The sequence below is a fragment of the Myodes glareolus genome, chromosome 2, assembly GCF_982192425.1.
Source record: "Myodes glareolus chromosome 2, mMyoGla1.1, whole genome shotgun sequence".
Classification (NCBI taxonomy): Eukaryota; Metazoa; Chordata; class Mammalia; order Rodentia; family Cricetidae; genus Myodes; species Myodes glareolus.
In genome coordinates this window covers 81,625,886-81,697,974 of record NC_142027.1, presented here as the reverse complement: position 1 = coordinate 81,697,974, position 72,089 = coordinate 81,625,886, and the positions used below count along the sequence as shown (strand labels likewise).

Here is a 72,089-nt window from a genome sequence, read left to right as displayed (position 1 = left end):
TAACCTTGGAAACAAAATAATTACTACTATTACTGTCTTCACAGTCTGTTTATGAACCACTGAGAAATGACCTAAAAGTAAGGAACTTCAAAAAGGCATGTTTACATAATACCTGTAGAAGAATCTAGAAACAGGGAATATTTTTTGAAGGCATGAGATTATTATAGTGGTGATGATTTTTATTTATGCTTTATATTTATCTGTCAAGACACAAATATTTAAAAAAATAGTAAGAGTACACAGGCTACTTGTCTTCTCATTTTTCCTGTGTGACTAGAAGTAGTCCTGTTTATCCATCATGTTCCTTCCTGTGTATCCCTCATTATCAGAATTTCTTGATTACTTAACTATAAAAGCTCACTCCCATTTTTCTTTAACAAGATCTCCTTTTCAAATGTATTTGTGCTCAGCATAGGCACATGAAATGCCATGCATTTGTTACTGTATGTGACTAATTGCCTCAAACTACTCTTTGCTTGTTTGACTTTTGAAATATCGGATATGTATATTATAGGACCAGTTGAGGAAGCATGGCCAGTAATGACAGTATTGCAGAGGATAGCAGACAAGAAGACATTGGGGAAACAGAGTCTGTACTCAAATATGTTGAACAACAGGCTCATGTGGAGTTACTAATACAAAATACATTAGCTATCTTATTCATGTTGCCACTACCTTTGAATTGAAACTGTGGCCAGAAGTAAGGGGAAAGTAATATTCAGTTGGAATTTCAAAACAAGTACAATGGAAAGACAATGCTGGAGGGTGAACAATTCAATGCAAGCATTCACTACAAGCCAATTCCTATTTATTCTCTTTTCCTATGTCATATGACAATGTATTTCACTTTTAGGGTTTTTTTACAAGAAAGAAAAAGAAATACATTTCCATGGAGAAATGGAATCAGAGCTCAAGTGACTTCATTTTGTTAGGACTGCTTCCACAAAACCAAACAGGTCTTCTGCTTTTGCTGCTCATCATCTTTGTGTTCTCCCTGGCTTTGTTTGGCAACTCAACAATGATCCACCTCATTCGTGTGGATCCCAGACTCCATTCCCCTATGTACTTTCTCCTCAGTCAGCTCTCTCTCATGGATCTGATGTATATTTCTACCACTGTTCCCAAGATGGCATATAATTTCCTCTCTGGCCAGAAAAGCATTACCTTACTGGGATGTGGAGTACAATCATTCTTTTTTGTGACAATGTCATGTTCTGAGGGCTTGCTCCTGGCTTCCATGGCCTATGACCGCTTTGTTGCCATCTGCCACCCTCTTCATTATCCCACTCGCATGAGTAAAACGACATGTCTGAAGATGATTATCGGGTCCTGGACACTTGGTTCAATCAACTCTTTAGCACATACAGTCTATGCCCTTCATATTCCTTACTGTCATTCTAGGTCCATTAACCATTTCTTCTGTGATGTCCCAGCCATGCTGCCCCTGGCTTGTATGGATACTTGGGTGTACGAGTACATGATATTTGTGAGCACCTTTGTTTTCCTCCTGTTTCCTTTCCTTGGCATCACAGCTTCCTATGGACGGATCATTTTTGCTGTCTTTCACATGCGCTCAAAAGAGGGAAAGAAAAAGGCCTTCACTACATGTTCAACTCACTTAACTGTGGTGACATTTTATTATGCACCTTTTACCTACACTTATCTTCAACCTAGCAGTCTTCGTTCACCAACAGAAGATAAGATTCTTGCTGTTTTCTATACTATTTTCACCCCCATGCTCAACCCCATCATCTATAGCCTGAGGAATAAAGAGGTCCTGGGGGCCATGACAAGAGTCTTTGGGACATTCTCTTCTTCAAAAACTTGATTATTTCTTCTCTACTCTTCTTTCTGTTTCCCTGGAGAATGTCATAGAGCAGGGCTGTCTATTGAAAATGTAAGGTGTGCAACACACATCATAAAATTTCTGGTGATTCATTACTTATTAAGATTAAATAATATATTCATTATTACATACTAGTACAATTGCTATGTGGTTATTTAATTTGTAACTTTATAGCCAATGATAAAATTATGAAATATTAACAATAATTTGCAGTGCTATTCAGACATGATGTAGATGCATTATAAGTGCACAAATGCTTCTGTAAATGTGATACTATTTATGCCAATTTGACAAATTGGTTCTAAAACCTTGGCATATAATTATTTCTTTGCTCACATATTTTGCTTTCATTATTCAAAATCTTTTGTGTGTTGCATATTTACAACCTATTGTATCTTTGATTATATACATTTTAAGTGACCATATCCATATGGGAAACTGTGTTGAAATGGAGCAACATATAAGTTATGAAGTGCTATAAAATATTAAAACTAATCACCAGAAAGTACTACTTTATCCCAGGTATAATTGTTCTCTAAAAAATATAATATTTATTAAATGATGTTTGATTAGAAGAATGGAGAACTATGATACAATAGGTGGTCAGATTTCAAAATAATCTGTGTGCTATTCTAATGTGCCTAAATTTAAAGAAAACAAAGTCAGAGATTTTTTAAAGAGCTGTATACACCCATACTTATTCCAGTTCTGTTCTTCTTAACTAGAATACGTCCTGTTGTGCTATGACATAGTGAGATAAATATAGTTAAACATAATGTCTCATATCTCAAAGTAGAGAAAGCTGAAGGTATTCCTCCAATGAAGTTTAAAACTTCAGTGGATAGATTGGCTTATTCCCCTAATTCTATCATTCAATGAATGTATGTATGAAATACTATATAATACCTTATAAGTAAATGTAACTATCTTTCACTTAATACATCTTTATAATATAGATGAGATATTTTAGAATATATCTGTGACAGGCTGAATATTTATGGGAATTGAAGCAATAAAAATGATATCATGGAATTGATGATTTAGAGAATTCTCATTTGTTCCTTTTATTTGTACCATGATCCTTTGGACTATAGTTTACATATCTAGGCCATCTCACCCTTCTTTCCAGCTCCATCAAACAGCTATGGCCTCTTCTTCATAATTATAAATATCAACCTAGTGTTGCTCTTATGTACATGTGTCTCAGACTGACAAATTATGCCTGGATAACCTGTGCATGGTTTATCACTGGAGAAAACTGATTCTCCCTCTCTAAATAGCCATTGCTTCTCTCCAGTCCTTCAGGTCATGATGAGCCCTTGTGAAATTTCATGCAACATGTTACTATGCCAATTGATATGGTCACTATATATATGTCATCTTTAGGCAATCATATTTTTGAGATTTTATGGATCTATCTTTACTCTTCTGCCTAGAAGTTGCTATTTTACAGCAACTTCTCTTGTTATTCTTGGTCTTTGTGCCCATATTTTCACAGTGTTTCTGAGTCTTGTAGATGTCTCTTTTACAGGTGGGAACCACAGGGTCACTTATTCTCTTCATTCTCACCAGCTGTATATTTCTGTAGTAGTCTCCATCTGCTACTTAAAGGTTTTCATTTATTAATATTTTTATTAATTTTGTAAGATTATAATAGAATTAAATTATTTTCCATTTCCTTTCCTCCCACGCAACTCTCACATACACCCCCTACCTTGCTTTATTTAAAATTCCTGGCCTATCTTTTATTGTGTGTGTATTGTGTATATTTATACACACACACACACATATATATATATATATATATATACATATATATATGTATATATATAAAACATAGAAAGGAAATTCTTTAGGGAGAGGGAGAGAAGTAATGCGGAAAAAAGGTAAGCAAATAGAACAATAAGGATGTCTGAAAAGCCACAAAGAATCATATATTCAACTGTTTGTATAAAAATCTATAATATATAATTTCCATGTAAAACATACAGATATATATTTTATGAACTTTCTCATTTGGGTTAATGGTACTCACTCCAAGATTCAAGGACCACCTAACAAAAATCCCAATATCAGACACAAAAAGCCATTTTTTTAGTTGTCGGCCAGGGCTACTCAAAAGACTCCTAAAGCATACAACTTATTCCTATTGCCCTTGGTTATCCACCCTCACATAGATAGAAGTACCTGTTGCTAAAGATATCATACATTTCATAAACAGCTCTCAAAGACTCCTGAGTTGGAACTAACCTGAATGTCCCCTAACTGAGGGCTCATTTTCATGGTAGCATAAGGCATCATGAATGTTTACCAAAGAAGGAGGCAACCAAGAGTCCTACCCAGGTATAATGCCTATGGACAACATCAATGAGCCACATAGCATTAAAACCCTAAGATTATACTATTGGCATGAATTCTTTGGTGGTTACCAATAGCTGTCTAATTTGACGTAAGACCCTCTTTATAAGAGGAAAACCTAGATAACTACTCAGTACTAGTAAAATCATGGTTATTGGAGGAGAATCTACAATCGCTAACTTACTAAACCAGCCTAATCCCTAACAATAACTTATAAACATTTATCCTTGTGCCAACATATATAGATAGATTATATATATATATATATATATATATATATATATATATATATATATATATATATATATATATATATCTTCGCCCAACTAGGAAACTTCTGTTTTCAACTGATAGAGACCACTATAGAAAGTCACAAGCCAATTAAAATGAAGAGTTGTAAAGGCCTACCTTCAATGGATATACCTATAAAATACTTCTACGCCTAAGGTTCAGGAACATTGTGGAAGAGGGGATAGAAAGATTAAAAGAACCCAGATCATCAGGTACTTTCTTGTGATGTTGTATCTCCTAGTATTATCAGAAGTTACATTCAAAAAGACACCAATATGACTGCCCAAACATGAGAGGAACAAAAACACTAATAGATATGAAAGTGGACAAGTAAAAGCACATGAGACTTCAACCCTCAACAAAGATCTAAAAACCACTGGAAAAAAGCAAAGCCGGGAGCTAGGAGAGGTGGCTTTCTCCAAGAAATAGAACACTACTTTGTGATCCAGTGCCAAACAATCAGCCCCAAAGCATAAATGCAAGTAAAATTATACCAAATGAGCAGGTATACATAAATGTGTGTGTGTGTATGTACATGTGCATATACGCTTTCAAAACAATTATAGAAAAAGAAGCTATGAATTTGAAGGAAAGTGGGAAGGGGCATAAAGGAGGGTTGGAGGGAGGGAAAGGTAAGGGAGAAATGTAATTATACTATAGTCCCAAAAATAAAGGTAAAGAAAAATGTTGAGAGGCAAAGAAAAAAGAATGACATTTTTGTTTCTAATTTTCACTTATAAGACTGAGCCCAATACTAAATGCCTTAATCTCTCTTGGACTATTTCAGTTCTTATGATTTAATTGACAAATACCAATATTGAGTATACTTCCTTTTAAATCACAGACTCAGGTAGGTAACTTATCAATATTTTTTGAAAAGCAAATTCTGTGAGTTATCCTTCTCAGTGCCTCCATAACTTCTTTGTTTCTCAGGCTGTAGATGATGGGATTGAACATTGGGGTGAGGACTGTGTAGAAGACTGCCAGAGTCTTGTCTTCCGCTGGGGATCGGAGGGACCTTGGGCGTAGATAGGTGTAAGCAAATGGTGCATAGAAGAAAGTTACCACAGTGAGGTGAGTACTACAAGTAGAATAGGCCTTCTTCCTCCCTGCCCCAGAATGCATACGGTAGACAGCAAGGAAAACGCGACCATAAGAGCACACTATACCGATAAATGGAAACACAAGAAAGAGGATTGTGCTCACAAATACGGTGTACTCGTAGACCCATGTGTCCATGCAGGCCAGGGTTAACATGGCAGGGACATCACAGAAGAAATGGTTGATGGCCCTGGATCGGCAGTAAGGAATGTGAAGTGCATATCCAGTGTGAGCACTGGAGTTAATGGACCCCAGCACCCAAGATCCTATTATCATCAGCACACAGACTCTTTTGTTCATGCGTGTGGCATAGTGGAGAGGAAAGCAAATAGCCACATAACGGTCATAGGCCATAGAAGCCAGCAAAAGAGTTTCTGCACCCCCAAAAGTCAAGAAGAGGAAGATCTGAAATCCACACCCAGTGAAGGAGATGTACTTATTTCCCAATATGAAGTCAGACACCATTTTAGGGACAATGGTAGAGATGTAATTTAAGTCAATGAGAGAAAGCTGACTGAGTAAGAAATACATGGGTGTGTGGAGACGGGACTCCAGGAGGATGAGGAGGATCATAGACAGGTTGCCAATCCAAGCTGTCAGGAAGATGAGAACAATGATAATGAAGAGAAACAGACCTGTTTGTGATGGTGGGAACAATCCCAATAAAATAAAACCTGTAAAGGTTTGATTATAACTATCCATCAGGTGTTCCTTAAGACTCTCTTAGAAGCATATGCAATAATGTTACATAAAAGACAATAAAATAATTCGATTCATGATTTCACCAGACTTCCATTGCTCATAACTGCTAAGCATGGAACAGTGTACTTTGAATCATCTTCTAACTCATATATAAATCTAGAGTAAAGAAAACATATATTAACAAAATATCTTACTGAAACCTGAGAACCTATAAGAATATTTTCATATCACCCTCATTAGAAAATATTTTTATTCCTTAAAAATAAGATGTCATGAACATTAGATTTCATAGTGCAATTTTGGAACCACTGTGAATACCTAAAATACAGGCCCATAATTGAATACATTTTCGTTCCATTCAGGATGACTCTTGTTTGCCATACTCTGGACCTAAGATACATACAAAGAAGTAACAATTAATTAGATCATTCAAAAATATATTTCTTTCATATGCTCACCCTTCACATTAATGAAAACCAAGAACTTTCAAAACTTGGGTGCTCTTATTTCTTTAAAAATCTATAAAAATGCTTATTAAAAAATGCCAACTACACAAGCCCATCTTTTTCCTTCTTATGCAATCACATGTGGAACACTGTAACTAGATCCTGTCTGTGGGCATGTACATATCACATTCATTCCACCAAAGAAACAAGTGTTGTCTCTTCTCAGAGCCTCACAGGCACTTTGCTTTTCCTTCATTCCTTATTTCCCTCTCTGTTATCTAGAACATAAGGTGGAAATTTAAACACACACACACATTTATGAATTTTCTGTCTCAGAGCTACCTGGAATGAAAAAGCAATGAATGATGTACATTTATAAATATTTCATACAGAGCAGAGGGATAGCTACAAAAGAGGACCCAGGACTTTTCAGAGTTTGTTTCAGGCTTGTTAATGGAGTAGAATCATGCCGCTAAATGATGGGAGGGAGAAAGAATCCTGAGTCTTCCGAATGAGCATGAGCATGGGCTGTTCTTCTCCAGCAGGAATGCAGTCTACAGAAGGCTTAGCATACTCAGCCCAGAAAATGCATGAATATGTCTGTCTGTGCTAGGGTCAATGAATATAAGTCTGGAAATCTGTAAACTGAAGAGGGAGATAAACCACTTAAGAATATACAAACATATACACATATAAACACTCAAACATACATACGATAAGTTAGAAATGATGGGGAAATTGATATTTTTATCAGAAAATTCAGCATCTTCAGAAGCACATGGAGAGTTTCAGTTCATAGCACATGCATGACTTATTTTAAAGGAATGACAAATGCTAGTAAAAAAACAATACCTGAAACTAAAATGAGCAGGGTTGATCAAACACAGTCAAGAAAAGATCTAAAGTAAATTGGAAGACATTTTAAAGAAAAAATAGAAATAAAACATAAAAATGAAGTTTAGAAAAGGAGTGTGAAGCTTGTATATTTATGCATATTCACAAGCATTCCAAAAAATGCCTAATGCAAAATAATTATGGGTTGAAATTATCAAATTACAGAACAGTTCCTCAGAACTGAAATGTATGGCTCTGTTGTTTAAATACCATACATATTATGTAGAAATATAAAGAGAAAATTATATTTTGAAAATAAAATTATTTTTTAAACAAAGCAGTCTCTTGAGAATTTAGAAAATTTTTTTAAAAAAATCATTTTAATTTTCAGAAAAAAACTATGGGATAGGTATATATAAAAGTATTTAAAAAAAAAAAAACAAGCCATGAGGAGAAGTGAAGTAACTGCAGCCAAATACCTACTGGCTTTGCAGTGATGCTGTGTGTTGTACATACTGCCAACGTATATGGGAAATGTCAATATCTTTTAGAAGATGGATCAAAGACATCAGCCTCCAACAAACACAAAGAAAGTTGTGGTTGTGTTGGGATGGAGGAGGGGGAGAAGGGTGTGATATCCAGAAATGCTTGCTCTTTACCTGATCTTCACAAACAAGTGTATGACTTAAAATATTACAGAAGTAAAAGGGTGAAATATTGACCTGAGCAGCAACTGGATGAGCTATGGTACTGTCTTACATTTTGGGCTGTAGCTGCTATAACATAACAATTTTCCAGACATAATCATTTCAAAGCACTAATACTATTACATGCACGAAGCCTGAAGTAAAGTGTGAGAAGCAAGGTGTAACCTATGAGTCTGTGCTAAACAAAGGAGTCTCCAGTGGCTACTGAAAACAACTGGAATTCTGAGAAAGCAGATATTTTATACAGCCGTAGTTGGATTCATCATCCAACTATGTAGTTGGATGAGCATCCCAGACTGACATTAGAGTATGCTGTTTATATTGATATTTTAAGTGACTGATTGGAATGTAATGTTAATAATTACCAATGTGATTAAGATTGTGACTGACACCACTTGTGCTTTCTACAGGGTTTAACAATGCTTCCATAAGTCGTTTTAATGCTAAGATGAGACTCACAAAGAAAAAATAATGACTGATAAGACACCTCCCAACTGTCAAGGAAATTATTTCAATCAACTGTGTTTCTTTATTCCTGTGTGACAATAGTGAACAAGGTGACATTGTTTAAAGAAAACTTGCACCTGACAGAAAATTGTTTTCAGCCACCAGATACTTGTTTCAAAGGTAAAAATGAAGATATTTTTGCTTACATGACAAATCAAACTGTGTTACCTTCTTTCTTTCTCAAGGTAAAATAGCAATAATTCATTTCTTTAGAGATTATTTGAATAGATTTTGACTTGTCTTGATTCCCCTAACAATGAAAGATCATGGCACATTACATGGGGAAAAAAATCAATCAGACAGCAGTGACAAGAACATTGTAGGGTGCTGAAGTAACCGCATCAATGAAGCAGAAGACCTGTCTGTAGAAATATATATACCCCACACTGGCAAGCGTCCAGATACCTGCCTGAGTAAACTATCTGAATATATTGATTTAGTATTAGAAACTACATTTTATCTCCTCCACATTGTGTTTTTCTTTAATCTTGGTCATTTAACCTATAAGATAATGTAACCATTATTATTTTTATTTGAGACAGAATTTTACTATGAATTCAACTGGCAAGAATACCCATTTTTCCAATACTTGTATTCACTTAAAAAAATCTGATGATAAAGCTTTCCTTCAATTATTCATATAATTATAGAAAATATGCATTTTTAGATGTGCTTTTCCTTTTTTAAAGAAGCAAGTCTTTAAAGTTAAATTGTATAGTACTTGTGGGCCCTTTAGAGAGCTCCTTTATTGCAAGTTTTCTAGGACTCTTTCTTTTCATACTTTAATGTAGATCACCAAGTAAACTGCTTTTAGTGGATTTGAACTGTTGGCTCCATTTTTCTTAATTTTATGAATGAAGACCACATTTGCTCTTCTAGAGGCTATATAAGGAACATAGGATGATGCCTTTAAACACAGGAACCTCAAAATAATCTCCATCCTCATTCACATAAACTTGAGCCATTATCTCTCATCTAGTCTCTAAGATATCTTAAAGAACAAAGAGGAGTTTCTTAACCACGTGCCAGAAGAGAGTCCATAAGCCAAGAGATACCCATCCTTCCTGAGAACAGAGCCAATTCATTGGAAAAAAAAATATGTTGAGATCCCTTATTTCTTCAGCATTTTCACAATATATTTTACAAAAGAAAATAATATGCAGTCTCTTGTGTTATTTTGGTATTTTTATATTATTCAAACAATTATAAGTTATGATTATTTAAAAGAATATACACAATGAGCACTCTAATTCTTTTAATTAAAAGTCTTAGAACAAGACCTACAGATGTGTTTCCAAATCACATACATCTACTTACTATTTAAGGTTGGTATTCAATACCTTGAAATCTGAAAATGATAAATTAGCATCCATAGATAGTTAGATACTACATAAGTATATAGCACTTGATGGCTATAACCCATCCTTTGAATTCTGGTCAGATTGAAGGATGATTTACAGAGATGCATCTTCATTTTTTTTTTGAGCCAAAGCTTCTCTGTAGCTTTGAAGCCTGTCCTAGAACTAACTCTTGTAGACCAGGCTGGCCTCAAACACAGAGATCCACCTGCCTCTGCCTCCAGAGTGCTGAGATTAAAAGCATGTGCCACCACCGCATAGTGAGAGCTGCATCATTATACCAGACTGTTGTACAGAGTTTTGAATAAAACTTAACAAAGTTCTACTTTATTGCAAACTTGGATTTTGAATACTAATTTTGGATCTTTGTAATTTATGAGTAGAATTTTAAAAAATAATTTGGAAGATTACATGAGATAATCCACAGATAATTCATGTAGAAAATCTCAGGCAGATTAACACTGAGTAGTAGCTCTGACATTTGAAATTTGTTAGCCACCAACATCTGCATCAGCATGACCACCTATATATGATCACCCACATATTTGTCACATATATACATATATGTGTGTGTGTGTGCATATGTGTGTGTGTGTGTGTGTGTGTGTGTGAATAAAAATATATTGTTCAGTGACTTGGTATCTAATTTTTTGTGCTACTTAATTTTCTAATGGTATTAAACGGTGCTAATGAATCATTATTATTTAAGTGAAGCTTTAATGATTACAGAGAAATTAAAGGAAAAGAGAAGAAAAAGGAAAATTTGTGGCTCATAAATTCAGTTAAATGAATGAATAATTTAAATATGTAATTTGCAATATCCCTATGAATTGCTCATAAACTTATAGTAATGTCTTAAGTGTGTAAACCATAATTTTGCACCGTAGATGATTAATTTTAGCCATTACCTTGCTATTTTAATATAAAAGATTTTATTTAAAGTATACTTGCATTTTGTCAGAAATTTAGATATCTTGTATATTATAGATGAGAATGCTTTATAATTTACAGTTTGTATAAATAAAATAATGTCCAAGTTACAATAAATTTACCCTGGGAACCCTATAACCCTGAACTCATTGATAAATATTTTATATGATCCCAAGAATGAAATCAGAAATTAAAGTATCAATTGTTAGCAAATTGATCTTCTTAAACGCGACTAATCTATTGAATTTCGCTGAGGTCTATCAGCAGCCCTCTTATACAAATCTAACTTTTCCCATCTTAGAAATTTTGTCAGGAATTAGTTTCCAAACTGCCTCTTTTTCTGAAATTATTCCCACTGTTCCCTCAGACTCCACTTAAATTTGTTTCTGAAGTTCACAATGCCTGAATGCAATACTTCACCATTTCCTAAAATGTTAACTAATGAACTATTTCAATCCATACAAATCCCCACTGCCAACAGGGATGATGCCTAGAAACAAACATGAATGTGAGGACCACATGCACTTGCCTAGGAACATCTTTTCTTGTGGAAAACATAAGTGATGTTGATGGTTCTTATTTTTCAAAATATATAGTAGTGTTCTTGACAAAATATGTTTTTACATAAATATCTTGATTTGTTTAAAAACAGAAACTCTCTAATTTTGAGGTTGTATTTGAATTCATATAAACATTAACATATATTTTGTTAAGCACTACTTGTAGGATCTTTATAATGGATATCATTTCAAGAACATCATATTACTTATAATAAATGATACCATTTTTTACCATAAATACAGGAAATTGTAGTAAATACACTGGATGTATTTTTAACTTTGGTATTAATTCATATTATGTATTATTAATCACAACAGTTCTTTTCAGAATTATATAGTTAGAGATTTAAGATAACATCACATCTCTTTCCATATATATGATTTTGTATAATATGTTGTGTTAAGCACACTCAAATTAAAAAAAGTCACTGTTCCTTTTCCTTGGTGAAGGAAATCTGAAATATAAGTGCTGAACTTCGTATTTGAAAATTTTCAATCAATTCTAAAGCAAATTTCTTTCAGCATTTTCCAGAATTTAAACATAAATAGGATAACTAAATGTAAAAACAAGCTTAGAATACACAACATTTTTATCTCTCTAGCATCACAGTTTGCCTTATTTCAGTACCTCACAGAGACTCTGCAGTAGTTGCATAAACAAAATAACTTTCGTACACTTTAAGCCAGTGAACATACTCCCATCCTGTGCTTGGCAACTTCTTTCTTCCATGGAGATTTGTGCACTTATAATTCTAAGCAAACCCTAACAGATTTAAATTCTCACAAGTCTCCCTCCCCCAATCTCTCTCTCTTCCTCTCCCTCTCCCTCTCCTCCCCGTGCGTGTGTGTGTGTGTGTGTGTGTGTGTGTGTGTGTGTGTGTGTGTGTATGTTCTCTTGAAAAAATCCATAGAGATCACTGTGTTGTGGGATAAATTACTAATGAGTTAGGGATTAGGTCAGGGTCAAGAAAGGAGTTTTAGCAATCTCTTAAAGGTTTCTCTGTTCAAAACATTTGTTGATATTATTCTAGTAGCAAAATATCTCAGAGTTTCACAAAATATATGGGGTTTTAAAATATTTTTTAAAATTTTTATGTTCTAATTAAAGTTTAATTACATCATTTCCGCCCTTCCAATTTATTTTCCATGTCTCCCCACTCCCATCTCTCCCTCTCAATTCATGAAATCTTTTTAAATTTTTATTATTACACATAAATATATCATATATGTACATGTACATATATATATGACAGGTCATGAATTAAATTACTGGGTAAATGCAAAATCATATACTACAAAATCATCAAATACTGAAATACATATGCATATATGTGTGTGTGTGTGTGTGTGTGTGTGTGTGTGTGTGTGTGTGTACCATGGCAAATTAATCTGGATGGTGATTACTTTTTTGTATTCAGCTGTGATTAACATGAATACTACCCTGGTGATACCAACAGGTATTTGAAAATAATAGCAACAATAACACAGAGAATGGTAGATCATAAGAAATATTAATGAACTTTATTGACTGAACTTTGCCATGTATCATCTTTTGTATTATTAAAGCTATTATTATATATTATTTTTATTAGAAACCCATCCCATGGCAATGGGATGATTTTTTACAGTATAGTTCTAGCCCAATAATTACAACAGGAATTGAGAAACATGAATGTGTTATTTTTTTATGAGATTCTTTCGGCCTAATCTACAAAGCTGAACAACCTAAAACATCATTTTGATAGCAAGCATCCAAGTTTTGTCAACAAGAATATCAACCATTTTATAAGCAAAGCTGATAGAATAAAGAAAGGCAGACTTGACACTGGTGGTACCACAAACAGAAGGTAGCAACTGTTGAAGCTTCATATTTGGTGACACTCAGAGTCAGTATAGTTATGAAATTCCCGCCAATATTAAGGATTTGCTGTTGCCAAGAGTCAAAGTGAATGTTTGAGATATAATCAGAGACAAATTTTTACACAATTGAGTGTAATTTCCTTATCTAACAATATTGTCCACAAAATATATGGTATGTCTGCTTATGTTCTTGGTCAGCTATTCAAGGAAATTAAATACGCTCCATTTGCAATGTTTAGTGTCCAGTTCGATGAATCTACAGACATTGCAAACTGTTCACAATTACCGGTTTACAAGAGGTATATCAATGATGGCAGTTTTAAAAATGAGCTTCATTATGCAAACCTCTTGAAGCAATGACTACTGCACATGGTGTCGTTGACACAGTTGGTTCATCTGAAAGAACAGAAAATATCTTTTGTTTTGTTTTGTTTTTGTTTATTAAAATATAAAAGTTTCCATTTTCGCCTCTCCTCCCAACACCCTCCCACTCCCCCCACTCCCTCTCCTCTTCCCTCTCCATCCCTAAGAGCAGTCAGGGTTTCCTGCCCTGTGGGAAGTTCAAGTTCCTCCCCGCTCCCTCCAGGTCCAGGAAGGTGAGCATCCAAACAGACTGGATCCCAAAAATCCAGAATATGCAGAGGAAACAAGTCCCAGAGTCATTGTCAGTGGCTTTTTAGAAAGACTTCGGGCCAGCCACATTCAGAGAATCCGGCCACATTCAGAGAATCTGGTTGGATCACGTGCTCGTTCAGTCCCAGTCCAACTGGCTTTGGTGAACTCTCATTAGATCAGTCGCCTTGTATCAGTGGGTGATCGCCCCCCTTGCGGTTCTGATTTCCTTTTTCATGTTCTTCCTCCTTCTGCTCCTCCTTTGGACCTTGGGGGGGCTCAGTCCGGTGCTCCAATGTGGGTCTCCGTCTGCATCGCCATCCATCGCCAGATGAAGGTTCCCTCTGATCTTGTCCTCCCTGCTCACATTCTTCTTCCTTCTGCTTCTCGGTTGGACCTAGGGAGTTAAGTCCAGTGTTCCAACGTGGGTCCCCATCTCTATCTCCATCTATTGCCAGATGAAGGATCTATGGTGATCAGCAAAATATTCATCAGTATGGTTATGGGCCAAGACCAGTTCAGGCACCCTCTCCTCTGTCCAGAGGACAATCTGGGGGATCTCTCCTTGGACCTGGGATCCCATTTACAGTCAAGTCTCTAGTAAGCCCTAAACTGACTTCCATAGTTGAGATATATTCTTCCCTGAACCCATATCTATCCTTCCTCCCTCCCCCGCTCCCAGTCCCCACAGTATTTCCCATTCCTACCCTGCTCTCTTCTCTCTAACCTCCTCCCCTTCTAACTATCCTCCCAAATCCCCATGTACCCTTGGTTACCTGGAACTCTTGTCTATTTCCAATCTCCAGGAGGAAAACTACCTGAATTTTCTTCAGGTTCACCTTCTTATTTAGCTTCTCTAGGATCACGAATAATAGGCTCAAAGACCCTTAATTATGGCTAGAATCCACTTATGAGTGAATACATACCTTATTCCTCTTTTTGGGTCTAGCTTACCTGACTCAGTAAAGCGTTTTCTTTTTCTTTTTTTTAATTTTTCTTTTTATTTATTTATTTATTTTTTTTGTTTTTTTTTAGTAAATTTTATTAAATTATAAAAGTTTCCATTTCCACCCCCCCTCCCAACACCCTCCCACTCCCCCTACTCCCCCTCCTCCTCCCTCTTCGTCCCCCAGGGCAGTCAGGGTTTCCTGCCCTGTGGGAAGTTCCAGTTCCTTCCCCCTCCCTCCAGGTCCAGGAAGGTGAGTGTCCAAACAGACTGGATCCCCAAAATCCATTATATGTAGAGGAAACAGGTCCCAGTGTCATAGTCAATGGCTTTTCAGAAAGACTTCGGGTCAGCCACAGTCAGAGAATCCGGCCAAATTCGGAGAGTCTGGTTAGATCACGTCCTCTTTCAGTCCCAGTCCAACTGGCCTTGGTAAACTCTCATCAGATCCGTTCCCTTGTATCAGTGGGTGATAGCATCCCTCGCAGTACTGATTTCGTTTTTCATGTTCTTCCTCCTTCTGCTCCTCATTTGGACCTCGGGGGGCTCAGTCCGGTGCTGCAATGTGGGTCACCGACTGTATCGCCATCCTTCGTCAGATGCAGGATCTATGGTGATAAGCAAAATATACATCAGTATGGACATGGGCCACGGCCGATTCAGGCACCCACTCCTCTGTCCAGAGAGCAATCTGGGGGATCTCTCCTTGGACCTGGGATCCCATATATAATCAAGTCTCCTGTAAACCCTAAATTGGTCACTTAGTTGAAATATAATCTTCCCTGATCCCATATTCATCCTTCCTCCCTCCCCCCCCCATCCCAGGCAACCAAGCTTTCCCCTTTCTTCCCCTACTCCCTTCTCTCTAACCTTCTCCCCTTCCATCGACCCTCCCTCCCCCCCATGCACCCGAGGTTACCTGGGACTCTTGTCTATTTCCTACCTCCTGGTGGATAGCTAAATAATCTTCATCAGGTTCATCTTCTTATTTAGCTTCTCTAGGATCACGAATAATAGGCTCAAAGACCTTTAATTATGGTTAGAATCCACTTATGAGTGAATACATACCGTGTTCCTCTTTTTGGGTCTGGCTTACCTCACTCAGTAAAGCGTTTTCTATTTCCATCCATTTGCATGCAAAATTCAAGATGTCATTGTTTTTTACCGCTGAGTAAAACTCTAATGTGTATATGTTCCACACCTTTTTTAACCATTCTTCTATTGAGGGGCACCTAGGCTGTTTCCAGGTTCTGGCTATTACAAATAGTGCTGCTATGAACATAGTAGAACAAATGCTTTTGTAGTATGATCGGGAATCTTTAGGGTATATTCCCAAGAGTGGAATTGCTGGGTCCTGAGGGAGGTTGACTCCCAGTTTCCTGAGAAACTGCCACACTGATTTCCACAGTGGCTGCACGAGTTTGCATTCCCACCAACAATGGATGAGTGTTCCCCTCACCCCACATCCTCTCCAGCATAGGATATCATTGGTGTTTTTGACTTTAGCTATTCTGACAGGTGTAAGATGGTATCTCAAAGTGGTTTTGATTTGCATTTCCCTGATCGCTAAGGAGGTTGAGCATGACCTTAAGTGTCTTCTGGCCATTCGAAGTTCATCTGTTGTGAATTCTCTGTTAAGTTCAGTACCCCATTTTTCAATTGGGTTAATTAGAGTTTTAGTGCCTAGTTTCTTGAGTTCTTTGTATATTTTGGAGATCAGACCTTTGTCTGATGAGGGGTTGGTGAAGATCTTCTCCCAGTCAGAAGGCAGCCTTTTTGTCCTACTGACAGTGTCCTTTGCTTTACAGAAGCTTCCCAGTTTCAGTAGATCCCATTTATTCATTGTTTCTCTTATTGTCTGTGCTGCTGGGGTCCTGCTTAGGAAGAGGCCTCCTGTGCCAAAATCTTGTAGACTACTTCCCACTTTCTCTTCTATCAGGTTCAAAGTGGACGGATTAATGTTGATGTCTTTAATCCATTTGGACTTGATTTTTGTGCATGGTGATAGATATGGATCTACTTTCATTTTTTTACAGGTTGACATCCAGTTATGCCAGCACCATTTGTTAAAGATGCTTTCCTTCTTCCATTGTATACCTTTAGCTCCCTTGTCGAAAATTAGGTGTTCATAAGTTTGTGGGTTAATATCTGGGTCTTCTATTCGATTCCATAGGTCGACTTCTCTGTTCTTATGCCAATACCAAGCTGTTTTCAATACTGTAGCTGTGTAATAGAGTTTGAAGTCAGGGATGGTAATGCCTCCAGAAGTTCTTTTATTATATAAGATTGTTTTGGCTATCCTGGGTTTTTTGTTTTGCCATATAAACTTGATTATTGTTCTCTCAAGGTCTGTGAAGAAGTTTGATGGGATTTTGATGGGGATTGCATTGAATCTATAGATTGCTTTTGGTAGAATTGCCATTTTTACTATGTTGATTCTCCAAATCCAAGAGCAGGGGAGGTCTTTCCATTTTCTGGTATCCTCCTCAATTTCTTTCTTCAAAGACTTAAAGTTTTTGTCAAATAGGTCTTTCACTTCCCTGGTTAGAGTAACCCCAAGATATTTTATGCTATTTGTGGCTATCATGAAAGGTGATGCTTCTCTGATTTCCCTCTCTGCTTCTTTATCCTTTGTGTATAGGAGGGCCACTGATTTTTTGGAGTTGATCTTGTATCCTGCCACGTTACTAAAGGTGTTTATCAGCTGTAGGAGTTCTTTGGTAGAGTTTTTGGGGTCACTTATGTAAACTATCATATCGTCAGCAAATAACGAAAGTTTAACTTCATCCTTTCCAATACGAATCCCCTTGATCTCCTTATGTTGTCTTATTGCTATTGCTAGAACTTCAAGCACTATATTGAAGAGGTATGGAGAGAGTGGACAGCCTTGTCGCATTCCTGATTTTAGTGGAAAGGCTTTGAGTTTCTCTCCATTCAGTTTGATGTTAGCTGTCGGCTTGCTGTATATTGCTTTTATTATATTTAGGTATGATCCTTGTATCCCCAGTCTCTCCAACACCTTTATCATAAATGGGTGTTGAATTTTGTCAAATGCTTTTTCAGCATCTAGTGAGATGATCATATGGTTTTTTTTCTTTCAGTTTATTTATATGATGGATTACATTGATAGATTTGCGTATGTTGAACCAGCCCTGCATCTCTGGAATGAAGCCGACTTGATCATAATGGATAATTTTTCTAATGTGCTCTTGGATTCGGTTTGCCAGTATTTTATTGAGAATTTTCGCGTCGATGTTCATGAGTGAGATTGGCCTGTAATTCTCTTTCTTGGTTGTGTCTTTGTGTGGTTTTGGTATTAGGGTAACTGTAGCTTCATAAAAGGAGTTAGGCAATGACTCTTCTGTTTCTATATTGTGGAATACGTTAAGGAGTATAGGTATTAGCTCTTCCTGGAAGTTCTGGTAGAATTCTGCATTGAAACCATCTGGTCCTGGGCTTTTTTTGGTAGGGAGATTTTTGATAACAGCTTCTAATTCTTCGCGACTAACAGGTCTATTTAGATTGTTCACCTGTTCTTGGTTCAACTTTGGTATATGGTACTTATCTAAAAAAATGTCCATTTCTTTTACATTTTCCAACTTTGTGGCATATAAACTTTCATAGTAAGATCTAATGATTCTCTGAATTTCCTCTGTGTCTGTGGTTATGTCCCCCTTTTCATTTCTGATCTTATTAATTTGCATGTTCTCTCTCTGCCGTTTGATTAACTTGGCTAGGGGTTTGTCAATCTTGTTGATTTTCTCCAAGAACCAGCTTTTTGATTCATTGATTCTTTGGATTGTTTTCTCTGTTTCTATTTTGTTGATTTCAGCCCTCAGTTTGATTATTTCCAGTCTTCTAGACCTCCTGGGTGAATCAGCTTCTTTTTTTTCTAGATCTTTCAATTGTGCTGTTAATTCTCCAATGTGTGCTTTCTCCGCTTTCTTTAATTGGGCACTTAGTGCTATGAACTTTCCTCTTAGCACTGCTTTCATAGTGTCCCATAGGTTTGAGTATGTTGTGTCTTTGTTTTCATTAAATTCAAGGAAGAGTTTAATTTCTTTCTTTATTTCTTCCTTGACCCAGGGGTGATTTAGTAGTTGACTGTTCAGTTTCCATGAGTTTGTTGGCTTCCTGGGGGGAGCATTGTTGTTGAATTCTAATTTTAGTCCATGGTGATCTGACAAGACACAGGTAGTTACTAATATTTTTTTGTATCTGTGGAAGTTTACTTTGTTACCGAGTATGTGGTCAATTTTCGAGAAGGTTCCATGAGCTGCAGAGAAAAAGGTATATTCTTTCCTATTTGGGTGGAGTGTTCTATAGATGTCTGTTAAGTCCATTTGATTCAATACCTCCAATAGGTCTCTCAATTCTCTGTTTGGTTTCTGTCTGATTGACCTGTCCATTGGTGAGAGAGGAGTGTTGAAGTCTCCTACTATTAGTGTGTGTGGTTTGATGACCGCCTTGAGTTCTAGAAGAGTTTCTTTTACATATGTGGGTGCCTTTATATTAGGAGCATAGATATTCAGGATTGAGACTTCTTCCTGATGAATTGTTCCAGTTATGAGTATGAAATGTCCATCTCCATTTCTTCTGATTGATTTTAGTTTGAAGTCGATTTTGTTAGATATTAGAATGGCCACGCCCGCTTGTTTCTTAGGTCCATTTGCTTGGAAAACCTTTTCCCAACCCTTTACTCTGAGTAGGTGTCTGTCTTTGTGGTTGAGGTGTGTTTCTTGTAAACAGCAGAATGTTGGATCCTGTTTTCGTATCCAATCTCTAAGTCTGTGCCTCTTTATAGGTGAATTGAGTCCATTGATATTAAGTGATATTAATGACCAGTGGTTGTTGACTCCGGTCATTTTTTTTTGTTAGGTAGTAGAGTATATGTGTTTTTCTTCTTTAATTTGTGCTTGTGAATGGTCGCTAGATGTTCGAGTTATTGTAGGCCGTGTTTGGAATGTTGGATTCCTTCGGTAGTGATTTTCCTTCTAATATTCTCTGTAAGGCTGGATTAGTAGCTACGTATTGTTTAAATTTGTTTTTATCCTGGAATATTTTGTTTTCTCCGTTGATAGTGAACAGTAGCTTGGCAGGGTATATTAGTCTGGGTTTGCATCCATGGTCTCTTAGTTTCTGCAGTACCTCTATCCAGGATCTTCTGGCTTTCATGGTTTCCATAGAGAAATCCGGTGTAAGCCTGATAGGTTTACCTTTATAAGTTACTTGACCTTTTTCCTTTGCAGCTCTTAAAATTTTTTCTTTAATATTTATGTTTTGTGTTTTGATTATTATATGACGCGGGGATGTTTTTTTCTGATCCAATCTATTCGGTGTTCTGTATGCTTCTTGAACCTTCATAGGAATATCGTTCTTTAGGTTGGGAAAGTTTTCTTCTATAATTTTGTTGAATATATTTTCTGGGCCTTTGATCTGCAGTTCTTCTCCTTCTTCAATCCCTATTATTCTTAGATTTGGTTTTTTTATTGTGTCCCAGATTTCCTGAATGTTTTGTGAAGAGAATTTGTTGGATTTGCCGTTTTCTCTGACCAGAGCATTTATTTTCTCTATGGTATCTTTAGAATCTGAGATTCGTTCTTCTATCTCTTGTATTCTATTGGTTATGCTTGATTCTGTAGTCTCCGCTCGTTTACCTAGGTTTTCCATATCCAGCCGGTTCTCGTTTTGTGTTTTCTTCATTGCCTCCATTTCAGTTTTCAATTCTTGGACTGTTTCCTTTACTTGTTTGATTGTTTTTTCTTGGTTTCTCAGGGTATCACTCACGGATTTACTTATTTCTTCAAACTTTTTGTTATATTTCTCATCCATTTCTATACTCATTTCTTCAAACTTTTTGTTATACTTCTCGACCAGTTCCTTAAGGGAGTTATTCATATCCTGTTTAAGGGACTCTATTGCTTTCATAATGGCACTTTTTTCCACTTCATCTGGGTTAGAGTGTTCAAATCCTTCTGTTGTAGGGTCGTTGGGATCTGATATTTTCATGTTGTTTTTCAGATTGTTGGAGGAGGTCTTGCCTTGGCGTCTGCCCATCTCTTCGATCCAATGCTCTCTATTGGAACTTCTGGTATCGGGTCAGGTTCCCTTGTTGGGCAGGGAGTTCACTGATAGAATGCCTACCTTTCCCCAGGCAGGGTATTGAAGCACAGGCACTCCCTCTTTCCGGGATGCCCCTACAGAGCAGGCCCATTGTGCAAGGCAGCTGAACTGGGGAAATTTTATGGCCTCAGTGGGAGGGGAGAAATATAGAAATTTGTACCTGGATGGAAGCTGGGATGGCAGGCGGGAGAGCCTAGCAGTGTGGACACAGCACTGCAGGCTGACCTGGGAGTCTATGGGGTCAGGGAAAGTCCTAGCTCCTCCTCTCTGGGCCCCTGCCGCGGGCCCGAATCCACTCACCACTCCGAAGGCCCTCTGGATGGAAGCTGGGATGGCTGGCGGGAAGCTAGCAGGGTGGAGCCAGCAGGGCAGGCTGACCTGGGAGTCTATGGGGTCGGGGAAAGTCCTAGCTCCCCCTCGCCGGGGCCCCTGCCGTGGCCCGAATCAACTCACCACTCTGAAGGCCCTCTGGATAGAAGCTGGGATGGCTGGCGGGAAGCTAGCAGGGTGGAGCCAGCAGGGCAGGCTGACCTGGGAGTCTATGGGGTCGGGGAAAGTCCTAGCTTCCCCTCGCCGGGGCCCCTGCCGTGGCCCGAATCAACTCACCACTCGGGAAGGCCCTCTGGATGGAAGCTGGGATGGCTGGCGGGAAGCTAGCAGGGTGGAGCCAGCAGGGCAGGCTGACCTGGGAGTCTATGGGGTCGGGGAAAGTCCTAGCTCCCCCTCGCCGGGGCCCCTGCCGTGGCCCGAATCAACTCACCACTCCGAAGGCCCTCTGGATGGAAGCTGGGATGGCTGGCGGGAAGCTAGCAGGGTGGAGCCAGCAGGGCAGGCTGACCTGGGAGTCTATGGGGTCGGGGAAAGTCCTAGCTCCCCCTCGCCGGGGCCCCTGCCGTGGCCCGAATCAACTCACCACTCGGAAGGCCCTCTGTATTTATTTATTTTTTTATTGAATTTTTACTGGGAACCCCTCAAGAATCAAGTCTCTTGCAAACCTTGAATGGTTCTCTTAGTTGCGATATAAACTTCCCTGCTCTTATAACCATCCTTCGTCCCTCCCCCCTCCCATTCCCCCAAGCCATCCCCAATTCTCACCCTCTCCCCTCTCCCTAACCATCTTCCCTTACTTAGCCCTCCCCACCCCCAATGCACCCGACTTGGCTTGTCAATCTTACTTAGTTCAGTTATCCAGGAGGATAACTATATAAGTTTTCTTCAGGTTCACCTTCTTATTTAGCTTCTCTAGGATCACAAATTGTAGACCCAAAGACCTTTAACTATGGCTAGAATCCAATTATGAGTGAATACATACCATATTCCTCTTTTTGGGTCTGGGTTACCTCACTCAGTAAAGCGTTTTCTATTTCCATCCATTTGCATGCAAACTTCAAGATGTCATTGTTCTTTACCGCTGCGTAAAACTCTAATGTATAAATGTTCCACACCTTCTTTAACCTTTCTTCTATTGAGGGGCACCTAGGTTGTTTCCATGTTCTGGCTATTACAAATAGTGCAGCTATGAACATAGTTGAACAAATACTTTTGTAGTATGATAGGGCATCTCTTGGGTATATTCCCAAGAGTGGAATTGCTGGTTCCTGAGGGAGGTTGACTCCCAGTTTCCTGAGAAACCGCCAAACTGATTTCCACAGTGGCTGCACAAGTTTGCATTCCCACCAACAATGGATGAGTGTTCCCCTCATTCCACATCCTCCCCAGCATAGGCTATCATTGGTGTTTTTGAGTTTAGCTATTCTGACAGGTGTAAGATGATACCTCAAAGTTGTTTTGATTTGCATTTCCCTGATCGCTAAGGAGGTTGAGCATGACCTTAAGTGTCTTCTGGCCATTCGAAGTTCATCTGTTGTGAATTCTCTGTTCAGATCACTACCCCATTTTTATATTGGGTTAATTAGAGTTTTAGTGCCTAGTTTCTTGAGTTCTTTGTATATTCTGGAGATCAGACCTTTGTCTGATGAGGGGTTGGTGAAGATCTTCTCCCAGTCAGAAGGCAGCCTTTTTGTTCTACTGACAGTGTCCTTTGCTTTACAGAATCTTCTCAGTTTCAGCAGGTCCTATTTATTCATTGTTTCTCTTATTGTCTGTGCTACTGGGGTCCTACTTAGGAAGTGGCCTCCTGTGCCTATATCTTGTAGACTACTTCCCACTTTCTCTTCTATCAGGTTCAAAGTGGACAGATTGATGTTGATATCTTTAATCCATTTGGACTTGAGTTTTGTGCATGGTGATAGATATGGATCTATTTTCATTCTTCTACAGGTTGACATCCAGTTATGCCAGCACCATTTGTTAAAGACGCTTTCCTTCTTCCATTGTATACCTTTAGCTCCCTTGTCGAAATTTAGGTGTTCATAGGTTTGAGGGTTAGTATCCGGGTCTTCTATTCGATTCCATAGGTCGACTTCTCTGTTCTTATGCCAATACCAAGCTGTTTTCAATACTGTAGCTGTGTAATAGAGTTTGAAGTCAGGGATAGTAATGCCTCCAGAAGTTCCTTTATTGTATAAGATTGTTTTGGCTATCCTGGGTTTTTTGTTTTGCCATATAAACTTGATTATTGTTCTCTCAAGGTCTGTGAAGAAGTTTGATGGGATTTTGATGGGGATTGCATTGAATCTATAGATTGCTTTTGGTAGAATTGCCATTTTTACTATGTTGATTCTCCAAATCCAAGAACAGGGGAGGTCTTTCCATTTTCTGGTATCTTCCTCAATTTCTCTTTTCAAAGGCTTAAAGTTCTTGTCAAATAGGTCTTTCACATCCTTGGTTAGAGTAACCCCAAGATATTTTATGCTATTTGTGGCTATCGTGAAAAGTGATGCTTCTCTGATATCCCTCTCCGCTTCTTTATCCTTTGTGTATAGGAGGGCCACTGATGTTTTGGAGTTGATCTTGTATCCTGCCTCGGTACTAAAGGTGTTTATCAGCTGTAGGAGTTCTTTGGTAGAGTTTTTGGGGTCTCTTATGTACACTATCATATCGTCAGCAAATAATGAATGTTTAACTTCGTTCTTTCCAATTCGAATCCCCTTGATCTCCTTATGTTGTCTTATTGCTATTGCTAGTACTTCAAGCACTATATTGAAGAGATATGGAGAGAGTAGACAGCCTTGTTGTGTTCCTGATTTCAGTGGAAAGGCTTTGAGTTTCTCTCCATTCAATTTGATGTTAGCTGTCGGCTTGCTGTATATTGCTTTTATTATATTTAGGTATGATCCTTGTATCCCCAGTCTCTCCAACACCTTTATCATAAATGGGTGTTGAATTTTGTCAAATGCTTTTTCAGCATCCAATGAAATGATCATATTGTTTTTGTCTTTCAGTTTATTTATATGATGGATTACATTGATAGATTTGCATATGTTGAACCATCCCTGCATCTCTGGGATGAAGCCTACTTGATCATAATGGATAATTTTTCTAATGTGTTCTTGGATTCAGTTTGCCAGTATTTTATTGAGAATTTTCGCATCGATGTTTATGAGTGAGATTGCCCTGTAATTCTCTTTCTTGGTTGTGTCTTTGTGTGGTTTTGGTATTAGGGTGACTGTAGCTTCATAAAAAGAGTTTGGCAATGACTCTTCTGTTTCTATGTTGTGGAATACATTAAGGAGTATAGGTATTAGCTCTTCCTGGAAATTCTGGTAGAATTCTGCATTGAAACCATCTGGTCCTGGGCTTTTTTTTTGGTAGGGAGATTTTTGATAACAGCTTCTAATTCTTCACGACTAACAGGTCTATTTAGATTGTTCACCTGGTCTTGGTTCAACTTTGGTATATGGTCCTTATCTAAAAAAATGTCCATTTCTTTTACATTTTCCAACTTTGTGGCATATAAACTTTCGTAGTAAGATCTAATGATTCTCTGAATTTCCTCTATGTCTGTGGTTATGTCCCCCTTTTCATTTCTGACCCTATTAATTTGCAAGTTCTCTCTCTGCTGTTTGATTAGTTTGGATAGGGGTTTGTCAATCTTGTTGATTTTCTCCAAGAACCAGCTTTTTGCTTCATTGATTCTTTGGATTGTTTTCTCTGTTTCTATTTTGTTGATTTCAGCCCTCAGTTTGATTATTTCCAGTCTTCTACTCCTCCTGGGTATATCAGCTTCTTTTTTTTCTAGAGCTTTCAAGTGTGCTGTTATGTCTCCAATGTGTGCTTTCTCCGTTTTCTTTAAGTGGGCACTTAGTGCTATGAACTTTCCTCTTAGCACTGCTTTCATAGTGTCCCATAGGTTTGAATACGTTGTGTCTTTGTTTTCATTAAATTCAAGGAAGAGTTTAATTTCTTTCTTTATTTCTTCCTTGACCCAGGGGTGATTTAGTAGTTGACTGTTCAACTTTCTTGAGTTTGTTGGCTTCCTAGGGGTACCATTGTTGTTGAATTCTAATTTTAATCCATGGTGATCTGACAAGACACAGGTGGTTACTAATATTTTTTTGTATCTGTGGAAGTTTACTTTGTTACCGAGTATGTGGTCAATTTTCGAGAAGGTTCCATGAGCTGCAGAGAAGAAGGTATACTCTTTCCTATTTGGGTGGAGTGTTCTATAGATGTCTGTTAAGTCCATTTGATTCAGTACCTCCAATAAATCTCTTATTTCTCTGTTAGGTTTCTGTCTGATTGACCTGTCCATTGGTGAGAGAGGAGTGTTGAAGTCTCCTACTATTAGTGTGTGTGGTTTGATGACTGCCTTGAGTTCTAGAAGAGTTTCTTTTACATATGTGGGTGCCTTTACATTAGGGGCATAAATATTCAAGATTGAGACTTCTTCCTGATGAATTGTTTTTGTTGTGAGTATGAAATGTCCATCTCCATCTCTTCTGATTGATTTTAGTTTGAAGTCGATTTTGTTAGATATTAGAATGGCCACACCCACTTGTTTCTTAGGTCCATTTGCTTGGAAAACCTTTTCCCAACCCTTTACTCTGAGGAGGTGTCTGTCTTTGTGGTTGAGGTGTGTTTCTTGTAAACAGCAGAATGTTGGATCCTGTTTTTGTATCCAATCTCTAAGTCTGTGCCTCTTTATAGGTGAGTTGAGTCCATTGATATTAAGTGATATTAATGACCAGTGATTGATGACTCCGGTCATTTTTTTGGGTAGTAGAGTGTATGTGTTTTCCTTCTTTGAGTTGTGCTTGTGAAGGGTCGCTAGATGTCTGAGTTAATGTAGGCAGTGTTGGGAATGTTGGATTCCTTGGGTTGTGATTTTCCTTCTAATATTCTCTGTAAGGCTAGATTAGTAGCTACGTATTATTTAAATCTGTTTTTATCCTGGAATATTTTGTTTTCTCCGTTGATAGTGAACAATAGCTTGGCTGGGTAAAGTAGTCTGGGCTTGCATCCATGGTCTCTTAGTTTCTGCAGTACCTCTATCCAGGACCTTCTGGCTTTCATGGTTTCCATCGAGAAGTCTGGTGTAAGTCTGATAGGTTTACCTTTATAAGTTACTTGACCTTTTTCCTTTGCAGCTCTCAATATCCTTTCTTTAGTCTGAATGCTTTGTGTTTTGATTATTATATGATGAGGGGATGTTTTTTTCTGATCCAGTCTATTCGGTGTTTTGTATGCTTCTTGAACCTTCATAGGAATATCGTTCTTTAGGATGGGAAAGTTTTCTTCTATAATTTTGTTGAGTATATTTTCTGGACCTTTGAAATGCTATTCTTCTCCTTCTTCTACTCCTATTATTCTTAGATTTGGTTTTTTTATTGTGTCCCACAGTTCCTGAATGTTTTGTGAAGAGAATGTGTTGGATTTGCAGTTTTCTTTGGTCAGAGTGTTTAATTTCTCTATGGTGTCCTCAGAGTCTGAGATTCTTTCTTCTATCTCTTGTATTCTATTGGTTATGCTTTTTTCTGAAGTCTCTGTTCGTTTACCTAGATTTTCCATAGCCAGCTGGCCCTCAGTTTGTGATTTCTTCATTGACTCCATTTCAGTTTTTAAATCTTGAACTGTTTCTATTACCTGTTTGATTGTTTTTTCTTGGTTTCCCAGAATTTCATTTACGGATTTACTCATTTCTTTAAACCTTTTGGTATATTTCTCTTCCATTTCTTTACTCATTTCCTCAATCTTTTTGTTATACTTCTCTTCCATTTCTTTACAGCAGATTTTTCACCTCCTGTTTAAGTTCCTCTATTATTTTCATAAAGATCCGCTTAGAGTCGATTTCTTCTATTTCTTTTGGAGTAGGGTGTTCAATTCTTCTGGTTTTGAGCTCCCTGGATTCTGGAGATGTCATGTTGCCTTTCAGGTTGTTGGAGGAATTCTTGCATTGGCACCTGCCCATCTCCTCCACTCTGGATGAAACTCCTCAGCACTTTCTGGATAGAACTCCTCAAAACTCTCTGGGTAGGACTTCTCAGCACTCTCTGGATAGAGCTCCTCAGCACTCTCTGGGAAGAGCTCCTCAGCAGTGCAACAGGGCTAGCTGGTCTTCCCAGGACTGGGAGACAAAGGGCCCGCAGCAGTGGGGGGAGGGAGGGGTCCAGTGGAACACCGAAGACCATGCCTCAGAAGCTGAGGGAGGAGGGGCTGTGCTCTCTTCCCGGACAGGCAGGCTGCCCAGGCGAGCACCCACTCACCTCTCTGAGAAGAGCTCCTCAGCAGTGCAACAGGGCTAGCTGGTCTTCCCAGGACCCGGGAGACAAAAAAAGCGAGCAGAAAATATCTTATAGAAAGGTTTGTGGTCTTTGCACAGATGGTGTTCCAGCTATGCTAGAATATCCATCTGGATTTCAATGTTTGGTACTGAATGAGTCACCCACAGTCATCAGAACTCACTGTATGATTCATTGGCAAATTTTAGCCATGAAGAAGTTGGCCACAAAAATTGCAAGAAGAAATGAAAATCATGATATATTCTGTCAATTTGTAAGGGTAAATACTTTAAATAGTTTTTACAACTGTTCCATAGGTTGGGCGGGGTAACTGACTATTTTGCTTCACTGTCCAGGCTCTGTGGAACTACCTGGCACAGGTTGTACTTGGCAAAATGCTGTTGGAGGTGGATCCAAGTTGACTCGCTGGAGCTCACAAGAGCAATCCAAAATATTTGAGTCTTGTTGCTTTCTTAGTATCATGATGAGGTCAACAACCAAGATAGAGGACAGCCACATGGTTGCTGTTTAAAGCATGCTTTTCTAAGCAATAGTTACATGCACATATACACAGAGTTGAACACAAGTTGCATACATACACAGACAATTAAACCCTGCATACATGTACAGATACAGGGTTTAATTCAAATCACATGCATACACGCACAAACACACACACAGAAAGAGACAGAGACAGACAGACAGAGAAAGAGGGAAAGAGAGACAGAGAAAGAGACAAGAAAGAGAGAAACACACATATTAAATTGCAGTGGAGTAAAGGAAGAACCAGTGTGTGCTGAGCAAGCGGAATACGGCTTCTCCCTCTGACCCACATATTGCAGCAAACAGATACAACATTTTGAAAGGGAGAAAAGATAGACATAAGTGGGTCTTGGACCAAAGAAAAAGAAAGTAAGTAGAGAATTCTTACTCAATTTTCCAACTGCCTGGTTCAGAAAATTCTGAGGTCAATCTCACATCCATATATAAATTATAATTTACATATTTAATAATATTTATAAATGATGCAATCAAAATAAGATCTTTTAATTACACTTTTTACTTGTTCACAAACTTTGTGAATACATTTGTTGAAGAGTATATCAATCATGAGGTCATAGGTATGAAGATGGGCGCTATAAAGAAATCCTACCTTAACTCAGAATTGAGTATAATAAAGGGTTAATTATTTAGGTGTAGACTCACAATCACAGTCTCTGCATGAAGGGGATCAAGAACTGAATCCAGTAGCCAGAAAGTGCATGTTTTGTATTGGCATTTATAGTATAAGAGGCCACACCCAAATGGACTGCTATCTTTGTTTGTTTGTTTGTTTTCGAGACAGGTTTTCTCTGTAGCTTTGGAGCCTATCCTGGAACTAGCTCTTGTAGACCAGGTTGGCCTTGAACTCACAGAGATCCACCTGCCTCTGCCTCCTGAGTGCTGGGATTAAAAGCATGTGCCACCTCCACCTGGCCTCAAGTGGGCTGCTATCTTAAAGACTACTGGCTAAAGGGGTTCCTATAGCATCTCCCCATGTTGTTTAAATAACAGACTTCTAAGCCTAATATAAATCTATGTATAATAATGCCACATCCACGGCTGTCTCGCCTGTGTGACAAAATGCATCTCAGGTGGTGGTTGTCTCGAAATGAGGGGCTCGTGCTTCCTGGAGCTTGGCCCGGGTGGTTCCCTGGCAGACTGCTCGAGTTATGGTGCCTGATCAGCTTCAACAACCTCGTTCACTTTGTTCCTGGCGATGGTTTGTTGCATTGATTCTGCTATTTTCATCTTCTGTTCTATTTTTCTCTTGACAAAAACCTAATCTGTTCAAGAAACCAGGAAACATTCCCAATGGCTCCTTGAATACAGAGGAACTGATGCATCAGTCACCTCCCTTGATTCAGGTCCTTGATGTTATTGATTAAGACTCTGGCTCACTCTCTGGGGGAATTTATGGATACCCTAAAACAGAAAGAGCTCATGATGGTGGAAGATAGGTAAATTATGAAGGAGAACGTATGGAATGGCATGAGTTAACATTTATGGAGAGGCTAGCCAGACTGAGAAACCCCTGGTGCATTTTAGATAGGAAAGAGAAGCAGGCTATTCTTGACAACATGTAGCCAGCCCTTCAATATTGGAGCAAACCCTGGGGGCAGAATCCTGAAGAATGGTATCTAGGTTACCTTGAGGGCAGATATTATTTAGAGCCATGAGAAAGAGCAGTTGGTTAGTGGCTTGAGACGAATTTCAAAGAAAAGCTCTGCCCACCTGGCCCTGACCACAAGACTTGCTGAGAATAATCAATTGCCTGTAATCATTTTTCTATGTAAGCTTTTGTGTCTGCCAACTTCCTTCTGTAATCTCATAAGAGTGATGCTTGAATTTTAGTAAAGTTGCAGCATATTCAAACCTCATTAGAGTTGTGTCTGTCTGTCATTCGCCAAATCCTGGGTTCTCCTTAGCCTTCACCCCTGTTCCCCCTCGGTCATCGATCTCCAAGAGAGTCAGTCTGTGACACAATAAGTACAAATATCGACAATAAAAATTAGAAATACAACCAGCATAAACAATATCAAACAAGAAACATATGATAAATGTTGAAATAATTATCCTATCCTAAGTACTCTAAGTCTTATATTGGACATAACTTGGCCAAGTCGTGAGAAGAAAGTAACTATGACTATCTAGTTTTCAACTCCATCAAACACCTGAGAAGAGAAATATTACTTGAGTAAAAAGGAAGTGCAATAAAGCAACTTCCAAAACGTGCAATAAATGACAGAGATGACTATCTGGGAAATCACCCAAAGTCTCATTTGCAACACTGGAACAGCCAAATTTGACTATGGCCTAGAGTAACTGACAGACCATTTTCAGAGGCAGGAAATTTTTCAAAACTTTCTTATCCTTTCTTGGCAAGATTCGACAGTCTTTTTTCTTGTATCCTGCTTGTCCTGTTTAGACACCATGCATTTTGTCAGTGATTGACGCATGCCCAGTTTCTGCACAAACGCTAGTATTTCCAAAAAGAAAACAATCTCCAAATGGAGTGGAATAATGAACAAACAACCTCTAACAACAGAACTGTGCCAGCTAAATCCACATAAAACCTGAAATAATTTAAAAATGAATTCTAGACCCAAAAGCAGAGAGTTAAGCACTGCTTCTTGGCAGCTGGCATTTATTAATTTATTTATCTATTTATCTATCTATTATTTATTTATTTATTTATTGGAGGGACTGTTTGCTGACAGCGAGTCTAAGAGAGTTCTTCCTCACTCAGCATTGGCAGCAAAAACTTTGTGGCTCCTTTAAGAAAGCTTCTTGGTTCATGCTAGTTGCAGGAACAGCTCTGGTTCTTTCAGGAAACTGAACATTTAAATGGATTTTGAGAGCAGCTTGTTGCAACTGCTTAATAGTGTGGCATAGACCTGCTACATACATGGAACTGGGGCAATGTGAGCAGCTCGCAGATGTAGTGAACATATCTCCACGATATATGAAGGCTTGAAAGAGAGAGGAAAAAGAGCAAAGAAACAGTAAAAGTAATGTAAAAGAGTACAGACAGTAATAAATTAAAGAAGTAAAGATAATAAAATATTAAACTTGTAGAAAAAGTAATAGAGTAAGAAAATAAGCCATGCCAAGGTAGAAAATACACAGAGAGTTTGGATTATGGATATTATTGGGTTTTCTTTGAAATTTTTACTGTGAAAGAGCAAAGTACAAAGAGACATTTCATTGTAGAGGCTGCTAAACTAAACCAACATAAATATTTTAAAGATCTATTGACTTCAAATTTTGGGGCTAAGGATTTATTGCTTTGAAAAAGAGGTTCTTCCTTGGTTTCCACAGAGAATGAGAACCAGTGGATTCTTTCCTGACTAATGTGGTTTTATGGACCAAAACCTCCCAAAAGGTTTCCATGAATACCTCCTAAAACACTTTGTCTAACAAAAAGCAAGAAACAATTTGAAGATAACTACACCCAAATTCCGAAATATTGTTTATAAATGTTTGTTTACATTTAAAGGGGGATATGCTATAGAGATTTGCATTGGTATAGATCTTAGTTTATTGATACAAATTTAGGGCCAATTTTGTTATATGTATATTTCTGCTCTTGATAAAGGTATTGTATTTGTGCAGCTCATTTAAAAATGTAATGTATAATTAGAAAATTCAGTTAATAGATTGTCATCTATAATAGTCAAACTTGTACTCATGTTAGTTAGGTTTTCTAGACATATAGAGATAAATTTCAGTTAGCTAGGTTTTCTTCAAATCTTTCAGAGACCTATAGAATATGACATTTAAAATGTTTTAAAAACTTAGGACTTTTCATGACAATGAGACACATCTGCTCCTGACAGCACCAATTTATTTGAAGAGAATGATGGGCATCAAAGAGGCTCCTTATTGAATTTGTTAACCATTTGGGCAAAAAAACTGCTCTTGCCTGGACTGCCTGAAGATTTGCTGTATGAACTAGACATGTAGGACCAACAGAAAAATGACTACTGAACTTTCTTAAAGGTGAGATTGTCCATCGGGGCTCCTGCTTCATGAGAGAGTCTGATAGTCATTCTTTAGGAAACAGAAGAAAATGACTGACAAAATGCCAATATAGGCAAAAGTGTCTCAAATTTCCTGCTTCATGGAAATGTCTGCTGGCCAGTAGGTTAAAGATGGATGCCCGCAATGTTACCAGAGAACTTTCGGTGACTCACCAGGCAGTGAGATGTCTCTGTAAATTCTAGAGTTTGGAAGTTGCATACAATGCACTTCCTCTTTTCTTAGGTTTTATTATATCCTTCTGAAGTTTTTGATGGAGTTGAAGAATGTAAAGCTATAATTATAGTGTTCCTTATAAAGTATATAGAAATGTTGTAACTTTAATTCTTGCTTGATACCTGTTCTGTTATATGTAATCTTGCTATGTTAAAGTTAAAACCTTTCTTTTTGTTTAGATAGAAAAGGGAAGGTGATGTGAGAAGTAGTGTATAATGTGAATATGTTTTATTGCTATTGGTTAATAAAGAAGCTGCTTTTGGTCAATATCTTAACAGAGTAATGCCAGGCTGAAAGATATATAGAGAGAGCATAGGCAGTGTCAAAGAGAAGCCATGTAGCCACCCGCAGGAGACAAACATTTCTGTCAGAGCCCACAGGAATCTTGCCAGTAAGACACAGTCATGTAGTGATACACAGATTAATATTAATGGGTTAATTTAAAATATAAGAGTTAGCCAGAATTATGCTTAAGCTATAGGCCAAGAAGTGTTTTAAATAATATAGTTTCTGTGTGATTATTTAGAGTCTAGGTAGCTGAGAACAAACAGTAACCTCTCCCAACACAGGTATATGTGAAATAAAAGGTAACATTCAACATGTTCTTAAAGGCCATGCTAATCCTGCTTCTACAAAAGAATAACTTAATTTTTTGCATTATCAAAGTAAATATGTATGTACATAATGTTTTTCGCATTTCATCAAACAAAGGTATCAATAAAAGCTAGGCAGTGAAATAATAAAGATTTTTAGGTTTTAAATAGTTGATTATAATTTATAGTATATTTTAGTTGAGTTTTTAATTACAGAGTATGAGTAGAGGTCTATTCAATGAAAAATCATGCATTTTATAATAATTCTTTCAAATTCTTACTAAGTTAAAGGCAAAGTACTGGGACTCATGGGCCTCTTTTACTTCCTATAGAACACTAAGTGATAAATATTATAGAAGAAACACAATTTGAGTAAAGTACAGTTAAAATTTCTAACTTGTCACAGTTGTGTTCTTGTCAAGGTTCTTAATATTTACTTCTTTCCACTATTGATAAAATAGAAGCCTTTGCTCCTTTCCAAAGAAATTATCAGATATTTATTATAAAATATGCATCAGACTAAAAAGAGCAGAGTTCAAATATTTTCTCATTCAACTTGTATACAGATTACTTCTCTGGTCCATGTTTTCAGAGCCATGAGAATATCTTTATTTTTAAAGCTGTAGATTATGGGGTTGAGGGTAGGTGTCAGGATGGTATAGAATATCACCAGGAATTTAACCTGACCTGAAGTGTGGGATGATCAAGTTCTCATATATGTAAAAATGAATGTTCAATAGTACTTATGACCAAAGTCATGTGGAAGGAGCTGATGAAAAAGACCTTCTGCTGGACCCTTGATGATTGCATTTGGAAGACAGTGAAGAATATTTACACATAAAACATTGAGATCATGAAATATGGTATCAGCAGGAAAATAATGCTTCCTACATAAACTCCTCACTCATAGTATGATGTAACTAAACAGGAAAATACATGGAAAATATTTCACAAAAAAAGTGATCAATAACCCTCAAGTGACAGAAAAGAAAGAGGAGTACAAAAGAAATGCGGGCTATAAAGTTGAAAATCCTCACAAAACAGAAGCCTATATACAGGAGTCCACTGGAATTGTCCCTCATCAGTACAGGGTAATGAAATGGGTGGCAAATAGCCACATATCAATCATAGGACATGAAATTTGTTTGCTATATGGAAAATCAGCAATTATCTTAGATACAATGTTGTAAATATGAAAAATATCCACAAAGGAGAGATGTGTGAACATGACATATACTGGGATGTGTCATCAAGAATCCCTGTGGATTAGCAAGATTATCAAGGTATTTTTTATCATAGTCATAATAAAAATGAAAAATATAAATGAGAAAAAAATCTAGGATTGTTTGAGTGAAAGAGAATAGTCCCAAAAGGATGACGTCCTTGCTGAAAGTGTGGTTCTTATGTACCACCATGACTCCTCCTAAAAAGAATGTAATTTAAATAATTATAAAAACAAAAGGTAGACATATTATTTATATATCATCTACATAATGAACTTAATTAAATGGCACACATTTTGTAGTTTACATCAAAACTTCTCAGCCAAGGTTGGGAAGTTCTATGTGTTTTAAGTGTTTGCTTACTTCTCCAAACAACTAATGAAAATTACATGAAATATATGAAATAAATGAATTACATGAAATAAATCTTCAAGGAAGTGAATTGATTCCTTTATAGTACTTCCTAGTGAAACTAAGCATTGAAATTGGAATCCCTTCCTTACTTTATAATTGAAATTCCATTGATTCTGTTTATGTAAAGTACAAGTTTAATCAATGCAGCAACTTTAAGTAAATATAAAACTTTGTCTGGTGTGTAACAAATAATTTTAGTCATTATTTATTATGAATGTGGTAACATTAAAATATACCTCCATAAATTATTTTTAATTAAAATTTTCAAGTTATTTCACATACCATCCAGTTTCCCTTGCTTCCTCTCATCTCATTCCTGACCTCATCTTCTTGCTAAATCTACCCCCACATACCCCTCAGGAAAGGTAAGGCCTCCTATGGGAGTCAACAAAACAAGCATGGAGTACCAAGTTGAAGCAGGAACAACCTCCTCCCTTCTGCATCAAGACTGAGTGAGGCATCCCACCACTGGGAATAATTTTCAAAAAGCAAGCTCAAAAGCCAGGGACAGAATTTTGTCCCACTGCTAAGGACCACAAACAGACTAAGCTACACAACTAAAATCCACAGACAGATGGCTTAGGTGGATCCCATGCAGGCTCCCTAGCTATCAATCTAGAATCCGCAAGCTCCCATATCTGAGGTCAGCTGTCTCTGTGGGTTTCTCTGCCATGATCTTATAATCCCTCCTATCTCTCTTCAAATTAAAACCCTGAGCTTGTCCCAGTGCTTGGTTGTGGGTATCTGCATCTGCTTCCATCAGTTACTGGATAAAGGTTCCATGATGACACTGAGAGTTACACCAATCTTATTATAGAAGGCTAATTAAGGCACCCTATCTATTATTGCTAGGAGTCTTGACTGGGGTAGTTCTTATGAATTCCTGGGAGTTTTCCTGGCACCAGGTTTCTCCCTGACCCCATAGTGTCCTCCAATTATTTCTTTCTTTGCACTCTCTACCTATCCCTCACCAATTTCTTTGGTCATTCTGATCCCTCCATCCCATCCCCATCCTCTCCATGCTATGCCCAACCCCCAGTTTACCCAGGAGATCTCATCTATTTCCCCTTCTCATCCCTCATAGGAACCTCATTGTAAACTAGCTTCTCTGGTACTGTGGATTGTAGCTTGGTTATCCTTTGCTCTACATCGCACTGTGTTTGCTTTCTGGGTCTTGGTTACCTCACTCAAAATAATTTTTTCTAGTTTCATCCATTTGAAAAATTTCATGACATCAATATTTTCTTACCACTGAGTAATATTCCATTGTGTAAATTAACCACAATTTCTTTACCTTCTCTTCTGTTCAGAGGGATCTAGTTTGTTTGCAGGTTCTGCCTATAGTGAATAATGCTGCTATGAACACAGTTTAGAAAGTATCCTTGTGGTATGTCTGAGTATCCTTTGGATATATACCCAAGAGTGATAACAATGGGTCTTAAGGTTGATTGAGTCCCAGATTTCTGAGAAATTGCAAAATGATTTCCAAAGTGTAAAAGTTTGCACTCACACAAGTAATAGAGGAGGGTCCCCCTACTCTACATTCTCTCTAACATAGGCTGTCATCAGTGTCTTAGATCTTAGCCATTCTGACAGGTGTAAGATGGTATCTCAGTGCCAGTTTTATTCACATTCCTATAATGACTAAAGATGTTGAGCAATTCTTTAAATATATTGTGGCCATTTGAGATTATTCTATTGAGATTTCTTTTGTTAACTCTATGCCCCATTTTAGTTGGGGTATTTGGTATTTTGTTGTCTAGTTTGAGTTCTTTGTATATTTTGAAGATTAGCCCTTTGTCAGATGAGGGAATATTGAAAAAATTTCCCATTCTGTAGCCTGATGTTTTGTCTTATTGACTGTGTATTTTGCCTTTGAGAAGCTATTCTGTTTCAGGAAGTCCTATTTATTAATTGTGAATATCAGTGTCTGTATTACTGGTATTATATTCAGGAAGTATTCTCCTTGCCAATGCATTCAAGGATACTTCCTACTTTCTCTTCTCTCAGGTTCAGTGTAACTGGTTTATGTTGAGGTCTCTGATCCATTAGGACTTGAGTTTTGTGCACAGTGATAGATATGTAAATATCTGATTTCTTCTAAATATCAACATCCAGTTATGCCACCATCATTTGTTAAAAATGCTTTATTTTTTCCACTGCATAATTTTCACTTCTTTGTTAAAAATCAGGTGTTCATAGCTGTGTGGCTTTATGTCAGGGTCTTTGATTTGATTCCTTTGATCCACATTTCTGTTTTTATGACAATACCAAGCTGTTTTCATTACTATAGCTTTATAGTAGAGTTTGGCATCAGAGATGGTGATGCCTTCAGAAGTTCTCTTGTTGTCCATTTCCTGTTTTTTTTTCCATATGACAGTGAATATTATTTTTTTTCAATGTCTGTGAAGAATTGTGGTGGGATTTTGAAGGGGATTGCATTGAATCTGTAGAATGCTTTTTGGCAGAATTGCCATTTTTAATTATACAGATCCTACCTATTTAAGAGAAATCTTCCCATTTTGTGATCTCTTCTTCAGTTTCTTTCTTCAAGGCTTAAAATTCTTGTTATGGATGTCTTTCACTTGTTTAGTTGTAGTTACCCCAAGATATTTTATATTTTTGTGCCTACTATAAAGATTTTTATTTCTCTGATTTTTTATTGACCCATTTATCATTGTATATAGGACTGCTACTGATTTTTTGAGCTAATCTTGCATTCTGTCACATTACTAAAGGTGTTTATCATCTGTAGGAGTGCCCTGGTAGAATTTTTTGGGATAAATTATATATACTATCATGTCACCTCCAAATAGCAAAAGTTTTACTTCTTTCTTTCCAATATTATCCTTTTGATCTCCTTTTGTTGTGCTATTGTTCTAAATAGAACATCAGGTACTATATTAACTAGATATAGAAGAGCAGACAGCCTTGTCTTCTTTCTGATTTTAGTAGAATAGCTGTGAGTTTCTCTCCATTTAATTTGATGTTGGCTATCAGTTTGCTGTATATTGCTCCTATTATATTTAGGCATGCTGCTTTTATCTCCAAGACTTTAGTCATAAAGTGATATTGGATATTGCCAAAGGCTTTCAGCATTTAATGAGATGATTATATAAATTTTTCTTTCAGTTTGCATACATTATGAATTCCATTCACAGATTTTCATATGGTGAACCACCACTGAACCACTAGGATGAAGCCTATTTAATTATGGTAGATGTGTTCTTGGATTTGATTTGCCATTATTTAATTGACTATTTTTGCTTTAATGTTCATGAGCAAGATTGATCTGTAGTTTTCTTTATTTGATGCATCTTTGTGTGGTTTGGATATCAGTGATACTGTAGCCTCATGAAAGAAGTTTGACAATGTTCCTTCTGTTTCTATTATGTGAAACAACTTGAAGAGTATTGGTATTAGCTCTTCTTTGAAGTTCCAGTAGAATTCTGTGCTGAAAACATATGACTCTGGACTTTGCTGTTGTTGTTGGGAAACTTTTAATGACTATGGCTATTTCGTTAGGAGTTACAGGTCTATTTAAATTGTTTATATGGTCTTAATTTCATTTCGGTATATGGTCCATATCTAGAAAAGTGTCCATTTCTTTTATATATTTCAAATTTGTAAAGTATGTGTTTTTGAAGTATCATTCCCTCACTGTCAGGCCAGAGTTGGAAGGCTTCCACTGGTTCAGGTGAACTTCAGTGGGTAATTCCATCATGGTCTTGACCTCTTTGCTCATATTCTCACTCCCCTTCTCTTCAACTGGACTTCAGGAGCTTAACTGAATGCTCTACTGTAGTTCTCTGCATCTGCTTCCCTCAGTTGCTAGATGTATGCTCTATGATGGCAATTAAGATAGTTATCAATCTGACTACAGGACAAGATCAGGTCAGGCTCCTTCTCCACTATTGCTTAGGGTCTTAGCTGGGGTCATTCTTGTGGATTCCTGGGAATTACTCTAGTGCTAGGTTTCTTGCTAGCTCCAAAATGGCTCCCTCAATCAATATATTGCTATCCTTGTTCTCTTTCTCTGTTCTCCCACCATCTTGACCATCCCATTCCCTTTAGTTTTCTTCCCCATTCCCTTCTCCCCTCCTCTTCTCCTCCTGCCTTCCCTTATCTCCCAACTGCTAAATTCACCATTTTCTCAGATCTTGTCTATTTCCCCTTCCCAGGGCAATCTATGTATGTTTCTCTTAGGGTTCTTATTGCAAGGAACTGCTTGTTTGTCCCGGCTGCCCATAACCAAAATAATCACACAGAAACTGTATTAGTTAAATCACTGTTTGGCCCATTAGATCTAGCTTCTTATATTAATTTAACCCATTTCTATTCATCTCTGTATCACCATGAGGTTGTGGCTTACCATGCCTATCTCCAAAAGCTCCATGGCATCTCCATGACTCTGTCTTCTTCCTCCCAGCATTCAGTCCAGTCCTTTCTGCCTACCTAAGTTCTTCCCTAGCAACAGGTCAAGGCAATTTCTTTATTCATTAATGGTAATCACAGCACACAAAGGGGACTCCCACATCAAGTTCTCCTTGTTAATTAGCTTCTCTGGGGCTGTGGACTATAGGCTCCTTATCCTTTGATTTACAGCTAGTTTTCACCTATCAGTGGGTATATGCCTGTCAGGGTCTGATGTCCCAACATAAACTACTTTTCCCTCCCTGGATCAGCATGGAGGCACAGGAAAAATTGAGACACAGTTCACAAAGCAATATTGGAAGGGAGTCTCAGTCTTCATTCATTCCTGAGGATCCCTGCATTTATTATTCAAACACCTTTTATTTCCCCAAAATAAACCAAGGTGGAAGCTCATTAATATTCTCTTTCCGGATGTAGTGGGACTGCAGTCATGTCTGTAACTCACAACTCAGTCACTAGCTTGGAATTCACACCTCTTCTCAGGCAATCTACACAATAACGAAAGAGAAGGAGCAGTACCTTTTGTTAGGTAGAGGCAGGCTGTCTGGCAGGATAGTAACTTCTTTGGATACAAACCATGGCTCAAGAACTTGACTGTCACACTATGTAGAAAATATGGGCCTACATATACCATGCTCATCTTTTTAAGTCTGGGTTACCTATCTCTCTCAGGATGGTTTTCACTAGTTCCTTCATTTACATGCAAATTTCAGGATTTCCATTGTGCAAATGTACCACATTTTCTTTATCCATTCTTCATTTGAGGAACACCTAGGTTGTTTACTGGTTATGGTTATTAAAAATAATGCTGCTATAAACAGAATTGAACAAATGTCCTTGTAGTATGGTTGAGCATCCTTTAGGTATATGCCCAAGAGTGTTATTGCTGGGTTTTGTCATAGGTTGACTCCCAATTTTCTATTTTTTAATATTTATTTATTTATTATGTATACAATATTCTGTCTGTGTGTATGTCTGCAGGCCACAAGAAGGCACCAGATCTCATTACAGATGGTTGTGAGCCATCATGTGGTTGCCAGGAATTGAACTCAGGACCTTTGGAAGAGCAAGCAAGGCTCTTAACCACTGAGCCATCTCTCCAGCCCCGACTCCCAATTTTCTAAAAAAAATTGCCATACTGATTTCCAGAGTGTTCTGCATTCCCACCAGCAATGGAGTAATGTTCCCCTTGTTCTGCATCATCTCCAGCATAAGCTATCATTGGTGATTTTGAGCTTAGCTATTCTGACTAGTGTAGGATGGTATATCAGTGTTGTCTTGATTTGCATTTCCATGATCTCTAAGGTGTTGAACATTTTCTTAAGTGTCTTTCACTTATTTGAAATTCTTCTGTTGAGAATTCTCTGTTTAGATCTGTATCCCATTTTAAGTTGGATTGTTCGATATTTCAATGTCTAATTTCTTGAGTTCTTTATGAATTTTTGAGATCAGTCCTCTGCATGATGTGGGGCTAGTGAAGAACTTTTCCCATTCAGTAAGCTGTCTTTTTGTCTTATTGCCTGTGTTTTGCTTTGCACAAGCCTCTCAATATTAAGAGGTCTCATGTATTTATTGTTTCTATCAGTTTGTGTGCTACTGGTATTATATTTAGGAAGTGGTTTCCTGTGCCCAGTCATTTAAGGCTTCTTCACACATTCTCTTCTATCAGTGAATTTCTACAGCTGATAAATACCTTCAGTAATGTGGCAGGATACAATATCAACTTTAAAAAAAAAATCAGTAGCCCTCCTATATACAAATAATAAAGAAGTCGAGAAAGAAATCAGAGACACATCGCCTTTTACAATAGCCAAAAATAACATAAAATATCTTGAGGCAACACTAAACAAAGAAGTAAAAGTCCTATTTGACAAAGACTTTAAGTATTTAATAAAAAAAATGAAGAAGATATTAGAAAATGGAAAGATCTCCAATGCTTTTGAATAGGTAGGATAAATATTATAAAATGGCAATCTTACCAAAAGCAACCTACAGATTTAATGCAATCCTCATCAAAATCCTAGCACAATTCATATTTTCAAGGTCTTCACAGACATCAAAAGAACAATACTCAACTTCATATGGAAAACAAAAAGCCCAAGAAAGCCAAAACAATTCTGTAAAATAAAGAAACTTCCAGAGACATCATCATCCCTGATTTCAAAACCTATTATAGAGCTAAAGTAATGAAAATAGCTTGGTATTGGCATAAAAACAGACAGGCTGACAAATGGAATTAAATCAAAGACCCAGATACTAATCCACACACCTACAAACACCTGATTTTTGACAAAGAAGCTAAAAATATACAATGGAAAAAAAGAAAGAATATTCAACAAATGGTGCTGGCGTAACTCAATGTCCTCATGTAGAAGAAGTCAAATAGATTTATATTTATCCCCATGCAAAAAACTCAAGGCCAAATGGATTAAAGACCCCAATATAACTAGAATATTTCTTATACAGAGGCATTTGGGTTTAACATGGCATGACTATAACCAACATCTGGATTAGTTTTCATGAGAACTACTTATTTTGAAGTCATGAATTAAACTTTCATTATCTTGTAATTATTAAACAGAACAGCAACAACTAAAAATGGAGAAAGTACTAAAGTTTCCATAATAACATAGAAAAAATTCCTGTACTTATGGTTAGAAAGGTGTCCGCATCTAGAAAAAATATGGTATGGGAAACATTGTTCATCAGTCTTAGGATCTCTAATGGAAATCCAGTCACCCAAATTTTGGTGTCCTTGCATAACTGTGGTGTGAATTGATGAGCTAAGCCTCAGAAGAGATTATATGAATAGTCATAAAATCATAGTTGGTGACTGAGATTTCTGTCCCACTGAGTTCTGCAATCATGCAGTCCCAAAGAAACACACAGAGGCCTACATTAATTGTAAACAGGTTGGCCTAGTAGCTCAGGTTTTATTATTAACTAATTCTTATATTTTAAGATAGTCAATTATATTTGTCTATGTCAGTCACCTGACTTTGTACCTTTTATTAGTGAGGCATTCTCATTTTGCTTGCTCTGTGTCTTTCTTCCTCTGTGATGACTTCAGACTAAGTCTTTCCTCTTCCAAGAATACCCCTGTTCTCATTGCTCCACCTCTACTTTCTGCCTGGCTACTGGTCAATCGGTATTTTATTAAAACACTACAAATCTAATGTCTTATAGCATATATTATGATACCCTCAAAATAGACACAATGGATATTTTCTTATGTCATTTCTGAAGATCTGCAACATCTGTGTTCTGAATTACAGTCTGTGTGCTCTGAATAAGTGTAAAATACAATCTAATTCTTTTTATTGGTTTTTATTGAGCTATACATTTTTCTATGCTCCCCTCCCTGTCTCTCCCCTCTTCTTCAACCCTCCCCCAAAGTCCCTGTGATCCCAATTTACTCAGGAGATCTTGTCTTTTTCTACTTCCTATGTAAGCTAGATCCATGTATGTATCTCATAGAGTCCTCATTGTTGTCTAGGTTTGTGGGATTGTGATTTGTAGACTATTTTTTTTTTACTTTATGTTTAAAAACCACTTATGAGTGAGTACATGTGATAATTGTCTTTCTGGGCCTGAGTTACCTCACTCAAAATGATGCTTTCTAGCTCCAACCACTTGCCTGCAAATTTCAAAACGTCAATATTTTTTTTTGCTATGTAGTACTCCATTATGTAAATGCATCATATATTCCTTATCCATTCTTAGGCTGAGAGGCATTTAGGTTGTTTCCAGGTTCTGACTATGACAAACAATGCTGTTATAGACATAACTGTGCACATGTCTTTGTGGCACTGTTGAGCAACTTTTGGATATATGCCCAAAAGTGGTATTGCTAGGTCTTGAGGAAGATAGTTTTCTCAATTTCTGAGAAATCACCATACTAATATCCAAAGGGGCTGTACCTACTTGCACTCTCCCCAGCAATTCAGGAGTGTTCCCTTACTCCACAACCTCTCCAGCATAAGTTGTCATCAGTATTTTTGATTTTAGGCATTCTTACAGGTGTAAGATGTAATCACAGTGCTGTTTTGATTTGCATTTTTCTGATGACTAAGGATGCTGAACATTTCTTTAAGTGTCTTCCAGACATTTTAGATTCCTCTGTTGAGAGTTCTCTGTTTAGGTCTGTATTCCATTTTTATTGGATTATTTGTTCTTTTGATGGCCAATTTTTTGAGTTCGTTGTATATTTTGGAGATCAGAGCTCTGTCTGATGTGGGGTTGGTGAAGATCTTTTCCCATGCTGTAGGCTGTAATTTTTTCTTGTTGATCATGCCCTTTGCTTTGCAGAAGCTTTTCAGTTTCAGGAGGTCCCATTTATTAATTGTTTTTCTCAGTGTCTGTGCTACTGGAGTTATATTTAAGAAATGGTCTCCTGTGCCAATGCGTTCAAGTATACTTCCCACTTTCTATTTTATGAGGCTCAATGTGGTTGGCTTTATGTTAAGGTCTTTGATCCATTAATACAATCTAATTCTAACACATTAAATACTCCTTTCATAAAGAAATGAACATTGTAATATGTTCAGCTATATCAGGCTTTACATAGTAAGAGAATCAAAAATGTATGTTTGCAGTAGCATTTAGGAACTGGTAGTTAGATGACAGAGGAGAAATTCTGCAGATTCAACCATACAGCTTAATGTTGGCATACATAACAGTTTCACAATAGCCCAGAATGGAGTATAAAAAAAGATTTATTTATCTGGGGATAAACACAGAAAGAGTAACAATCTGCAGTCCTCTGTTTGCTCTGGGAACTGGAACAGAATCCAATAGCCAAGAGACCCCACACACTTTTCATCTGCATTTCTAGTATATGAGACCATGCCAAAAGTGGGACACTATCTTAAAGGGTTTTGACTGAAGGAGTTTCCACAGCACCTCCCCTTTTGTCCAAACAAGAAAGTTCTAAGCCTATTACAAAACTATATACAATAAGAACAAATATCAATTATTGTTCAGCGAAAAGAAGAGGCAGATATATAGAGATATATAGATATAGAAATATAAATTAGAATTACAGACAGCACAGAATATAATCAAACAAGAAACATATGCTAAATATTTCAATAATAATCCTGTCCTAAGAAGTCTAAGTCTTATATTAAAAATGGCTTGGCTAAATTAAGCAGTGTTAGCACATGTCTTTAATCCCAGCACTCAACAGTCAGAGGTAAGTGGATCCCTGTGAGTTTGATGCCAACCTTTTCTATAAGCACTAGTTCTAAGAAAGATAGGATTGTTACACAAAGAAATCCTGTCTCAAAACCCAAAAGCAGGAAAAAAGACATGGATAAGTCATTAGAGGAAAGTAAAACTGACTCTCTAGTTATCAGACCCATGAACGACTTGATAAGTGAAATATTACTTGAGTAAGCAGGAAATGCAAGAAAGCAACTTGCAAAGGGTACAAGAAATGATGGAGACAACTGGCTACATGGGCAATCACCCAAAGTCAACATTGGCGCAAACAACTTTGACTAAGGCCTAGAATGACTGACAGACCATTTTCAGAGGCAGAAAACAATTTTAAGCTGTCTTACCCTGCCTTGACAAAGTTTGGCAGTCTTTATGCTTGTATTCTGATCATCTAGTCTGGACACTGTGCATTTTATCAGTGATCAAGACATGGGCATTTGTTTTCCCAAAGGCCAATTTTGTCAAGAAGAAAACAAGCTTCAAATTGAGAGTCGTTGGTTCCCAACATTCTCTTGGGGATAGATTGGTGCTGCCAGGAGCAATAGTGTTTCATGCCAACAGAGCCCTCGTTATTTAAATGCTATATTCTACAGTTCTTTGAAGTATTTGAAGATTGCCTGTCAATGTGGAATACATCTCTCTGCATCTAAATAACCTGATTAGTCTAACTGTAAGTATGACAAACATGGATGACAGTTGACCTGTAATTCTTACCTCCTATGTAACTTAAAGACTAAGGCTTCATATTAAAATATTAAACAACCTTTTCAACAAATGTGCAGTAAATGAAGACAATGACCTCAAAATGTTAAAAAAAAGCATAAATATCTTTATCAGAGGTAGAAATTATAGTGAAATATAATAAATATATCCTAAAATTGAATCAATATACAAAGTGTCTTAAGCAGAGGTAGAAACATGCATGCATACAATATGAAAAAATAATTTTACAGCTTAGCATTCACTGTTCTATACATTCATTTCCCTAAAAAAGGAAAATTTGGGTAATGGCTTATGTAAGAATATGTAGGAAATCATGATCCCAGAGAACCTAGACAACAATGAGTACTCTAAGAGTGGCATACATAGATCTAATCTACATGAGAAGTAGAAAAAGACAAGATCTCCTGAATAAACTAGAAACATAGGGACCTTGGGAGAGGGTTGAAGAAAAGGGGAGAGGTAAAGAGGGGAGCAGAGAAAAATGTAGAGCTCAATTAAAAATCAATTTAAAAAACCATAAAAAAAAAGAACACGTAGGAACCCCTTCCCATGTTATCCACAAATTCAAAGACCTATCTTGTTTATACAGGACTATATACCAGTGGAATAGATCCTTTATACCCCTGACTAGGCCCTTTCCAGTCCCTACATATGCCATCCTGTTGACTAGAACATTCTGGAGTCACACTTATATACTATACCTGTGTGTCTCCTTAGGATCAATTGTATGTGACCATCTTTCTACCTTCAAACATACCTAAGAGTTTTTGGTTGTCTGTAAAACAGAATCAACCCAGTCTCATTCATTAAAACTCAACATGAAACATGGAGCACTTCTCTATAGACCCTTCAACAGATTTTGATTTGAAGATCTACCTGATACATAATCAATCAAATTAGGGCAACAGCAAAATTTTCAAATCAACAAAGGAAGCCCATAATTTCAATATCAGACACACAACCAAATTAGTAAGTTCATATATCCAGATCACATCATGAAAACAAAGGAATGTGAAGTCCAAGATAATATGTCTCCCCCACACATCAATAGTTTCATAGAAATGCTGTGCAATGAAAATAATGAGCATGAATCTTATAATAGATAATTATTGCAATTATAAACATGATCAAAGAAGCAAGGAGTATAAACAAGACAAAAAGAAGCAAAAAATGAATTTGAAGTATATAAATCAATTTATGAATGAAAATTGTGTAGTTTGAGTAATAAATGTCCCTTTTACCTTGGGCATTTTACCAGTTAGTGTTGTGTTTGAGTATGCTTAAATATAGCCTTACTGGAGGAAGTATGTTGCTGGGGAGATAGAGATACCAACTTTGTTTAGTTTCAAATTAGTTTCATTGAATCTGTAAATAGCTACAGTCACTGTCACAATATTAATCATACTATTGTACTTTAATAAATAAGTGTCTCTGAATTTCTTTCTCCAGAGATTTAGCTTTTTCATTTTAGAGATCCTTAAGTTTATTCTAAGATATCTTTAGTGCATCATGAATTGGAATATGTCCATGATTTCTTTCAAAGCAAGTTTGTTATTAGTTTATACAAAAATCTATGGATATTTATAAGTTGATGTGATATCCCCCCACCTTGTTGAGATTGTTGATTATTATTTTGTTGTATTTAGGTGTCTCTTATGTATATCATCATATTTGAAATTAGGGATAGTTTGATTACTTCATTCCTGCTCATATTATTTTAATTTCCTTCTTTCATCTCATTGATTTGTGAAGTGCTTTGAGAGTGATATAGAAGAGGATTGGAGATAGTGGGTAGTTCTGTGTTGATCATGATTAAAGTGGAATTGCTTCTAGATTATCATCAATTTAAAATGATTTTGGCTATGGGATTACATTTATAACCTTTACTATGTTTAGAAAGGTTTGATCATCTCTTATTCTATAACTTATATCATGAACATTTGATGAATTATGTCAAAGACTCTACACATTTATTAAAATATTCATATGAATTTTTACTTTTAAGTCTATTTATGTGATTTATAGCATTCATTTATTTGGGAATATTGAAGCATTCCTACAATTCCAACATAAAGAAGGAGCCTAACTAAATGAAAAAAAGAGATCACCCATATTAACATAGTCATTAATGGACAGGAAAACATTACAAAATGCACCCTGGTGATTTAGTATATTATAAGGACATATTTCACTAACCTATACCCTCATTAAGTTGAAAATATATAAAAGAAATTAATAAATGTCTAGATGCATAAGATTGATCAGAATTAAAGTAAGAAGAGATCAGCAATTTTAGCAGAACCATAACAAATAAGGATATTAAAGTAGAAGTAAAGACTTTAAACTTAAAAACATGGCCTGGACTAGATGGATTGACAGAAGACTTCTTCCAGGCTTTCAGTGAAGATCTCAAGTCAAATGTTACACACACACACACACACACACACACACACACACAAACACACAGAATATCCATTAGAGTGTTAGTATCACTCTCCTACTAAAACAAGGTAAAAACACAACAACAAAAACAAAGAAAACTATAAGCCAATAACATGATAAATATGCTATCAAAAAACTTCAATAAAATTATGGAAACTGAATATGATCATATATCAAAAAATTATTCACAGTGAGCATAACAAGTTTAACTTAAATAAGAATGTAGATGAATCTAATATATTCTTGATCATCATTTCATTTTAGTGTTTGAGGGTAATAAGAAAAATAATAATCTGGTGTAAGAGGTTCTTCTGTTCATGTGTTGCTTTCATAGTTTAATGAATAAAGAAACTGCTTTGGGCCTTGTAGGGCAGAATTTAGGTAGGTGGAGACGACAGAACTGAATGCTGGGATGAAAGGCAGAGTGAGAGACTCCATGGATCTTCTGCATGAGACAGACACTGAGTAGAATCTTTCCAGTAAGCCACAGTCATGTGGTGATACACAGATTAATAGAAATGGGTTAAATTAAGATGCAAGAATTAGCCAATAAGAAACTAGAGCTAATGAGTCAAGCAGTGTTTTAATGAATACAGTTGCTGTGTGATTATTTCAGGTGTAAACTAGCTGGCTGGTCAGGACAAACAAGGGCCTCCCTCTCTTTACAACAGTCATCCATGTAAATTCCACTAGAATACTCTTATACAAAGACATTAGGAATAGATGGACAACATATATGCATTATAGTTTATAGAATCATGCTAAAAAAGGAAAGGAAAAATTATAACTTTCTCACATAGTCAATTGATATTAGACAAAATATTTAAAATGTATATATGTGCTAATCTTACAAATTTGAGATAGTATTTATAGCTTAAGAAAAACTGTAAAGACTCAAAATAAAACAACAGGATTGTAAGATTAATGGTAATAAAATGGTCCCTAAATTTTGGATTTTGTTTTGTCCTATATCAAGTCACTCTTCTGACATGAGACAGAGATTTTTGGATATAGCTTCAACAAGGTTGCTTGGGTTTAAAAAAGGAGAGAGCCACACTCCAACTCCAAAGCCACCTTTAATCTTTTCTTAGACTGGTAATGCAAGAACACCATTTGCCTTACGTGTCTGTGGAGAACCATAGGAACAAATATTTGGGAATATTTATTAAATTTTATTCTGTTGGAGATGTGATATACCAATAGACCAATTTTCTCTTTTTCTTTAGAAATTTTTTCTAAATGATTTGTGCTTTTTCTTCACATACCTCATTTTACGTATTGTTTTCATATTCCTCAGCTTGATGCCTTCATTTTGCTGAAAAAGCAGAAGCAAAACTCTTCCCCAAACCTAATTTTGGGGATATTTGTTTTCCAAGTCATAGTTGATCAAATGAAAAGTGTGTTTATTTTCATAGGTTACTTTAAATAAAATGACCATGCTGTTTGATGAATGATCCTCTCCTCTAATTAAGAAGTCTCTCTTGTTCATTTCAAATATTAATCAATTTGATGGTATCTATAAATTTCCTTCTCCTGTGGAAACAAAAGCATAATCGCTTCCCCAAAGTAACACATGCCCAGGGTTTTATTATGAGGTCAATACATCTTTAAAGTATATTGACTGATTTAATTCCATAGGATTTTCTATAACACAATGTCTCTCTGCAATTGTTCTTTTCTTATTAGCATTTAGAAACCTCAAAATTATTAAAGCATTATGAAATCTATTTCTAAGAGGTCTTCATAATTCCTTTCTGCTTCTTTAACATATCATTTAGAGTTTGATTTGATCTTTCTATAGCTGCCTATCCTGCAGGATTATGTGGTATACCTGTAATGTGCTTTATATTGTAATAAGCATAAAATTGTGCCCTTTACAGAGAGATATATGCTGGACATTGTTAGTCTTTATTTGTACAGGTATACCCTTGATGGTTATAACTTCTTGCAAATGTATGATTACAGAATCAGCCTTTTTATAATTTAATGCAGTTGAAATCATAAATAGGTTTTAATGGTGAGGTATACATTTTTTTTAATTTTCCAAATTCTATAAAAGAAAACACATCCATCAGCCATATCTCAATCATTTGAGAATACTTTGGGTTGCTTCCTGCAGGTAGTGGAATATGGTTATATAAAGAAAAAGTAGGACATTTACTTATAATTTCCTTGACTTGCTACCAAGCTATGAAAAAATTTATTTTTTCAAGCCTTTCTATTGACATGATATTTTCTATGAAATTCTAAGGTCTTCAACACATTACCAATCAGTTGTTAATCAATTTCCTTTCAGTTTGTGTTTGAGGGCCTAGAAGGCCTGGATGGAATCATATTCTGATATATATATGGGATAATTCCTATTTCTGTTTGTTTCCTTAACTGTAAATAATAACATCAGTTCTGTATCTTCTGGTGTAAATTCAGAGGCTTCAATAAGCAAAACAATTCTTTCTGAATATTGCAAATCGGTAAGATCCATTAATTCCACAAAAATAGCATATAATTCTGAATTTTGGACATAATAATATGACTTTGAGCCTCTTTACTAAAATTTTCTGATTTATAACCTGACTTTCTTGATTTTTTTATATCAGTATAGAATGTAGTGGTTCCAGATATTGGTGTTCCACATATAACACAAGGAAACATCCAGTTACTTCTCTACATGTTGAATTCTATTACTTTGGGGATATTTGATAATCTCTCCCAAAATATTACTGAAAATTCTTTGCAAAGATTCACTTTCTGCCCATAGTTTGTCAATTACATCTAAAATTTCTGCTGGGTCTATTCATGCTAAGAATTCTCAATTTTCCTGTACAATCAGTTCAGACCTTTTCCACATACATTTTTAATTTTAGTCTGTTTATGTGATAAGAAGATCCATTCTAAGATAGTATCTTCCCTCTGCATTAATATTCCTGTATGAGATTGCTTAGAGGGCTGAATAACCAGAATGCAATAGAGTACTGGATTCAAATGATGCAAATGTACATTGCTTAATTTCTTTTCCAATAATATCAATTCTCTCTCAGTTTCAGATGATAATTCTTTTGGACTATCTAAGGTCTTGTCACCTCCTAGGTTTTGAACAAATTACTCAACTCATATTTTTTTTATCCAAATAGCAAGCCAAGATTGTAAATATCTCCTAGAAATCTCTGAAATTCACTAGAGCTCACAACCAATATCTAAAAATGTGTACGTTTCGGGTCTAATTTTTGTGCACCAATTTTATATTCTAAATATTTAATAGAACTATTCTTTTTATTTTTTTCAGGAGCTATTTGTAATCCCCAGCAAGGTAAAATATTCTTTACCTCTGCAAACATTCTTTCAAAAGTATCCACATTTGAATCAGCTAATATGATGTTGTTCACATAATAGGAAACTATAGATTGAGAAAATTGCTTATGTATCATTTCCAATGAAGACATAAAAAATATTGGCACTGGGCAGGGCTATTAAACATTCAGTGTGGGAGAATCTTCCATTGATTTCTCTGAGAAGGCTGAGAATTATTATAAGTAGGCACGACAAAACAATTTTTTCACTGTCATTTTTGGAAAGGTATAGTGAAGAAAAAATCAATAATTTTTAAATCAATAACTATAAGAGGTCATCCTTTAGGTAATAAAGAAGGCAAAAGAATTCCAGTCTGTAGAGAACCTATTGGCTAAATCACCTTATTAACAGCTCTTATATCTATTATTAATCTTCATTTTCCAGATATCCTTTTAATAACAAATATAGGAGAATTCTAAGGGCTGGTTGATCCTTCAGTATGCTCAGCATTTAGATGCTCCTGTACCAGCTGTCTAAGCCCTGTAGTTTCTCTCTTGTTAAAGACCATTGCTTGACCCATATAAATGTTGTTGGTGCCTTTGGAAGATCAGCAGCTGTTGGGCTATGTTCTTGTACAAGTTGAATGGTCAGTGACTGTTCTTTATTTTCCTTTGTAGTATTTTCTGAGAAACAAATTAATTTATGTTTTTTTTGAGATTGGAGAAATGTTAATATGAGGAGTATTCCATTGCTATAATAAATCATGTTCCCACAAATCCATTGTTATGTTAGCTACTATGGTTTCAATATTACTATCTGTCCTTCTGGCTCAATACATTGAATCCATCTTGTACTCTATCTTACCAGAGATAAAGTTCCAATCACTAAAAACTGAATATTTACTTCCTGAAGAGGACAATTTGGATGCCAAAACTCTAGTGCAATTATTATTACATCCGTACCTATGTCTACAATTCCTTCAATGACGCCATTTATTTGTATTTTAATTTTGGTCTTTGTTCTTTTATAGAAGTTTGCCAAAATATTTACTTTATGGTTTATAATGAATTCTTTATTCTCTCCTCTAAACTTTTCTGTCATCCATGACAGTATGAATTTTTACTATATGCATTAAGTTCTTTAATGGCTCTGGGAAGTAGTTTCTTCCATGATGGCAGGAAACAACTGAACTGAATTTGATATGGAGGCCTGTGAGAGGCCTCTCAAGGAGTTTCCCAATAACAAAGGGTTACCTTAAATGTCTTTTGTTGATCTATATTCATTAATTAAATGCCTTCCTTTGTCATAACTAAATAATCAAGAAGGGAGGGAAGTTCTGTTTGGAATATGCTTGGAAAAACATTGTTTCTAGAAATGCCCTGTTTTCAATACCATTTTGATGACCTTGTTTACCACAATTGAAATACTTTACATTTTGATTTTTCTTCACACCTCTGGAAACCACTTATTTCTATCTAACCATTATCATATGATTTAATATTGATTATATCTCAGATTCATTACTCCAAGGGTGTTGATCTTGGCGTTAAAGGATTTTTTGCATTGAGAATTAGCATATTCAAAAACCAGAGATTTAAGTATTATTTGTCTAGCTTTTTATTTAGTTATTGATGGTGGAAGCTCTGTTAACCAATCACCTGTAAGAAGTGCCTAGTTAAGGTGTGGCTACCTGGAGCCCAGGAAGAAAAACTGGGATGGACCAGGTGCTCACTCTCTCTGGATGATTCCTGAGGGACACAGGGGAAATCAAATTTCCCATTCTGTGGCATGAGTTTCCCCTTATAACAATTAAAAATATAATTGTTTTTCTTTAAGCTGTCCTGGTTATTTCCTGAATCGAGCAGACAGCTACAGGTTATCATTCTATTCACTGCTGAAGTCAATCTAAGTAAGAAAACAATGGAGGTTTCTTTTGAGCCTTGTATGACTTTAGTAAGTGACTCAATTTTATTTTCTTTCTTCTTCTTCAATTCTGTTCCACACATTACAAGTTGCTGCTTGGCGTAAAGCCAGGGTATGATCATCATAGAGAGATCAACTTTCTTTATTAACAAAATTTTCCTCTCCAATAAGTTGATCTTGGGAGTTTTTCATACTTTTAGCCCTCCCTCATTGTTCAATGCCTTTGGCCTTATCTTTCTGCAAGGTCATTTGTTGTAATTGAGGGCCAGGATTTAAGGCTGCTGTAATCAAGTTTTTCTAGTCTTGATGGTAATTCTATCAAAAGTTGACCACAAATTTAACTTCTGCTTCACAAAAGGTGAATGCGTGCCTTATGAGACTATTGCTTCCTTTAATCTTCTTAAATCTAATATTGTCATAGGAGTCCAAGCAGCTCTTACAGCCTTAAGGATATTTCTCATTTGGCAATTGGTATAAGGTTACTGAATATATTAAGGTTGGTTTTTTGGAAACCTTAGGCTGTTCCCCTATAACCTTATAACACAATGCTGATACTGGTTCTCTTTTAAATTTCTCTGTCTGTATTTGACTATCTCTCTGACCTGTTTCAGTATTTCTAGGGCATTCATATCAACCAACATTTTTAGACATGATAAACCAAGAATTATCAAGATGATAATTAACATGTCAATTCTAGGTAAAATAATTATCTCTTCACTTAATTAATTTAATTGTTCTAATTTTAAAACACGCATTGCTTAGTCTTACAGAGACTTTACTCTCCCCATAGTAATGGTGTTTCCCATTTTTAAAGGCAGAAAAACTTACTTTTTAAACTAATTCTTCACTTTAAGAATTCCCAGTTTTCTTCATTCTGCCTCATGCTGCATTGAACAGTAGAAGACTACATCGGTTTTATGTTAGCTATCTAGTTTGACAGCAGCCCCAGAAAGATGTCCAGGAAAAGCCCAAAATCTACTAGAAAATGTAGGGAGCCACCTGGAGAAATCGCCATTATAAGATGGTGCAGGTGGTCCTGCAGCTTGGAGGTATACAAGTCCTTATCTGATGTTGCTGCATGGGGCTGAGCACAATTTTCTGACTGGCTTTATTCTGCCTTTTCCTTCTTTAAGAAATGGGTGGGGATAGGGATATTTTTGGCATGCTGCCTAGGTGGATGTGCGGTATGTCTGTGGTTGGTGTGCCATCTGCAAACCCAAACGAGGAGGGACAAGGTCATTGTAGCACAGGCCTTGGCTGTCTTGGAATGTGGATCCTCACCCCTGATTTGGCTTTCAGCCTTAAAGAGCTCATAGGCAATATGCTATGCGTAGCCTTTGCACCCTCTAGGGACCCGATAGTTCCACTGCACAGAGGAAGGTATGCACTCCCAGGGAAGTATTTGTCCCATTGCACGGGAAGGGTGTAGCTTGCTTTATTCTTTCCCTCAATCCACACATCATGAGGTGGGGACCTGATTGGGAAATAGGTTTTGGCTTATTGCTCTTAAAAACTAAAAGGGGGAACTGTAGGGAGCCACCTGGAGAAATCGCCATTATAAGATGGCGCAGGTGGTCCTGCAGCTTGGAGGTAAACAAGTCCTTATCTGATGTTGCCGCGTGGGGCTGAGCACCCTTTGCCTGCACTTGCACAATTGAGTCTTGTTCCTGGCCAATCCCGAGGCCCCGGGCACCAGTAGAATGGTATTCACCAATCAGGACAGTACCCAAGTCCCTCCACCCTACAAAAGCAGCTGCCGCTTGGCTTTCACTCTCTCTCGCTCTCTTGCTTTCTCCCTGCTCCTTCTCTCTCTCTCTCTCTCTCTCTCTCTCTCTCTCTCTCTCTCTCTCTCTTCCTCTCTCCCCCCCTCGCTTCCCACTCTCCCTTCAACCAAGAGGCTCCAATAAAGTGTGATTTGAGAAGGATCCTCAACTCGTGGTCGTTCTTGCTTGCTGGTCAAGGGGCGTGCCACAAGAAAAGAAGGAAGAAAAACCTAGACAAGTGGAGTTTGACTTTAGTCACATATAGCTCTAGCCTATGCTGGGGGCTGAAAAGCTACAGGCAAGTACCTTTATCATGAATTCATGTCCAAAAAGTTGAATGCCTGATGTAGCATGAATTCTAATTGTTCTTAATAATGAAAACACAGAGTCAGATATTAGGGTGTTAAAGCTGAGAGATCAGAAAAGCAGAAGAGATCATCACTAGAGAGACATTTTACTTCTACCAAATCCTCAGATCAAAGTGGTGAGCCTGTCATTACAAATCCTCAGACTGAATGTGTCCTTTCTCTATCAAACAAAGGTGTCCTGTCTCTAAGAAACCTCAAAGTGAGTGCTCTGAGCTCCTGTCTCACCCACCTTATATTTCTCTCTCTGCCTGGCCATATCCCTCCTGACTCCACCTTCTTAGTGCTACAATTAAAAGCATATGATCCCACGTGCTGGGATCAAAGGTATGAACTCTGTTTCTGTTTTAGACTGGTTCAATTGCATGTAGCCCAGGGTGGACTTAATCTCACAGTGATCCATCTGCTTCTGTATGCTGAGTGCTGGGATTAAAGATGTGTACCAACACTGCATGGCCTCTATGGCTAACTACTGTGCATAGCTCTGAACTCTAATGTTCATAAAGTCTTTATTTATTACAGCATAAACAAAATAGTATCACATACTTCAGTAAGTACTGCTGGGGAATGTCTCTTAAACATTTTAATTTCATTTTATTTCAATTAGACCAAGTAAGAGAGTTGATAAATCCCATAATTTATCTATTTTTAAGTAATTGACTAAATATACCCAGCCAAAAGGACTGTGTAAATTTACACTTCATCTAATTGTGTATAACTGTTCTCCATACTTCCACTCACAAAAGCATTTGATAACCATTATTTTTGAAATTGTATGTACTTAAAACATTTCATGACATTGAGATTGCTATATTTTCTTACATAGTAGACACTTATAACATTTGAGTACGGGACACATAAAGTACACAGTTCAAACTGCAATACACTACAAATATTTATTATGCATATACTTTTATAATGATATTAATGAAAGCAAATATATGAGTAAAGCAATAATTTATGTTAATATGGTAGAAACATATCAATATCAGCATAAATAGTATCATTTTATAGTAATATTTGTATAATCAGAAGTTATAATGTATCATATTATATTAGGATAGGAATTCACTCTCTAATTTCTGTTATTGATAGCAACAATACCAATGTTGTGAAATAAACATGTAAATAGTTGTACTAGCATGTAATATTAAGCATACTATTCAATCTTAACTAGTAATGAATCACCAGAATTGTAAGACATGTGTATAGCTCACTTTACATTTCCAAAAGACAGCACTATTCTGACATACGACAGAAATATAACTATAGAAGAAATGATCAATGTTTAGTAGAACAGAATGTCCCAAAGACTCTTGTCATGGCTCCAAGAACCTCCTTATTCCTCAGGCTGTAAATGATGGGGTTGAGCATGGGGGTGAGAATGGTGTAGAAGACAGCCAGAATCTTATCTTCTGTGGGTGTACGGAGACTCCTAGGTCGAAGATAAGTGTAGACAAAAGGTGCATAAAAAAATGACACCACAGTTAAATGAGTAGAACATGTGGTGAAAGCCTTTTTCTTTCCTTCTTGTGAGCGCATATGGAAGACAGCAAAAAGAACCCGTCCGTAGGAAGCTGTGATGCCAAGGAAAGGGAATAGAAGAAAGAGGCCTGTGCTCATAAACACCATATACTCATAAACCCAAGTGTCCATACAGGCCAGAGGAATCATGGCTGGGATATCACATAAGAAATGATTAATGGACCTAGAATGGCAGTAAGGAATATGAAGAACATAAATTGTATGTGATAAGGCGTTGATGGAGCCCAGTGTCCAAGATCCTATGATCATCTTCAGACACATCATTTTGCTCATGCGAATGGGATAATGTAGAGGGTGGCAGATGGCCACAAAACGGTCATAGGCCATGGAAGCCAAGAGCAAGCCCTCAGAACATGCCATGGTGAGAAAGAAAAAGGATTGCACTCCACAGCCCAGGAAGGTAATGTTTTTCTTACCAGTGAGGAAGTTGAATGCCATTTTGGGAACAGTGGTAGAAATATGCATCAGGTCCATAAGAGAGAGCTGGCTGAGGAGAAAGTACATGGGTGTGTGGAGCCTGGGATCCACCCGAATGAGGTGGATCATTGCTGAGTTTCCAAGCAAGGCCACAGAGAATATAGAGATGATGAGCAGCAGAAGCAGAAGGCCTGTTTGGTTTTGTGGAAACAACCCTAACAAAATAAAATCACTTGAGGTCTGATTCCATTTCTCCATGAAAACGTATTACTTTCTCTTCCTTGGAGAAAAAAAAATGACCTGAAAGTAAAATACTCTGATCATATAAATTAGAAAAGGAGACTATAGAGGAACTTGCTTGCACTCAATTTTTCTTCATGTAGCTCCAACCTTCTGTTGACCTTATCATGAAATCTGAGCTACATGTTCCTTTCTTCTTGCTTCTGGCCAGTTTCACAATTTAAAGATACCTCTACTGTAATTTTAAGTTCAAGGGTGGCAACATGAGTAAGGTAGCTAATACATTTCCCCCAAATTAAGTCCATGCAAGACCATCACTCAAGATTATCCATCCAGCTTACAAAACATAGAAGACCTCTCCCTTTTGCATCACTTGTATGCTGGTCCCTGTTCCAATAGTTGTCCATACTGTAGACAGATCACAGGGATCTACTCCTTGGTGCTCTGCCTCCCTAATTCTGTAATAGAACTTTGCCTTTTCTGAAAATAACCTCCTCTCACAATTCACTTTTCTGAAACTGAAAGGTTTTGTGTGTGCTCAAATCCACTTTAATTATAAGATGCTTTTTTAACTCACTTTCACAAGGGATACTTTGGTTTGTCTAAATTTTAGTTATCACTTTAGTACACATTCACAATGAAAGTGCATCTACAACAAAACACAATAAATGACACACATTGCCTAATATCTACTTTTGTCATATTTTACCATTGTAAATATTATACACATATGCCCCAATAGTATATATGTTGCTATATATACCGTTTTCTCTTTTTTCTATGTAGCTCAAATATTTATACTTCACTGGCAGAAATGAGAATTCCTTAAAACATGTTTATGGGATAAAAATGTGTAGGTGTGCAATGTTGACTTTTCTCACCCATATTTTTATTGGTATATTTTCATTTACTTAATTCTATGCATTTGTAGTGGATGCATACAAATTCAATGACTTCTTGTGCTTTTTTTAAAATAAAAGCTTGGTAGAGAAATGTTAAAAGACAGCTGGACTGGGACTTGCCTTTAGCCACTAAATGTAGTCACCATGTAATTACGTCTGTGTGAAGTTCCATACTTAATGTGGTGAGCAAGGAACAGGTTCTGGAAGAAAGGAAGAAAGGACAAAAATCAATGAGATAAGTGGTTTTACAGGAAAAGTGTGAGGGCAATTGTGTATGGGGAAGAGAACTTAAAATCTTATCTGTGTAAAATAGGAAAACAGAGAAAATAATGCGTTCTTAGGTACATTTCTAGACCGTAGATGAGATTTTTTTTTTCAGAAAGTAATTGTTGTGAGGACCATGCAGAGAAGACAACTTAAAGCAAATAAGAATATCTGATAACTTACCTGGATTTGAAAATAGAACCACACATCTTAAAAAAAAATCAGTGACACCTGATAACATTAGACAGTGGGATGCCTACCTGAACATAGGCTCCTCTCTGATGATTCATTGATATCTACTCCCTGTGACAGCACTTATACAGGCATTTAACCTGTGTGTCTGTTAAAATGAATAAAACTTTATCTTTAGAGGTGATCTGATAATACAATCATACTGAAAAATCTGACACTATTATGTGTAAAATCTTGTCTTCTGTATCATGCCTTGTGAACAATGAACCTCTTATGGGCACTGTCTTGATTTACTTGAACACTGGTTTCGCCATAGAGGAAGAACCATTCCAGCTAGCCTTGCAGAAGAGTTCTAGTTCTTTAGACAAAATCTGCACTAAACACATAGTACACATTTAATTTCTATAAAAGAAATGTACAGGTGTGTGTCCTCAGATTACCTCTCAGTGATTCATCAACATGCTTTGGGAATAGCCACTTCAGTAATTATTTTGTTTCCAATGTCTAGATATGGTCATCTTGGCCATTAATATTGGGGAACATATAGTTTAGGGGTGCAGATACTTGCAACTTAAGGTTTTAGCTCTAAGGCTTTGGTCTATAAAGAATTGAAGATTTTTACATTGTTGAGCAGATAATTTCAATCTTGGGTATAAGCATGTATTTTCATGAGTGTGTGTTTTTTTTCACACAGGGTTTCTTTGTGAAGTCTTCGACATCCTGGAACTTCCTCAATATATAAGGCTTGCCTCAAACCCAGAGATCCACCTGCCTCTGCCTCCCAAGTGCTGTGATTAAAGACATCCACATCACCACCCTCCTAAGTACAGACTTTATTTAACATAGAGTCACATAAAGAATTGTATTATTGATTACATTTTCACTTTAAAATCTTCCAAGGGCTACTAGACAGTTGTACTTTTATTGTGTCCCTTGAGCATTCCAAAATACCTGAAAAATGTAGAGATGTTTAATGCCCTGTTGTAAAAGTCATACTGTATAGAAGTGAGACATATGCAGAATGTTAGTTTAAGTTTTCCAAAGTTACTGATATGTCAAAAAAAAAAACAGGAACACACAGCAAAAAAATCTGCAAACACAAGACCAGGTACACAAATGAACACTGGTGTATCTGCTTAATCTTTAAATATCTTTGTGACTCTAGAGAACATGAACCTCAGTGAGCTGCCTGCATTCAACAAATGTTGGGTCTTCCAGAAGTGTCCATCTCCTTCGTCCATTCCACATCTTGGTTTTTGAGAAACTTGAACATCAGCAATTAATCTCTTATTTATGGTCAAAACGTTCAAAGCAGCACATTGTAGAATTTAAACATAATTAAATTTTTTTCTATTGCATTTTAAGTTCACTTGTGCTTTTCTAATTTGTTAGGAAATTCTAACAAGGGCTTCCTCAGTACAAGAAACCATACCTCCAGAATCTCTTCTAATTAACCTAAAAACAAATCTGCTTGATAATGTCTTCTGGACTCAATTTATGCAAAGATCTTATACTTGAATTTGCATTTGTGAGAAAAGGTACCTCTACAGTACAGCCATACCCTGCAGAGAAGTCTTCAGATCCCCTTTTGCTCATGTCTTCTGCCAGGTATGCCACAAGATCATCTCCTTGTGCAGCAGCGTCAATTAAAATTTGGAAAACTGCTCCCTATACAAAAATCAATTCTTCCTTCAAAATACCAAAAAGAAACTTTCAAGAATTATCTAATACTATTTTATTTTATCGTATACATGATAAAACCAAAAGAACATTAACTCTCCTGGATTATATTTGCATGTTTATTGCTCACATAAAACATTTCTTACTAATTATTTTAAGTGCGACAAAAGAGAAGTTTTAGATTTATATTGTACATACTATATTGATGAAAGACAGAATGGCAAATGCTGTAGTTTATGTGCACAACCTTGCATCACCAAGTCTTAGATTTCTTCCTTTTCCTCTAATTGATCCCTTGTGTCCAAACCTACAGAGACAAAGGCTTGGCCATTTCTCCTGACTTGGTTGCTATGAGGTAGCTCAGTACTGAAATTATAAAAATAAATACATGACAACTATCACTCCTGCAATAATAGGATACCTGAAGGGAGAATAAGTAGGGTGACTGCATTATTTCAAAATGTGAGGGGAGAGATGTTAGGGATACTATGCTATATGTATTATATTCCCCAGTATTTTAGTGTTTGGCGCCAAAGGGGTACAAATTGGTAGACTGAAACATTGATGGAGGCAGAAGTTCTACTTTAGTCACAGGTTGATGCCCAAGTTTGTTGAAAATTGGATCTTCAAACTCAGGATCAACCAGGCTCACAGATTCACCCAGATTAGAAATGCAAATGGAATGAGTTTCAAAACAAATAAAAGACTGTGACCTAATCTTTAAGATTTTTACAATCTGAAGGATGTTTCAAGATACAGTCAGGAGGATGTACACTATTAGTTTGTGAAGTAACTATGGAGATGCAGAAATTAAAAGACTAATAATCTTATTGTCCTACTAAATCCATAGTAAATAGATTAATGAATAGTTTTTAATTTAAATTTGTTTTTTAAACAATCTTTTATCACTTTACATTCCAACCTCAGTTTCCACTCTATCCCCTCCTACAACTCTCCCCTCTTCCTCCCTCCTCATCCCCATACACTCCTCAGTAACAATAAGACTTCCCATAAGGAGTTAATGAAGTTTAGAACATCACTTTTCAGCAGGACTAAGGCCATCCCCACTATACCTAGACTGAGCAAGGTATTCCTCCAAAGAAAATGGGTTTTAACAAGCTAGTTCAAGCACTAGGGATAAATTTTGATCCAACTGACAATAGTTTTGTAGACTGCTCAAGCCTCACAACTGTCACTAACATTCAGAGGGCATTGTTTGATTCTGTGCATGTTCCTCCATTGTCACCCCACTACCTCAGGAAAGCTATTTCTGTGAGCATTCCCATCATGGTTTGATCCCTTTACTCATATTATTGATCCTGCCTTTCTTTGGCTGGACTTTGGGAACTTGGCCCAGTGTTTTTCACTGTGGATCTCTGCATCAGTGTCCTTCACTTGGTGGAGGAAGGTGCTATGATGACAATTAAGGTAGCTGTCAATTTGATTATGAGGGAGGCTACTTCAGGCACCCTCTCCACTACCACTTGGGGTCTTGGCTGGGGTCATCCTTATGAATTCCTAGAAAGTTCCCTAGTGCCAGGTTTTCTGCTAGCCCCAGAATGACCCCCTCAATCATGATATCTCTTTCTTTGGTCTCCCTCTCTCTTCTTCCCTCATTCTGATCATCCCATTCCTTCATGTTCTCCTCCTCTTCCCTTTTGCCCTCCCTTCTCCATCCACCACTTTCCCAATTTTCTAAGGATATATTGCCTATTTCCCATTCTCAGAGGGAATCCATTTACATCTCTTTTAGTGTTCTTGTCACCTACATTATCTGTGATCATGCAAAATAGGATAGTTATTCTTTGCTTTCTGTCTAATACCCACTTGTGATTGACTACATGCCATGCTTGTCTTTCTGATTTGGGACCTCACTCAGGATATATATTTTTTAGTTTCATCCATTTGCCTGCAAATTTCAAGATGTCATTGGTTTTTATTGCCAAATAGTACCACATTTTCTTTGTCCTTTCTTTGGTTGAGGGGCATCTAGGCTTTTTGCAAGTTCTAACTAGCTATTATGAATAATGCAGCTATAAACACAGTTGAGCAAATATCCTTGTGGTATAAGTGTGCATCCTTTGGGCATATTCCCAAGAGTGGTATTTCTGAGTCTTGAGGTAAACTGATTTCTAATTTTTGGAGAAATGATTGTAATGATTTCTACAGTGGATGTATAAGTTTGCATTCCCACCAACAATGGAGGAATGTTCTTTTTACCTTGCATTCTATACATCATAAACTATCATAAAAAAACAGAGTTTTTTATCTTAACCATTCTGACTTGTAAAAATGGTATCTCAGACTCATTTTGATTTGCATTTCCCTGATAGCTAAGGATGTTGAGTAATTGCTTGAGCATCATTCTGCCACTTGATATTCTTCTGTTGATAATTCTCTATTTAGACTTTACTCCAATATTAATTGGATTATTTGGTAATTTTGATGTCTAATTCCTGAGTTCTTTATATATTTTGGAGATCAATCCTCTGTCTGATGTGGGTTGGTAAAGGTCTATTTCCACTCAGTTGGCTGCCATTTTGTCTTATTGACTGTGTCTTCTATTTATAGAAACTTCTCAGTTTTAAGATATTCCATTTGTTTATTTCTGCTCTCAATGTCTGTGCTTCTGGTGTTATAATTATGAAGTGGTCTCCAGTGCCCATGTGTTCAAGACTACTTCCCACTTTCTCTTCTATGAAGTTCAGTGTGGTTGGATTTAAATTGGGGTTTTTGATCCATTTGGACTTGAGTTTTCTACATAAGGATAGATATGGATCTATTTGCATTCTTCTCCCTGGTAAGATTTTTGAGGTCACTCATATATAATATCATATCATCTACAAATAGTAAAAATTTGACTTCATTCTTGCCAATTTGTATCCCTTTGATCTCCTGTTGTTGTATTGTTGATATAGATTTTTAAAATCAAGTACTATATTGAATAGATTGAAGAGAGTAGATAGCATTGTCTTGTTCCAGATTTTAGTGGAATCACTTTGAGATTTTCTCCATTTAATTTGATGTTGACTGTCACCTTGCTGAATATTGTTTTATTAAATTTATATACATTTCTTGCATCTGATATTTCAAAGACCTTTATCACAAAGGGTTGTTGGATTTTGTCAAATGCTTTTTAAGCATCTAATTAGATGATCATACAGTTTTTTTTTCTTTCAGATTATTTTATGTTGTAATACATTGAAAGATATTCATATATTGAACCATTCTTGTATTTCTGAAACCAATTTGATCATGGTGGATTATTTTTAGATATTTTCTTGTGTTCGGTTTGTCAGGATTTTATTGTGAATTTTGGCATCAATGTTCATGAGGGAAATTGACCTGTAATCCTTTCTTAGTTGAGTAATTGTGTTGTTTGGGTACCAGGGTAACTATAGCCTTGCAAAAATAGTTGAAAGTTTTTCTTCCGTTTCTCTTTTGTGGAATGATTTGAGGAGTATTGGTATTAGCTCTTCTTTGAAGTTCTGGTAGAATTCTGCACTGAAACTACCTAGACCTGGGCTTTTGTCGGTTGTGGGAATTTTGATGACTGCTTCTGTTTCTTTGGAGTTATAGGTCTATTTAAATTGTTTATATGGCCTTAATTTCATTATGGAATGTGGTTCCTGTCCAGAAAATTGCCTATTTCTTTTAGATTTTCCAATTTGGGGAAATATAGGTTTTCAATGTATAACCTAATGATTCTCTGGACTTCCTCAGTGTTTGTTGTTCTGTCCCCCTTTTCATTTCTGATTTTGTTAATTTGCATATTCTTTCTCTGCCTTTTGGTTAGTTTGGATAAGGGTTTGTCTACCTTGATAATTTTCTTGATGAAACAGCTTTTGGTCTCAATGATTTTCTGTGGTTTTCTTTTAGCCCTCAATTTGATTATATCCTGTTTTCTCCTCCTCCTAGTGAGTCTGCTTTTCTTGGTTCTAGAGCTTTCGGGTATGCTGTTAAGTCACTAATGTGAGCTTTCTCCACTTTCTTTATGTAGGTACTTAGTGTTATGAACTTTCTTCTTAGCACTGTTTTCACAATGTCCCATATGCTTGGGGATGTTATACATTCATTTTCACTGAATTCTAGGAAGTCTTAAATTTTTCTTTATTTTGTCCTGTACCTTGGCACAGGGATGATTCAATTGAGCATTGTCCAGTTTTCTTGAGTTTGTACACTTTCTCCAATTAGTGTTATTGTTAAGTTTTAATTTTAAGCCATGATGATCTGATAAAGTACTTGGGGTTATTTCAAGTTTTTTTGTATCTGTTGAAGTTTGTTTAGTTTTCAATTATGTGGTCAATTTTAGAGAAGGTTCCATCAGGTGTTGAAAAGAACATATATTCTTTTGTGTTTGGTTAAAATGTTCTATAGATGTCTGTTAAACTCATTTGAATCATGACATATGTTAGTTCTCTTATTTCTCTGTCTGGCAGACATGTCCATTGTTGAGGGTAGTATGTTAAAGTCTCCTACTATTAGTGTGTGGGATTTGATATGTGATTTAAGCTTTAGTAATGTTTATTTTGCATATGGTGCTCTTATATTGGGGAAATAGGTGTATAGAATGGAGCCTTATATCTTGATGAATTGTCCATGTTGTGAGTATGAGGTGTCCTTTTCCATCTCTTTTGATTGATTTTAGCTTGAAATCATGGCAAGTGGGTAGTTTGAGGGCCCAAGTGGGATTCGTGGATTACAGGGTTTGATTTAGCGGGTTGTTGGAGCAGCCTGCCTGCAGGAGGCTTGCCCACCTACTGACTCAGAGAGTCACTGAGGTTGTGGAGGATAGGTGGGTTTGGAGGTAGAGTGGGACTTATAGATTACAGGGTCCAACTGATGGAAAGGTGTTAGAGCAGCCTGCCTGCAGGAGGTTTGCCTGCTGTTCAGCTAGTACAGCTGATGTGGGTGGTAAAGGGGCCTGGGGTTTTATGCCAGGGCCTAGGGTCAAAAGACTGGACTGTGCAGCTAAGGGACTAACCACTAACCTCTTGTTCTGATCTGATTAAGGAACATTCGGGATTGGGATATGTCAGATATCTATTTCTGTCCAAGGGCTCTTCATCAAAATAGATGAGAGTTTGTTATTGAATGACACTTTACTCAGCAAATATTAGTCATGGGTGTGACGGGGAACAAATTTTACATAGAATTACACCATTTTAATGCTACTAGTGGAAAATTTATGAATGCAAATGAATTTTTATTACTATCATCTATAGATAACTTCTATACTTATCCATTGCATTGCCTAGAAATAAGCCAATCACATTCTATGCTTCTTACCATGCATGCTGAGTCCATATGAAACAATGATATATTACTGAAAAAAAACAAAATATGATAACAGACCTTACCTCAAGATTACCCTCTAAGACAGCTCGTTAAATGTCATAGTGTTTTTGTACTCTCTAAAGACATTTCTGTAAATTCTTTCTGTTCTTGACTTGTCCACATATAAATGTAGTTCCATATTCTATTAATCATCAAGAATGGAGAAAATTTGGTAAGAAAACATGATCAGTGAGAATTCTCATTCAGCTCTCTCAGCATTTCAGCCTGCCTTGTAATGCACTGCAGGCTAAGCCTTGCATGTACTAACAGTGCACAATACTAGCCCGAGAGAATGTTGAGCACCAAAGACACTCCACCTGGAGCCTTTCTTCTTGGCAGAACTGGCCTTTGGGTAAAAAAATGCTCATACCTCAACTACTGACAGAGTTACAGAATATCCGTAAATGGATAAAACAAGACTGTCATATCCTGCCAAGACAGGGTAAGATAGTTTTGAAGTTTCTTGCCTTTGAAAATGGTATGTCAGTTACATCAGGCCTTAGCCAAAGTTGGTTGCTTCAATGCTGCAAATGTGACTTTGGGTGTTTGTCCAGGTAGCCAGTTGTCTCTGCGATTTGGTACATGTTCTGGAAGTTGTTTGATTGCACTTCCTAATTACTCAGATAACATTATTTCCCTTCTCAGATCTTCGATGGGATTGAAGATTATATAAATGTAGTTACTTTCCTTTCATGACTTGGCCAAGTTATTTGTTATACAAGACTTAAGCTAGTTAGAATAGGATATTTGTATTTATTGTATATAATTTCGTAGGTTTGTACTTATTGTATATAATTGCGTAGTAGGCTTAGAACTCTCTTACTTAAACAAAAGGGGGAGATGCTGTGGGAGTTCCTTCAGCTCCTTCAGCCAATCGCCGCTGAGTTACCAGCCCATTGGGGCGTGGTCTCTCCCTTTAAAAAAAGCAGCGGCTGTCCTCCACTCTCTCTTTGTCTTCCGGCTCCGTTTCCGGCCCCTGGACTCCTTTCCTGTTCGCGCGGAGGGGCTGTTGTCTGGGACGGTAATCTGTAAGTTTTTTCCCCTTTGAATAAATAACCATTCTATTAATCATAATTCCAAACTGGTGTGGGATTGTCTGTGACTTACGCCTTCATTGTACCTTTTTTTTTCAGTAAATTCTAGGAAGTCCATAATTTTTTTCTTATTTCTTCTTTGACTCAGGGATGATTCAGTGGAGCAGTATTCAATTTCCATGAGTTTGTGGGCCTTCAGCAATTAATTTTGTTTCTCTGTATTTATAGTTATTGGTTTTCTGGATTTCTAACTTTAATTCAAAGTTATAAGATATATGGGGTTATTCCAATTTTCTGTGTCTATTGAAGTTTGCTTTGTGACCAAGTATGTGTACAATGTTAGGGAACTTTCTACTGGGTGCTGAGAAGAAGGTATATTCTTTTGTGTTTTGGGTGGAATGTTCTATAGATGTCTATTAAACTCATTTGTGTCACAAGAAATCACATAAGTTCCTTTATTTCTCAGAAGTTTCTGTTTAACATTCCTGTCCAGTGGTGAGAGTATAGTATTGAAGTCTTCCACTATTAGTGTGTAGGGTTTGATATGTGATTTAAGCTTTAGTAATGTTTCTTTTACAAATGTGGGTAGCCTTGTATTGGAACATAGATGTTCAGAGTTGAGACTTCATCTTCATGAATATTTTTTCTGTAATGAATATCTAGTGAAATGCAATCATTGTAGACTTACCATGGATATACCCTTTCTATAGTCAGCCAGATTTAATGGATTCATACATGTCACAATGTCATCAAACACACACCAGGTACTTAGTTATTACACTAGTTACCCTCCAATAACCTTCTCCCAAATATCTCAAGAATGGACAATTATAACTCTAGAGCTCGTGAATTCATAATGGTGCCCTTTGTGCATTTGAAAAAGCAAGACATCTTTCCTCTGTCCTCTTCTACACTCCTATATACAAATCATACTTCTACAACTTCTGCCTTTGTAAATACTGTTCATATAATATGTTCTTTCAGACTGTATGGCCTATATGTAGATATGGTGGTTCTATAAGAACATTCTTCCCCTTTCTCTCTATTGAACAAGGTGTTCACAGATTCAACCCCACACATATAAGCCTGTGAACCTCATTTTTTCTGAACACAGTAGAATATGATTAATTGATGCTGTTCTCCAGTTATAGTCCAGGAGGGTGGGAACTAAAGCAGCCTACCTTCTCACATCCAATATATTAGGTTTCAGCACATTACTATGAAAACATTCAAATAAAAATATTATAGGAACAGAAAGTTATGAGTCTATTCCCCATCAAACAAGTACATTCTCAATCATAGAACCTGCTCCAGGTCTATTTATTTTGAAAAATGAAAATATTGTTTTCTATTATTAGTCTGTGTCATTGATGACAGAACCTATTTCTATTGTATTATATACCTGATAACTTCAAATAACAGTATCTTTCAATACTTTCTCACATAATAACTTGACTAAAGAAAAGAAGAAAGAGTTTCTAAGAATGTAGAGAAATTACTTTATAGTTCATTTGTTCCATATATCTATTCTACCACTAGAAAAAAGGTTGCAGCAAATGAGACTTTATTGCTATTTTTAACATTTTAACATGCAAAAAGCACAGAATACTGATCATGAACTTGGATTACTAACAAATTTTCAGCAAGTATATCATAAAATCAAATAGGAGTTAGGAGAGGTGCACAAAAAGCAAGTAGGAGTTTAACACATAAAAGGATATTACACAAGTCTAGTAACTATGAGACTGGGAAAAATAAAAATCTTAGTGAGATCTGTGCTTACATGAGAGAACATGTAAGACCCAGATGTCTGCATTATAAGAACTCTACTTCCTGCCATCTCAAGCCCTGTGCCTTGAGCACTCTTGTAGAGATAAATAAACTGAAAGGTATCAAGCTAAGTTTCTTATTCTTCAAACTTATTATAATAAACCTTCAATTGAGCCCACATTTTACTAATTTTTTTGAACACCAAGAGATTAAAATCTCTATCTTGACAGCATATTAGATTGGCATTGCTTTAAAATGGAGTCAGTGAATATTCTATAGTTCATGAACCACAACTCTCAGGAGATAGATCTGACCATATCACTCTAAACTCTAAACGGTAAGTATTTCCATAAAGAAGCATTGGCCGAAATATAGCCACACAGACTGTAAACAATCTAGTCTTCTTATTGACAATCTGACCTTTAGGAAACTAGATCATTTACAGAAAACCATCAGAGTAACACTGTTCTCAGAGACAACTTTAAATTTAGAAATCTTGGAACATGTACTCCAAATTCCAAAAGATTACAGATATATCCAGACTACTTTATCCAGTATAACTATGTGCTATACTAAAAGAAAGAGATAAATTTCTTGTGTTTTAAACAGGATAAAAGAATTCATGTCCCCTCAACCATTTCTACAGATGAAATTAACGTCAAGATTTCAGACTGAAGAACAGAATAAGTGCAGCTTCTAAGCTAAAGAAGGAAAAATAATAGATATATTTACTGAAATACAAAACATTACTAAACAACTCTATTTTACCTGAGGTGAGGTAGTATTTTCCTGTGGTTAATTTTGATGTTCTTAAACTATTTCATGACTTAAGTATTGCTCTATTTTCCTACAGAGTAGATAATAGCACCATTTGACTATTGGTCACTTGAATGGGCACAGATCAGACTGCAATATGTTGAAAATATTCAATATACTTAGACTTTTAGTAATGAAAAGAATATAAATAAGCAAAGCAATCAGTTCATGTTAATTTTGTGGAAATGGCATGTGACTGTTAACATAAACAGTATCGTTTGGCAGTAATATCTGTTTTTCAGTTTATTAAAATTTATTTATTTAATTTAATTTTACATTACAACTACAGTTCTCCTTCCTACCCCTCCTTCTCTACCCCTTGCCTATTTCCCAGTCCAACCTCCATCAACATCTCTGGAATGTTATGGTCTCCAGTAGGAAGTCAACAAATTCTGGCACATTAAGTTCAGGCAGGACCAAGACCATCTCCTATGCATTAAGCATAGCATCCTACCATAGGAAATGGGCTTCAAGAAGCTATCTCATGCACCAAGGACACATCCTCTTTCTACTGCTAGGGCTCCCTTAGATACAGTAGAATTTGGACATTCATAAGGGAAAATGTGTCATGTTGTGTTAGGATAGTAATTTATTGTTTAAATTTCTGTTACTGATATCATTGAATATAATGTTATGATGTGAACATGTGAATAATTGTACTAGTGTGTAATAATGAGCATACTATTTACTCTAAACTAGCAATGAATAACCAGAAATGTATGACATGTGTGTAGTACACATTATATTTCCAATGTACAGCATTATTCTGACATTCTCCTAGGGAACATAAATATGAATAAAGTTAAATGTTTAGTGCAAGAGAATGACCAAAGACTCTTGTTATGGCCTTCAGGACTTCTTTATTCTTTGGCTGCAGATGATGGGGTTCAGCATGGGGGGTGAACAGAAGGCTTGTTTGGTTTTGTGGAAAGAACCCGAACAAAGTGAAATCACTTGAACTCTGATTTCATTTCTCCATGAAAATGTGTTGCTTTATCTTTCTTGAAAAGGTACCTAAAAGTGGAATATATCACCATATAAAATAAGACAAGAGAATAAAGAGTAACTGGCTTGCAAAGAATGCTTGCACTAAATTTTTCTTCCTCTAGCACTGTGATTCTCTTGAACTTATTTTGAAATCTGAACTCGATATTTATTCTTTCTGGCCACGTCCTCAATTCAAAGGTGCAGCAACATGAATAAGACAGCTAACACATTATTTTTTTACTAGTAACTCCACATTGATCCATAATTACCATGATTAAGCATAGATTCTGTGTTTCCCCAAGTCTTCTGCTACCCTGTCCTCTTCAAGGCTACCATTACTTGCCATGATTCTTTAACTGGTCCTATAATATACACATCCCATGATTCAAATTAAAGCACAGCAAAGAGGAGCTTGTGGCAATTATTCATATACAGTAACAATTTGCTTGGCATTTCATGTGCCTGTACTGAGCAAAAATACAAATGAAAAGGAGATATTGTTACAGAAAATGAGAATAAACTTTTATAATTATCTAATCAAGAAATAGGGGCAATGAGGAATAGATAGGCAGTAACAAAATGTATGCACAGGACTACTACTACTATGCACAGAGAAAAATGAGATGATAAGTATCCTGTGTACTCTTACTCTTTCTTAAAATAAACATAAGATGGACAGATAATATAAAAAGTAAAAAAAAATAAATAAATAAAAATTAAAAATAGCTAACTAAAAAAAGTAAATAAAAATAATTACCGCTATGTTAAACTCATGCCTCAAAACATATTCCTTGTTTCTAGATTATTGTAAGGTGTCATACAATCAGCACTTTGTGATGTTCCTTACTCAAAATTGTGAGCAAGGAACAGGGTAGGGGTAAGGGTTAGTTGATGAGAACAAGCAGGAGGATGGATGAGGATTACAGAGGTAAAATAAGTTTTATAAAACATACAAACTTGGATTCTGATATCGATAATATGACACAACAGTGAGAGTGGTGTACTGTTAGGTACATTTATAGACCTCATACCAGATGCTCTGGTTAGGAAGGGAGTTGCTGTAAGGATAATGCAGAGAAGACTAGTAAAAGGGAATAAGCATATCTGGTGATTGTCTAGATTTGAAAACAGTCATATCTCACAAAACTACTGGCTCCTCACAGTTTTAAGATGGGGGGGTTGCCTACCTGGACATAAGAATCAGAATGATAGTTCATTGATATTTACTCCCAGCACAGCACATAGTTGCAGCAGGCTCTCAAACTGTGTGACTGTTGAAATGAGTAAAACATTGTCCTTAGAGATGACAGGTTACCATTATCATACTTACAAAGTTGACATCATCAAGTTTGAAATCTAATCTTCTGTACCATGCCATGGAAATAAGAAAAACCTTTTATTGGCACTTTCCTCTATTTCTATGACCACTGTTTCAACTCTAATGAAAGAAACATTTCAGTCATTCTTCAGGAGGTGTTTCCAGTATACAACTTTGAATGACTCTGCTCAAAACTAATATTTTGAATGCTGGTTTCGATTCTTTTTTTTTTATATGTGCATTGGATTTTCCCCTGCATGTATGTCTATGTGAGGTGTTAGATAAGATATTGGAGTTACAGTTGTGAGTTACCTTACAGGTACTGATAATTGAACCGAGGTCCCCTGGAAGACTGGTCAGTGCACTTAATCACTGAGTCATCTCTCCAACTCCATATGTATGATTTCTATGAAAGAAATACACGGAAGTGTACTCTTATATCACTTGTCAGTGGTTCATAAACACACTGCGAGGAAAATAACAGTACTAATTATTTTGTTTCCAAGTTTAGAAACTTGTAACACCCGATTCTGTGTTACCCTCTCGGTACAGTTCATGCGCAACCTTACCTTATGCGAGTTTGGGCAAAAGCCTGGAGATT

General features: G+C 36.6%; 3 protein-coding genes across 3 annotated transcripts; 1 reads left to right on the top strand and 2 right to left on the bottom strand.

Annotated features, from left to right (window-relative positions):
* The first annotated feature begins 889 nt into the window (after nt 1-889).
* LOC125407550 (olfactory receptor 2L13-like) lies at nt 890-1,828 on the top strand. The gene has a single exon (XM_048445173.3). The coding sequence runs from the start codon at nt 890-892 to the stop codon at nt 1,826-1,828; it is 939 nt and encodes a 312-aa protein (XP_048301130.1).
* A 3,513-nt stretch (nt 1,829-5,341) lies between these two features.
* LOC125407551 (olfactory receptor 2L3-like) lies at nt 5,342-6,298 on the bottom strand. Its single transcript, XM_048445174.3, has one exon. It carries the CDS (start codon nt 6,296-6,298, stop codon nt 5,342-5,344), a length of 957 nt encoding a protein of 318 aa, XP_048301131.3.
* Nucleotides 6,299-56,267: 49,969 nt separating this feature from the next.
* LOC125407552 (olfactory receptor 2L13-like) lies at nt 56,268-57,206 on the bottom strand. The gene has a single exon (XM_048445175.3). The coding sequence runs from the start codon at nt 57,204-57,206 to the stop codon at nt 56,268-56,270; it is 939 nt and encodes a 312-aa protein (XP_048301132.3).
* Nucleotides 57,207-72,089: the final 14,883 nt, after the last annotated feature.

Bases quoted from the DNA above. Each gene is read 5' to 3' on its own strand.
- LOC125407550 (XM_048445173.3), top strand. From the start codon at position 890: ATGGAGAAATGGAATCAGAGCTCAAGTGACTTCATTTTGTTAGGACTG.
- LOC125407552 (XM_048445175.3), bottom strand. From the start codon at position 57,206: ATGGAGAAATGGAATCAGACCTCAAGTGATTTTATTTTGTTAGGGTTG.
- LOC125407551 (XM_048445174.3), bottom strand. From the start codon at position 6,298: ATGGATAGTTATAATCAAACCTTTACAGGTTTTATTTTATTGGGATTG.